Source organism: Danio aesculapii, chromosome 23 (assembly GCF_903798145.1).
Source record: "Danio aesculapii chromosome 23, fDanAes4.1, whole genome shotgun sequence".
NCBI classification, from domain to species: domain Eukaryota; kingdom Metazoa; phylum Chordata; class Actinopteri; order Cypriniformes; family Danionidae; genus Danio; species Danio aesculapii.
The window spans coordinates 7,839,569-7,911,657 of NC_079457.1; the positions used below are offsets into that span (position 1 = coordinate 7,839,569).

Sequence of the window (72,089 nt, forward strand, 5' to 3'; positions counted from 1 at the left end):
AACCCATTATTGATTCTGTTTATTTACTCGTGTATATGTATGTACATTTATATTTATTCAGTTTTTAAATTATTTTCAGTGTAATTATTGACTAATATGAAAATGGTTATGTAATTTATTTACAATACAGTTTGTACAGTAATATTTTCTGTCTTTAAGTAGATATATTATATGAGAGACTTGCTTTGTTTACCAAATAAAGTGAATCTAATTGGATTTGCATTGTAAACATTGAATAAAAGTTAAAAGGTATTTTTTTTATTTTATATATTAAGGTTTTAGTTGTCATACTCCCAAAATTATTCCGCATAAATCCGCAGATTTTAACAAAATTCTCTGCAAAAATAGTAAAAAATGTCTGCACATTCTGTCTGGCTCTAGTAATGGGTAACTTTCCCCAATTCCTATTTCACCTAAAATCCATTAATTTCTCAACTGCAATTTCTTAATACAAACATTAAGATCCAACTTGCATACATAAATATATTATATTCATTTTGAATGATATTTTTTACACAAATGTTATAAGAAAACAAGGGATTTTGAGGAGTATGACAATATATTTATGTGCTCATATTCATTTTAATTCACCTTCAAGTCAGTTTTGCAATGATAAATTCCAGTATTCGACTAATATTTTAGCATAACTCTTATGAGTGCATGAACTTCACAGATACATGAATATTTAAGCCTCAAATAATGCAATACCTCTGGGGTCACTGTTTGTAGCAGGTTAAAGTGGAGGATCTCGCTTTAAAGGGGACCTATTATGCAAAACTCACTTTCATTAGAGGTTTTTAAACTATTCAGTGGCAACAATGTGAATATTATCAGCTTCAATTCTTTTTTTTGTGATCACACTTGATATAAACAGTCTGCAGAAACACTTTGATTAACAGTTTCATGTTGTCCATGTCATCAGAGAGGAAAGGCCCTGCCGATTAGTGACAATCTCTCCCTCATTAGCATAGAAGTTTTTGAAGCTGCCACTATGCTGACACACAGGTGTTTGTAACTCCACCCTCTTTTGAAAACAGCACAATCTCATTTGAATTTAAAGAGACAGTCACCACAACGGCACAATTAGTATTAAAGCCTAAAAAGGGCAGATTCAAATGGTTATAAAACATTATGTGGGGTATTTTGAGCTGAAACTTCACACGTACACTCTTGAACAGGGGTAGGGAACCTATGGCTCAGGAGCCACATGTGGCTCTTTGACCAAAAATATGTGGCTCTCCAGCTGTAATAATATAATAAATTATATTTTAAAGTTTAAAAAAATTATAGGTGTCACTAGAAATCAGTTTAAAATGGAAAATACATTTACAATTCCCTTTATTTGGTATTTTCTATAGCAAAATGAACAGGAACTCAGTTTACAATAAATAGTTTCAAGTTTCAACCAATGCCCGTATGTGGTTGAACTTAAATCGCAACACCAATTAAGCGCAATCAACTTACATTTCTATGGTAACCTCACACATAAATTCAAACAACATTCATGAGTGGCGAAAAAGAAAATAATTTCTAAATAGTTTTTTCTTCATACATTGTGATGCGTCATATTTGTTTATTTTTGAGTTGTGCATAGACATAAATAAAGATTGTTTATAAATAAAGGTTTTGTTATACACACACACGCCTTAAATGGCTCTTTAAAAAATGCATTTGATAAAAAAATAAATAAATAAATCAGAAATGGCTCTTTGCTGAAAAAAAAAAGATTCCCGACCCCTGCTCTAGAACATCAGAGACTTATTTTACATCTTGTAAAAAGGTGCATAATAGGTCCCCTTTAAGACACTTGTCATAAACGGAGCGAAACAATATACATACGATAAACAAGTGTTTGATATAAATTGTTCTGGTCTGAGCGACTCTAGACTGGAGTGTCCATCTGACTTCCTTTCACTCCGACAGGGACAACAGCATAACTTCCTTCTTGATACCGAAGCCATCGGAACCGTATCTCATTCTGAACCTGAAAACAAAAAAATGATCATAAAAGGAGAGATTTACCCCAAAACCTTGTGTTAGGATATAAACATTTACACATTACATGGGTTTAAAGAGACAGATCAAGCAATAATTTAAATTATGGAGGGTTGTTTTGTCCAAACGGTCTTCAGTTTATCATCCTTTGTGTTCAACAGAAGAAAGAAACTCAAAGGTTTTTAACAAGTAGAAGAGGAGTAATTGATGACAGAATGTTAATTCTTGGTGAACTATTGTTATGCTGGTAGACAGAGATGGTTCTTTTCAGTTTTACTCAAAACAAAGTTACTAACCACAGTGGGAATTCAGAGGGTTGATGCTGTAGCGATCTTCTGTAACAGCAATGTAAGCATCAACTTCAAAATGTTATCGATCTCACTTGTAGTTTGATCATAGGAGACTTAGCAGGTATCCAGACACACAGTTCATCTAATGCTGATCTTCTGGTAAACACTACACAAGTGTAAGCATTCCTCTAGATCGATGAGAAGGATTAGAAAGTATGTAATGGCCATCCGTTGAGGAGTATACAAGCACACAGTTCATCAGAAGATAGCAGATCTTCTAGTAATCAGCAGATAAGAATAATCAATTCCCTTGATCAGTATGAAGGGCTCAATATTCAGTACTTCAATAGCTGACGATTGAGAGGAGAAGGTGGGTTTTTATAGTGTCCTTTGGTGATGGGGAACAGGTGCGAGTCATACAAGGCTGGTGAGAGTTCACGGGATTGGATGGAGGTGGTTTGTGAAGGAGAATGATAATTGGGTGAGCAGGAACGAGCCGGGGATGTGACAACTATCCCTTTAAGTAAAATGTTTATATTTGTTTAATATTATAAAGGTCTGATATTGCTATGGAAGCCTGTTTCCCAATATAATAAAGTCATAATAATGAGAAGTGTTCTAAAAAATAATGAATTAAGGTATCATCATACAACGACTTACCTTCTCATAATAATATATTATATAGATATTTTCTAATAATGACAAACATCTAATAATAATGCCTTATAACAAAATAAGTAAATTAAGTAAAATAATAAAACTAATCTAATAACAAAATAACGAAAGTAAGAAAGCAAGTCATTACAAGAAAATAAGGCATTATTATGAGAAAGTGTTTCATCGTTATAGGAATTTATACTATATATATATATATATATATATATATATATATATATATATATATATTTATTTATTTATTCATTACAGAAACATGCAGGCTTCCATAGGGATAACACTATATATATATATATATATATATATATATATATATATATATATATATATATATATATATATATATATATATATATATATATATATATATATATATATATATATACTGTATATATATATATATATATATATATATATATATATATATATATATATATATATATATAAAGCATAAATATATATATAAAGCATATATATATATATAAAAAGCACACATATATTTTCATTCACTGTGATTACAAATTCCACAAAATATTGATTGTTTTTACAAGGCACACTTGGTTACTATTCTGAAGTTAAAACATTGGTATTGTGACTAAAAATTGATAGAAATTATTTTTATTGCAGACTTGGAAGAAATGGCAAACTAAAAAAATGTAACAGGGTATCCACGGGGTCTTAAAAAGTTAAAATGTCTTAAATCTCAAAAGCTAAATGTTAGGCTTTAAAAGGTCTTAAATCTATTGAATTGGTGTGTTGCAGGTCTTGAATCATTTTTTAACAGGTCTCAATTTCCTTTGTTCATGTAAAACTACCAAATCTGGCCATTAATTAATTCATTCATTTTTGGCTTAGTACCTTTATTAATCAGGGGTCGCCACGGTGGAATGAATCGCCATACAAACGTTTAACTTTTTATTTAAAATAGCATTTAATTACTTTCCTTACAGTAATTTGGTAAAATGTTCTCCATTTATTTACTGCTAAAGATACTGACCTGACCTAGATTTTTTATTATTAAATTATTATTATTGTAGCTTTAAATGTATTAAATTATAATCATTTTTCATAGGGCAAATGAAAATCTTTTCCAAGTGGAATATTTAAATAAAATCCTTAGCATTTAGCCCTGTATAAGTCTAAAATTTCATTCATAATGGTCTTAAAAATGTCTTAATGCGGAAAATGCGGAAAACCTGATTTAAGTAATTCAAAAAAGAAGAATATTTTATGTGTGTAAATGTAATGTAGATTAAATAACTGGTCTCATAACCACCCGTGCATTTTTATTTTCATCCTTAATTGCTTATTGGCCTTTGAGCAGAGCTCTTGATAATTCTCCAATCTGTTTCTTAATCGAATTAATAAAGACTGGCATTTTGTTGGGCCAGATTTTGAATACAAATGTTACTTGATCCTTTGAGAATGCGGATCTTCTCCATTCACATACAAACCTGATTTCACCACACAACAAGTTTGTCCAAATATGAAAGATTGTTTTAATCAATAATAACCATTTCAAATGACTTAATATTAGTCACTATTTTATTTTTTTTTTAAATTCAACAGCTTTTAACAAAACTTTAAAATTATATGTCCTCCAACTAGCCTGTAGATTTTTTTTCCCTTTTTTCTAATTTAATTGAAGGCTTAAAATGCTTAAGGCATGCTGTAGGCCTACTTTAATATACTGTATGTGTCTTACCGTACATTCAACAGTCACAACTATATAGTCTGATATAGTCTGATTCCCCGTTGGTGAATTACCATAGTGATTCACCAAATATAACCATTTTTTAAGAGTCGTTTGTTTGTGTATCAGACCACAGTGGTTACATCGATTCACCAAATAGAACTATTTTAAAAGAATAATTTGTTTGTGAATCAGACCACACTGGTTACACCAATTCACCAAAAAGATCCATTTAAAGAGAGTCATTTGTTTGTGAATCAAACCATAAAAATGTAACCAAATATAACTGTTTTAAAAGAATCATTTGTTTGTGAATCAGACCACAGTTACACCGATTCACTAAAAAGAACCATTTTAAAAGACTCATTTGTTTGTGAATCAGACCACACTGGTTATACCGATTCACCAAATAGAACTATTTTAAAAGAGTCATTTGTTCAAGAATCAGACCACAGTGCTTACACTGATTCATCAAATAGAAACATTTTAAAAGAGTCCAATGTTTGTGAATCTCCCCAGAGTGGTTACACCGATTCACCAAAAAAGAACCATTTAAAAGAGCCGTTTGTTTGTGAATCAAACCATAGTGGTTACACCGATTCACCAAAAAGATACATTTGTTTGTGAATCAGACCACGCTGGTTACACTGATTGACCAAATAGAACCCTTTTAAAATCAGCTGTAAAATATCAAATGTTATATAGATAGAAAGTAGATATACAACTTTTCCAAATCAATTATTGGAAGAAAGTTTGTTGATAAAACTTTTCCAGAATGTTAGCAAAGCTCCCATAAAGTTTTTTAATATAAGACATGACTTTGTTCATATATAATCAAGCCTCTGGTATATTATTTGGACTTTCTGGGTTTAAATTATTTGTATTTTTGCGGTGCAATCACTCACCTCCTGGTTCAGGAAACAGTAGAGAATTGCCACAATCAGGCCCTTAAAGAAAATCAATGAAAAAGAGAACGTCGGTGTCTGCAAATTACAGTCTGTGTTTAGAAAATCTTCCTCAGATCAAGTCTCCGCAAATATTAAAAATCCATCTCCGTTTTGCCTTTCATCTCAGATTGAGTGTTTTGAGAAAAATGACATGCTTTTAACACCATTTCTGAGCCCATGCCGTGTTATTTCTGCATAATCATGGATGTGTCTGTGTGATTTGAGTGAGTGGGGTTAGATCCTAATCCTCCATGTCTGTCTATAAGAGACTGTCACTGTGAAGAACTGACTAATATCATGCAAATAAAAGAGTTAATCCAGTTAATTCCACATTAATGGCATTCAACAGCTGTCCCATTTCACAGGAGTGGATATGAATAGGATCTCAAGCACAAAGATCCTATTTTTGTTCATGTTCAATTACAAACTTGAATCAAAAACATGCAGCGCTACACACACACACACACACACACACAAATGTTGCTGCTTGTTCAAAAAAGTTGGGACAGTGTGGAAAATAAAAACAGAAAGTAGTGATTTCCAAATTTACTTTGGCTTGTATTTCATTGCAGACAATATGAACACAACATATTTCATGTTTTTTCTGGTCAACTTCATTTCATTTGTAAATATACATCCTTTCCTGTCATTCAGGAGCAGTTTAGGGCTAGTAATCAGGTCAATTGATTAAATAATGTCATTTGAAACAGGTGGTGTCAACAGGTGATTGTTATTATGATTTAGTACAAAATCAGCAAGTAAGGTCTAGTCCTTTAGGAGCAAAGATGGGCCGAGGATCGCCAGTTTGCCAACAAATATGTGAGAAAATTATTGAAATGTTTAAAAAATGTTCCTTAAAGAAAGCTAGAAAGATACTTCACCTTTAACAGTGTAGAACATCATTAAAAGATTCAAGGAATCTGGAGTAATTTCAGTGCGTTAAGCACAAGGATGCAAGCCTAAGCTAAAAAACCATGATCTCGAATTCCTCAGGTGGCACTACATCAAGAATCTTCAATCATCTATAAGCAAAATCATCACATGGGCTCAGGATTACTTTGGCAAATCACTTTGGTCAAGTTCCACAATGCGTAGTTACATTCCAGTAAAAACTGTACTGTGCCAAAAGGAAGCCCTATGTTAACAATGTCCAGAAGCGCCTCTTCTCTGGGCTCAGAGGCATCTGGGATAGACCATAACACAGTGGAAACGAGTACTGCAGTCAGATGAATCAGTATTTCAGGTATTTTTTTAGGTAGAAATGGATGCCGTGTGCTCCGGACCAAAGAAGAAATGGCTCATCCAGACTGTTACCAGCAACAGGTACAGAAGCCAGGGTCTGTAATGGTATGGGGTTGTGTCACTGCCTTTGTCAAATGTAACTTGCACTTCTGTGATGGTACCATTAATGCTGAAAAGTAAATAGAGATATTGGAGCACAATATGCTGCCTTTCTACTCCAGGGACACTCATGCATATTTTAACAAGACAACGTAAAACCACATCTTGCACACATTACAAAGTCCTGGCTGTGGAGGAAGAGGATACAGGTACTTGACTGGCCTGTCTGCAGTCACAACCTGTCTCCAATATAGAATATATGGTGCATTTTGAAGAGCAAACAAAGACCCCGTTGCCCACCTTAAGACTTGTTTGCAGGAAGAAAGAGACAAAATTACAGCTGAAGCACTTCATCATTTGGTGTCTTCAATCCCTAAATGTCTTTTAATAGTTGTAAAAAGGAATGGCGACATTACAAATTGGTAAATGCTTCACTGTTTCAACCTTTATTGAAATGTGTTGCAAGAACCAAAATTGCAATGCGTTTATTTTTAAAAATAATAAATCATGGGGAGGACGTTAAATAATGTTTGTTGTGTTGTCTGCAATGAAATACAAGTCAAAGTATATTTGGAAATCACCCCTTTCTTTTTTATTTGAGTTTTCCATACTGTCCCAACCTTTTCCTATTTGTGGTTTTGAGTTCAATCCACATAAAGTTGACAAACAATCAGTTAACTTAATCATTTTTTGTTGGGACAACATGAAGAAATTGTGTTGGGGGAACTACTTGGTTAGTGGACATGTAGCATGCTTTACCTGCCATTTCTTTAAGAGGGCGAAATGTTGAAAATAAAAGTAATTTTACATAGTGTCCTAACAACACGCAACATGGCAAGTTTCCAGTGAGTAATTTGGGTGTCTGCACTAAATATTATTCCTGAGCTTTATTTTTCAAACCGTCTGCTAGTTATGTGGTATTTCTGTTGTAAACTATCTGCTGCTGCTTTTAGCAATGTGATTCATTCACAAATGACTCTTTTAAGTGAAGTTTACTAATTTGGAGTGGATCACAAGCTTATGATTGCTCACGGCTGGACCTGCATTATCCAATTTATGCTTCACCAATCAGAAGATTCCTAAGCCACAATAAATACCCTTAGTTCCATATAACAGCCATCTTCATTTTGAAGAATTCCCCCTTTCACCCCTAATCCTCCTCCTTTTCTAGATGGGTGGCATGGTGGCCCAGTGGTTAGCACTGTTGCCTCACAGCAAGAACGTCACTGGTTCTAGTCTTTTCCAAGTCAGCCAACATTTCTGTGCGGAGTTTACACGTTCTCCCCATGCTCATGTGGGTTTCCCCCGGGTTCCCCGGTTTCCTCCCACCGTCCAAAAACATGCAACTTAAGTTAATTGACTAATCCAAATCAGCACCATAGACATGCTCCTAGTAAGTAGTTATCTCTTAAGAGCAATAACTATCTGTTCATTAGCTACTACAGCAGGAGAGTTCTCCAGATCTACCTCAGCTCAAACTCCCCTCTATCCGCAAACGGGAGGGAGCCCCGAGCTCGAGTATCTTCTGAGCTCAGGGCTTTCTCCTGGGACAGCATGCCAAACAAGCTTTATAATCAATCATCAGCTAAGTGTGAACTCTTGAAATACATTTTGTGGTTCAAAAATGTAAAACACATCCTGAGAAGTCTGATTCACTAACAACAGATGAATGGTTTAAGAGAGGAATTTGTTTGTGAATGAAATGAGATGCTTCACAAATGATTCTTTTAATTCAGTTCTGTATGAATTTAAAACATGCAGAGTCACAAGTGTAGTGTAACTTAAAAACAAATTAATCTTAATATACATATATATTTGTGTAAAAAACACAGTTCTGTACTGTGAAAAATACTGGACCCGTATTTTGTGATTCACAAGTGTTTTCTGTATATTTATGGTCGTGAATCGCATCATAGGATGTTGATCTCTGCTCTGTCGACTATTGATGTTGAGAATTTAACTCTACAGTTTAACAAAGTGACTTTTATTGACATTTTACTCGTTTGAAATAATAAAATGTGTAAGAAATAACATATAGAGAAAAATGTCTGTAAAAAAAAGTACTGGCAGCTTTTTACAAGGTTTTTGTAGCGTAATATACAACACCAGCCCAGACAATATATCACTTTAAACTATTAAATTTGTCCACAAAAGTCACTTTTTAAACTATTCAGCATTAAAAGCTTTTGGAGGAAATATCAAGTTCCCAAAACACAATCCAAAAGCATAAAAAAACATGAATCACAACATAGTGTACTTTAAATTTAGCTTTCAAAGAATGCAAATAGCATTAAAAAGCACACATCACGGACATCATTTTATCCCTCGTGTAGACTTTCAGAAGAAAGTAACAGACTTCCTGTTGGAATTAATCTGCAAAATTAGTCACCGGCCCTTTAGGAATCTCAATTAGTGTTCCAGCTAACGAAGATATATTAGATTTGATTAGATTCAACTTTATTGTCATTACACATGTACAAGTACAAGGCAACGAAATGCAAGTATATCTCTAAAACCCAAACGTCTGTCTTCAGTCTCCCCAGATCAGAGGTGAGGATGAAAAATCTTCTCTAGTGTGTAAGGGAAAATACGACATTACTTTTGAAATGATTTTTAATGATATGATCACACATGCATGAATAACTGAGCATCAGATTAGACTTACCATTTTAATAAAATCAAAAAGAAACATAAGCATCATCGCTAAAAATAGTCAGTTCTTTGTCAATTGAACTAGACTGATTATGTTGTCTGTTTATGATTCACTTCAAAGAACTCGTATGAATCCATTCATTCATTCATTCATTTTCCATTAGCTTAGTATCTATTTTAGAGGTCACCACAGCGGAATGAACCTCCAACTATTCCGGCATATGTTTTCCGCAGCGGACACCCCTCCAGCTGCAACCCAGTACTGGGAAACACCCATACACTCTCATTCACTCACACACGCACACACACAATACGGTTAATTTTGTTTACCCAATTCATCTATAGCGCATGTGTTTGGACTTTGGGGGAAACCGGAACACCCAGAGGAAACCCACACCAGCACAGGGAGAACATGCAAACTCCACTCAGAAATGCCAACTGACCCAGCCAGGATTCGACCTTCTTGCTGTCAGGCGACAGTGCTAACCACTGAGCCACTGTGCTGCCCTATAATATTTATATATTGTCGTTTGTTATCAGAATACACTTCTTATGATTATGATTCACTACACATAACCGATTAAAAAGATTCTTTTATTTAATCTGATCACACGGGTTGTGCTGTTTTTAATTCCATAAAGATTCATTTAAAAGACTCATTGTTAGTTAATCAGATTGAACACTGGTCTAAATAAATAAATAAATATTCATTCACAAACAAATAAGTCATTTGTTTGTGAATTACACCACAGTGCTACTCCGATTCACCATATAGAACTGCTTCAAAAGAGTCATTTGTTTGTGAATCACAACACAGTGTTTACACTAATTCACAAAATAGAACCGTTTTAAAAGATTAAAAGAGTCATTTATAAGTGAATCACACACAGTGGTTACTTCGATTCAACAGATTTGTGAACCATTTTAAAAGAGTCATTTGTTTGTGAATCAGACCACACTGGTTACTATGACTCACCAAAAAAATGTGTTTTAAAAGAGTCATTTGTTTGTGAATCAGACCACACTGGTTACTATGACTCACCAAAAAAATGTGTTTTAAAAGAGTCATTTGTGTATGAATTAGACCACATTGGTTACATAGATTCACCAAACTATCGGTTCCCATCCAACCTGATAGAGCTTAAGTGGTACTGCAAAGAGGAATGGGCAAAAATTCCCAAAGAAAGGTGTGCCAAGCTTGTGGCATCATATTCAAAAAGACTTGAGGCTGGAATTGCTGCCAAAGGTGCATCAACACAGTATTGAGCAAAGGCTGTGAATACTGATGTACATGTGATTTTTCAGCTTTTTTATTTTTAATAAATTTGCAACAATTTCAAAAAATCTTTTTCACATTGTCATTATAGGGTATTGTGTTTAGAATTCTGAGGAAATAAATGAATTTAATCCATTTTGAAATAAGGCTGTAACATAAAAAAAAAGTGCAAAAAAGTGAAGCACTATGAATACTTTCCAGATGCACTGTTTATAAATGTAAGGAATTATTATTATTATTATTATTATTATTATTATTATTATTATTATTATTATTATTATTATTATTATTATCAAATGTTTTATTTTACATCAACTTCAACAGCTGGAATTTTAGTAAACAAACAAAAAATCATGGCAAAGGCTGTGTGTAGTAAGTTTACATTTATAAATAGACTGGTGCTGAGCTTTGGGTTTAAGCCGTGTGGTGCTGATAGTGTCTGGATAACCTGGAAGGAGCCCAGACACAGCTCAATGCAGAGCCGCAAGCCCATGTTGAAGTAGTCTGGGAGAAAGCTGAAGATCATGTAATGACTGCCGAAGAGAGGGATGAGCAGGAGCGTGGACTTGGTCAGTCGCCTGAGGAAACAGAGATAAAGATGGAGAGGAGGATCAGTGAGAGGGTTATTGGGCAGATTTAGTGCTGACCGCTTCTCATGCATGGAATTGGCAGACTCAAAAGAGCATGAACATAACTATTATTGCATGACTTCAGACCAAGATTGACTTTAAACCTATAATAAATTATCATAAATTATAAATCTATTAAATCAAGAAAACTATTGGTCAAAACAAAAAAGATTTTGCTCTTCTGCTCGCTCTGGATAAGTACAGTTCTTGGGGAGTAGGAAGGGTTGTACCAGTGATTCGCTCAGCAGTCCGAACTATTCAACGTAGTCTTTGGAGATCGTATGTAGTAGTTGAGCTAAACCAGACAGTTATTGATGTGCAGATGACTGATTCAATGATGGAGGTGTAGAACTGTTTCAGCAGCTCCTTTGGGAGGTTAAACTTCCTCAGCTGACGAAGAAAGTACAGCCTCTGTTGAGCTTTTTTGACAAGGGAGTCAATGTGAGTGTCCCACTTCAGGTCCTGAGAGATGGTGGTGCCCAGGAACCTGAATGACTCCACTGCTGCCACAATGCTGTCCATGATGCTCAGTGGGGGGAGAGCAGGGGGGTTTCTCCTGAACCCACTATCATCTCCACTGTTTTGAGCGTGTTGAGCTCCAGGTTGTTGTGACTGCACCAGACAGCCAACTCCTTAACCTCCTGTCTGTAGGCAGACTCGTCACCGTCCTGAATGAGGCCGATAAGTGTGGTGTCATCTGCAAACTTCAGGAGCTTCACAGAGGAGTCTTTTGATGTGCAGTCATTCGTGTACAGGGAGAAGAGCAGTGGGGAGAGGACACACCCCTGGGGGGCGCCAGTGCTGATTGTGCGGTTACTAGATGAGAATTTTCCCAGCTTCACCAGCTGCTGCCTGTCCGTTAGGAAGCTGTTGATCCACTGACAGACAGAGGTGGGCACAGAGAGCTGAGTTAATTTGGGCAGGAGAAGTTTTGGGGTGATAGTGTTAAACGCCGAGCTGAAGTCAACAAACAAGATCCTCACATAGGTCCCTGGTCTGTCTAGGTGTTGCAGAACATAATGCAGTCCCATATTTACTGCATCATCCACAGACCTGTTTGCTCTGTATGCAAACTGAAGCGAGTCCAGTGAGGGTTCAGTGATGTCCTTCAGGTGGGCCAGCATCAGTTTTTCAAAAGACTTCAAACATTTTTCAAACATTACAATGTTTCAAACATTTATGAATTTCTTTTTTTTGTTGTTGAACACGAAACAAGATATTTTGGAAATTGCTGAAAACCTGTACCCATTGACTTCCATAGTATTTGTTTCATCCATAAACAGCTGCCAGAGTTCTTACCAGGTCTAGAAAATTTGATCACATCACACCAATTTTATCCTCCTTACACTGGCTGCCTGTTAAGTTTCGTATTGAATTTAAAATATTGCTTCTTACATATAAAGCTTTAAATAATGTAGCTCCTGTTTATCTAACCAATCTTCTGTCTCGCTACAATCCAACTCGCTCTTTAAGGTCTCAAAACTCAGGGCTTCTGGTAGTACCTAGAATAGCAAAGTCGAGTAAAGGAGGTCGAGCCTTCTCATTTATGGCTCCTAAACTCTGGAATAGCCTTCCTGATAACGTCCGAGGCTCAGACACACTCCCAATTCAAAACTAGATTAAAGACCTATCTGTTCAGTAAAGCATACACTTAGTGCACCACTTAGGGGGCTTCCACACAGGTTATGCGTCTTGTTGATATACACTGTGAACATCAGCTACGCTAATTATTTTCTTTATTCTCCATTTCCACCTGGGGATACTCTTCCCGAGGCCCTTAGACTATGCAGAGCCACTGATTCGATCCAAGACCAACGACGAGATGATCCCAAGGTTTCCATATCCTGGACCAGGCCGAATCCTGAGCAGCTACAGAATTATTTGAATCCCCTTTTGAATTTATTTTTGTTTTTTAAATATTTCCCAAATGATGTTTAACAGAGCAAGGAAATGCTCACAGTATGTCTGATAATATTTTTTCTTCTGGAGAAAGTCTTATTTGTTTTATTTCGGCTAGAATAAAAGCAGTTTTAAATTTTTTAAAAACATTTTAAGGTCAAAATTATTAGCCCCTTTCAGCTATATATTTTTTTTCTATAGTGTACAGAACAAACCATCGTTACACTATAACTTGCCTAATTACCCTAACCTGCTGTTAATCAATCAACCAAGTTAAGCCTTTAAATGTCACTTTAAGCTGTGTAGAAGTATCCTGAAAAGCAAGGTTGAGCATTGAGCTAACAACCCAGCTCATAAAAACTAGATGTTTAAATATTAAACTCCACAGTTAAGCCTTTAAATGTCACTATCACTGTATAGAAGTGTCTTAAAAAATATCTAGTCAAATATTATTTACTGTCATCATGGCAAAGATAAAATAAATCAGTTATTAGAGATGAGTTATTAAAACTATTATGTTTAGAAATGTGTCGAAAAAATCTTCTCTCCGTTAAAACAGAAATTGAGGAAAAAAATAAACAGGGGGGCTAATAAATCTGACAAACTATATATATATATATATATATATATATATATATATATATATATATATACCAGCCAGATCTCACAAGAAAACGTAATCCGTAGGAGTTTAGTCATACGAAATTGTACGATTTTAAAAAGGAGGCGTGGCACCTAACCCCACCCCTAAACCCAACCATCATTGGCGGATGAGCAAATCGTATGAAAATGTACATATTAGATCGTACGAATTTGTACGAATTAGCCACTAAATCAAAAAGTTACGAATTGCCGTGAGATTGTGTTGTATATACACACACACGCACATTTGATTTTGTAAATGTGAACATATATATTAAGTAAATATCATAAGTAGATTTTAAATATATTTGTACATTATATACAATTCATGCATTCATTTTCCTTTCCATTTTGTCGCCTATTATTCAGAGGTCACCACAGCAGAATGAACCGTCAAATATTCCAGCATATGTTTTATGCAGTAAATGCACTTCCAGCTGCAACCCAGTACTAGGAAACACCATGCAAACTACACACAAAAATGCCAAATGACCTGGCTGAGGCTCGAACCAGTGACCTTCTTGCTGTGAGGCGACAGTGCTACCCTTGTAAAAATGATTAAGTGAACTTAAATGATTTGTGTTGGGACAACATGAAGGAATTGTGTGGAACCCAGCAAATTTTACTGTGTTCCCTCACTTAAATAAAATGGCAATGATCTGTTCCTTTAAATGTAAATATAAAGTAGAAGTGCCTCTGTTTTAAAGATGTGAAAATTACACTCGCAGATCAATGAGCTCATTTTGCTTTATATTATGAGCACCACCGCACACAATGAAAAGCACTTGAAAGCATGACCATAAAATATTGTGGTAAAACTCAACACGGATTCTGGAGTGCAACTGACAGGCCTGTGTGAAATCTGCATATGCATGAGTCCACATACAACACAACAACAGCAAACACTCATTTTCAGCTGACACAGAAGAGTCTCTTCATAATTACAACATTAACAGGAATAAGCAGCACCTCCACACATCTCTGTCCAGATAATCTCTGGGTCATTCAGGGCTCTCCAACATGAGCTGTGCTGGGCTGAAATCCTCTGACACATGGATATACAAACAGTGCTCGATTGTGATTCTTGTGTTGCTTGGTAACAGTGTAGGTTTTAGAGCGAGAATTGTTCACTGCAATTATTGTTATTAATATGATTCAAGTGACCATAATATTTATTCAAGGTTCTTTAATGAAGGCATGATATTATCAGTGTATACGACCAAAACCACAGGTAATACAAGTACAAAAACATGACATTTCTTTACTGTTAAGAAAAAAGTTGGCGGTTCATTCCACTGTGGTGACCTCTAATAAATAAACGGACTAAGACGAAGGTAAATTAATGAATGAATGTTTATTTTTTACAACAAATGCAAAGGTATATTTAGGTATTTTCATGGTGTTCTATTAAGCACCATGACATACCATGTAAAACATATATATTTTTAGCCTTACTCTTAGGTCAGGACTATTCAATTGGTGGCCCGCAGGCTGAACCCGGCCCCTGAGGCAATTTGTTCCAGCCCTCCAAATAGTGTGACCAAGACATCAAAAATTTTATTTACTTCTGTCAAAAAACGACCGCTATATTTATGAAGAGACGTGTGTCTGTTTAATACAGCACAAGTTGGAGTTTAAGGATGTGCAGAGCATGAGTCTCCTGACATTAACCGAGTGATGCAAGCAGCCGAAAACATTTGGATATGTTTGTAGAAAAGGCCTTTTGTATAATGCACTGATATCATTAATAGGGATGCAATGATTAGCCGATTTCACTATTAATCCACTTTAATTCATTACGGTTAATTAATCGTAAAAGCTTCTCAACGCCAAGTTTCTGTTGCATGGAACGAAACTCCTGCAACTAAACAAACTTATGCCAGTACGCACGCACATTGGATTAACTTTAGCAGCAAGTTCATTATTTCCAATGGAGACGTGCGCATATTGGGAGTGGTGCGTGCACGGCTTGCAAGCGGACCTCCAGGTGCACACAGTAGAAATGATCTCACACTGTGGCGGTGATGATGAAGTCAGAATCTCTAGTGGCACTTTGATTCTGTCAGCTTCTAAAGCAGGGGTCACCTCATCTCGAAAAGCCAGACTTCAGACTGACGGATGATGTTGGCCTCTTTGAATGGTCAAAGACTGAACACAAGGCTATATGATTGACAGGTTAGCCAACCAATCATGTTTCATTTTGTGCAGTGTCATGCTTAATGGGCTTTATTATAATACAATATAAACATTGCAGCTTTTTTAATCCAATCAGACTTGTTTCCAGGCAGGCTAGAATTTCTGCAAACTCATCTCCAGGAAATCTTGTATATTCAAACCAATCAGAGGTCAACTGAGGATCTGCTGAAGTGTTTCCAGAAAAGTGGATGTGGTTCACCTTTTGCGGCCTCGCAGTTTTGCAGATTTTTTTGTGTGCAGTTTGACAATTTGTTTTTTACATTTACATTGTGTTCTGCATCCTGATTGGCTGTAGACCATTGTCAATCAATCTCCTCCGTGTCTCCTGTACAGTACAGAATGCGTTCAGCTTGCCAAATTAACATAAATCTTCAATCGCTAGCAGTGTGAGTTCCAAGACCATCGTAAAGGGGGGCACACACCAAATGCACCACAACGCGCCACAAATTTTATAATTGCAAACATAGGGTACACACACCGGCATCGCAAGTCGGTGGCTGTTTGCGGTGCCCTGCTATGACTCAGGACAGTTTATATTTCTGCCGCACCACAGAGCATCTTCTGAATAATTTCATTTTAAATAACACACGAATGTGCGCATCCAGTGTGTGTTACTTCCAACAAACAATTTTGTGTTTAATAGACATCTAATAGACATCTATATGTAGACAGCATGGCTAAAACAAGGCTTAACTTGGGCTGTCAGTGAAAATCTAATAGACATCTAAGAATAGCCCAAAACAAGACTGTCAAACTGTCACCTTAGAATAATAAGGTTCTATATGACATTTTTGTCAAAATTAAGTTATTCACATATTCTTAATAAATGCCAACTTATTTACATTTTGAGATGTTTTTTTTATATGTTTTTGAAATTTTTTATTTAAAAAAACAAGTGTTACACACATACTGTTTGCTATGGAATACAAAACCTTTGAAGCTCAATATCTCAAAATCATTCAGAACGCAGATAGAACCTTATAATTCCAAGGTGACGAAATAGACAGACTTTATATGTGTAGTCATTCATTTTGTTTATTTGATGACTATTCTAGTTTTGGCCTGTTCTTGGACGTCTATTAGATTTTCACTGACAGCCCAAGTTTAGCCCTGTTTTAGCAATGGCTACTATGCTTAGACATCTATTAGACATCTTCCAAAAACCAAAAAATGTTTGCTTGGAACTGTCATGTGCGGTGCGCATCTGGTGTGCAACCCCCTTAAGGATGAAGTCTGCTTTAGTTTTGTGGATCAGTGACTGCAGGATAAAGAACATTTCGCTGGATGCCAACATTGTCCGCACAGAAGATTTATGAACCTTTTGCGATGAATGTTTGCGCCTGACAACAGGTTTTGATCTTTGGTTTCATTCTATAATACTGGACTTATTGTTCCTCGAAGGATTGAACTTTGAGAGTGTTTAAACAAGAGAGAAAAGTGTGAAAATGTTCATGCCTGTCTGAGAAAAGTGTATAAAGTGTGTAGTGAGGGGTTTTACAGCCTTAAAACATCTATAACAATTGTAAACAAATAGCTGACTACTTTGCAGATTTCGCCTATTGTGGATTATTTTTAGAACGTAACTCCCGTGAATAATCTTTTCTTTTAATGCATCAGTCTGTGTTTTACCTTACACTCAACATTTGCTGCTTGTCTACGTCTCTAAAATGAGTTGAATCAATATAATTCCTATTTTTTTTTGAGACAACTTAATTGTTTTATGTACAATCTACTTAAATTTCTAAACTTAAGTTAATTTAATAGATTTGAGTTGGAACAACATGAAGAAATTATGTGGAACCCAACTTTTTTACAGTGTATTTTCTGTCGCATGTACCTGTACTGGTCTGAATTGTTGAACTGGATCAAGCGAGGGTTCAGTTTCTGCATCAGAATCCTGATAATGTTCAAGAAGAGAAGGAAGTTCACCTGGACAAACAGGAAAATAGCAGAAGAAAATAACTGTGCGAGCGTGTTCATTCATCTTTCAGTGGTGTAAAGTAACAAATTACAAATACTCAGATTACTGTAACTGAGTACAGTTCTCAGGAATTGTACTTTTCTGAGTAGTTTTACAAATGTATGTGAGTAAACTCTCTCTTCCTTAAACCTGCAGTCACTAATTTATACACTACCTTACAAATATCTTGTCTTCGATCCCAGTTGTAAAAGCAACAAATAATAGCTTGACTTCTAGTTGATCATTTGGAAAAGTGGCTGAAAGTAGATTTTTCTGATGAATCATCTGTTGAACTGCATCTCAATCATCACAAATACTGCAGAAGACGTACTGGAACCCACATGAACCCAAGACTCTCATAGAAATCAGTCAAGTTTGGTGAAGGAAAAATCATGGTTTGGGGTTACATTCAGTATGAGGGCGTGTGAGAGATCTGCAGAGTGGATGGCAAGGTATCAAGACATTTGTGCTGCCCATTACATTACAAACCAGCAGGATAGCGCTCCTTCTAATACTTCAGCCTCCACATCAAAGTTCCCGAAAGCAAAGAAGATCAAGGTGCTCTAGGATTGGCCAGCCCAGTCACCAGTCATTAATATTATTGAGCATATCTAGGGTAAGATGAAGAAGGAGGCATTGAAGATGAATCTAAAGAATCTTGATGAACTCTGGGAGTCCTGCAAGAACGCTTTCTTTGCCATTCCAGATGACTTTATTAATAAGTGATTTGAGTCATTGCAGAGATGTATGGATGCAGTCCTCCAAGCTCATGATGGAGTCAGACACAATATTTATTCTTTTTCCACTGCAGCATGACTTTATATTCTATACTGGACATTATTTCTGTTAAATGACAGACTTTTGTCTGAGCAAAGTCAGATCTTATTGTCCTAATTATATAATTAAAGGCATCATCATATTTTATTTTGGTAAAAGAAGCATAATTTAGAGGCCTTTGCCTTTCATTTAAGCCACTTGTGATACCAAATGATCAACTAGAAGTCAATTTATTATTTGTTGTTCCTAAAACTTAGTGTTACATGGGTCTGTGTTCATTTATTTTATTCACTTATTTATTTGCTATGCTTGTGTGCTTTCGGCGCTTGTTTGAGTTGTAGGTGGAGTTTTCAAACGTCCGGCTTGGATGACACAGATGACGTCACTGAGGATTCCCTGTATATAAGGCTGACGGCAATGGCAGCTCAGTCTCTCCTCTCTCTCGCTCACTCTCGTTGGCTTGCGCTCAGGCTGTCTGGTTGGCAGTGGCCCGCGCATGCAATGTTGTTTTTTGTTAACTTTTAGATCCTTTAGCCTTCTTGATGTGTTAACTAGTTTGTTTATTTTGATACTTTGTTTATTTTGTAGCAGGTAGCGGATACTATTTTTCATAGTCATGTTTTGTTATTTATTTAGTTCAGTAAAGGAAAGCAGTGGCCCAGAAGACTCACTTGCTTTGTATTCTTTTAATGGGAGCTCTAGGTAAGATCTGTCCTGTAAGAACAGTTATAATCAGGGAACTGTTTTGTTTAGCTGCCCTACCAGTCTACATGATTTGTTAATAATATTCTTTTTGTCTTTTGCAAATTTGATTTAATGAGATTAAAAATGTATTGATGGGACGTCAATTTGTCGTATTCAAGCGTCTTAAGCGACTTAAACCGCGATGTTATTATTCGAGCCAGTTTTGGGCTGTAACACTTAGACAGGCGATAAGACTTTTGTCAGTTAGTGTATGTTTATTTTTTATTGTCTGTGGTGATTGGGGAAGTAGAATAATCAGTCCCGAGATTCCTGTCCAATCAAGCTGCACATATAAAAATGGCATCAGACAGACGCTTAATAAATGCAGCAAACATGTACTGGCATGTGGCACTGAAAGCATCAAAAGTGTCCAAATGCTAAATATTTATACTAATGAGAAGATGAAGGATGTCTACTGTATGATGAATGAAATCATGAATGACCTTAAACAATAACTAAATGCACTACAGAATATTACGTTTTCAAACACAAGCACAAATTGCATGTATTCTATCAGTTCGGCATGAGCTTGGTTTGTGGCACCACATGCTGGACACCTGTAGCCTGTTATTCAGGGTTCCAAGTGCATAAACCCAGTGCTAACATATCGGCACAGCTAGATTTTTGCCCCTTGGGTTACATGGATTTCACTGTGCATCTAAATGTATTAACCTTAAGCTACATTTTTAATTTGCAGGGTATACGGTGGAATAATTTTCACAGTGGATACTTACTCACTACACTTGAGTACATTTAAAAGGGCTACTTTTTACTCATAGTAGTATTTACAACAGATATATTTACTCTACTTGCACTATATTTTAATAAGTAATGGTACTTTTACTTCCTTTTACTTCCCACCGTTGGTTATCTTACCCCAATAGATATTACAATAGGGCCCTTTATGATCCACCAATAAGGAGACTCTTCATTTATGTCCCAGCATCTGGAGAAAAATAAGACAGCCTGAATGACACAGAGCTAATAAAATCTGTACTCTTTTTTTTTTGCTCTCAGACATCCATTAAAAGACTCTGAAGTGAGCGGATGTAAAGAGGCATACAATAACAAACAGTGCCCTCATACGCTCTCAACAGATGATTGAAATATGAAAAAGGTCATTCAAGTCATGCAGCTTCACTAAACCGCGCTCCAGAGCAGCTTTTATTTAAGCCAGAATGTGTTCTGTTTGTATATTTTTCTAAATAAAATAAGTAATGTTTGGATATGTTAAATCCAGTCCAATGGATGTTGCGTTGCTGTGAATTTACTAAGGTATCTGCATGGCTTTAGTGTGTTTCTATGGGGTTGCAATGGTATTCTCAATGATATAAGATGCTTCTATTTTGTTTTGGATGATTTTCAGTGATGCTAAGCAGTTGCTAAGGAGTTTTCTGGTTAAAAGGTGGTCGAAAAGGGTTGTTCTTAATCTCTTAATAAGTTATGGATGTGTTTAGGGCATGACATGCATTAAATCAATCAGAGTCTCATCTCCCATTCCTTTGTCACGACGTGGTGCATTCGGTATTTACATGGTGGATAAAATTCTTCACAAGCGTGCATGCGTAAGGGTAAAGCGCATAAACTGATTATATAGCCGGATGCCACCAAATAATAATAATCTATAATAATCTTTTACATTTCAATCCTTTCATTTCTGATATTTAAAGATTTTTTGTGGCTGCAAATCCCTGTCAGTGTAATAAGCAAAGTGTACGCATGTTTAGAGGTGCATATCACTAACACACTCTTTAAATTACAAAAAAAGTCGGCGCCAATAGCCTAGTGGTTAGTGCGTCGACACATAGCACCAAGGTGCTCACGGCGACCTGAGTTCGATTCCTGGCTTGAGGTCCTTTGCCAGTTCTTCCCCTATATCTGCTCCCCAAACTTTCCTGTCTGTAAAATCTCCACTGTCCTATCCCAATAAAGGTGAAAACCCCTAAAAAATATTATAAAAAAAACATGTGACATTGACTTTCGACCAGCTTTTAGTTGGTCAATGGCGCGGTATATTTAATCCTTTCATTTTTAATATTTAAAGATGTTTTTTGCAGCTGCGCATCCCTGTGAGTATAATAAGCAATGTGTATGCATGTATACAGGTTAATACTTGGTCAAAGCTTTTACTTGGTCAAAGTCGAAGTCTATTTCAGTTGCCTAAAAATAGCAATGCACCAACAATGTGTCTTAACAATTGTCCGTTTTAGACCATTATGCAGACGGGTGCATAAATGAGCACAAATACATTTGCTATTTAAACAACGTGCTGTAGGATGTGAAAATTGATCATTGCCGCATTGCACATGGTGTTTCATAGGGGCTTAAGTATGAATGAGCACCACTTAACAAGGTATAGGAAAATTGTGTAATTACTCAGTGTCTTCAAAATACAGCCTGGAGAAGATCCAGAGGACGATGCAGACCAGTGGAACACCTGTCAGAATAGACAAGAGACAGACAAAAAGATTATTGTTAATAAAAGAGAACCTTACAGAGAGGGATCAGGATAAAAATAAAATAAAAGAAGCATATAATAAACCTAGAAGCTCTTATTTTCAGTGATTATAATTATAATGGTGCTGAATCTGAACATTTTGATCAAGGTTTTATAAATGATAACGAGACAGACGCATATTAAAATATGATTCAGAGCTGTGTGTAATATTTATTGACTTTCAGTTGTCACTAAAATTTGTCATGATTGCAAAATTTATAATTAAGCATTAATGAAAAAGATGGAAATTAGGCAGCATTCATGAGGTATTAAACATGTCTGCACAACAAACAAGAGCACATGCTTTTACTTGGCTAAAATGGAAATCAGCGGATATATTAATATATTCATGAAACTTTTCTAATATGATACATGAGCACATAAAAAGATATTAAATATATAAATTAATTTTATGAATGAATGAATGAATGACAATTAGCTTATTATTGGATTTTTAAAACGTCTTAAAAGTAACTTTTAACATTACCCTATTAACATTCAAATACTTACATTAACGTGTTTAACTGTTTTTATGGTAATTACACAAATTATTCATTCATTCATTTTCTTTTCGGCTTAGTCCCTTTATTAATCCGGGGTCGCCACAGTGGAATGAACCGCCACGTTTTTACGCAACGGATGCCCTTCCAGCTGCAACCCATCTCTGGGAAACATCCACACACACTCATTCACACTCACATACTACACTGAAAAAAAGTATGCATGCAAAACTGTCGCAAACAATTTATTTGTGTTGAATTTAAACAAACAAATTAAATTTAACAATGTTCAACTTAATTTGTTTGTTTAAATTCAGCCCAAATAAATAGTTTAAAACCCCTTAACGTAAAAAAAATTGAGTCAATCCAAGGAATCATTTCTTAATAATTTTTTTCAGTGTACGGACAATTTAGCTTACCCAATTCACCTGTACCACATGTCTTTGGGGGAAACCGGAGCACCCGGAGGAAACCCACACGAACGCAGGGAAAACATGCAAACTCCACACAGAAATGCCAACTGACCCAGCTGAGGCTCGAACCAGCGACCTTCTTGCTGTGCGGTGACAGCACTACCTACTGTGCCACTGCGTCGCCCACAAATTATTATAATATAATATAATATAATATAATTCTAAAATGTAGAGATGCAAATTATCATATGCATTTGTTTATATTGCAAAATATTTTATATATTGCAAAACATTCAAGAAAGCATCAGATTCACCAGGAAGGTTCATATAGATTGCAAGGGCAGATACTGATAAGGTCAGGGACTGGTTATTATGTTGGGGCCTACTGTTGTCGTTCTCTCGTTCTCTCTCTCTCTCTCTCTCTCTCTCGCTCTCTCTCTCTCTCTCTCTCAGGTAACGTCCTGGTTATGTCGGTAACCCACGTTCTCCGAATAGGGAACGGAAACGTGTGTGTTCCAAACATATGGGAGTATTTCAGGTGACGTATCACTCTGTAGAGTAAGAAAACGGGCCAATGAATGCCAAATGAGTTGGCGGAGCTCAGCTTTACAGCTGATCCTGATTAGTCATTAGCGCTATATCAGTCTGCTGCGGAGTGAGCTCACTAGAATTTGCCTGCTGAAGAGCCGATCACTCAGCTAACTGCTGGAGACTCTGTGCTGTGGCATTGTAGACGCATGTCTCCGTTCCACATTGGGGGAACGTGGGTTATGGACATAACCAGGACTTTCCCCTTCATATGGGAACTCCAATGTGTGTCCTCCAGACATATGGGAGTGTATGGAAAACGGCACAGCAGCTAAGCCTGTCATGCTCCTGATGTGCAGATAACCAAGCGTAGAGTGAGCCCACTCACAGTGCTTGCAGGTTCACCACCTGATCTCTCAATGGGGTGGTAGGAACCTGGGGCACAAAGCCAGGCCATGATCTCTGGATGACCTGAGAGTAAGCCGGCCCGATTTCCAAGCACGATTCGCTGACCGAAAATGCCTTCAAATCCCAGACTCTGTTGAACGATGCTAACACGATCAGCAGAGCTGTCTTCATTGACAGAATATTAAGAGATACCGAATAAAAAGGCTCGAATGGATCTCTCTGCAGACCCCCAAGGACTACAGAGAGATCCCAAGAGGGCATGAGAAGGGGGCAGGATGGATTTAATCACCACGCGCCTCTGAGGAATCGGATGATTAGCTTATGCTTCCCCAGCGTGTTGCCATCCACCATGTCATGATGAGCGGAGATGGCAGCCACGTAAACCAATGTGAAGGGTGACAGCCTACGCTCCAGCTTATCCTGAAGGATAACACAATGCTAATCAGGCAAGTTTGGGGGTCTTCTCTGTGAGAAGCACACCACTCAGAGAAAACGCTCTACTTCAGGGCGTATGCATGCCTCGTAGAGGGTGCTCTAGCCTGAGTGATGGTGTTAACTACCGACGGCGGTAAGTCACCTTAGTCTTCCATGCTCCGTCTATGGACCACATGTGAAGGTTCCAGAGATCTAGGCGCAGGTGCCAGAGGGTGCCCTGTCCCTGAGAGAGGAGGTTTCTCAAAGCAATGCGCCAAAGAGGGGCCGCCGTGAGGAGTGTGAGTTCGGGAACCCAGGTCCGGTTGGGCCAGAGAGGCCCCAGAATGACTTTTACCAGTGTAGATGAATATATGCACAGGTGTGCAGACAGATATGAACCTGCAACAAATTCTTGCACCTTGTTTCTTGAATTAATGGAGCAGTTTGGTTTAATAATTTCGGTATTAATAATAAAAAAGCATTATAAACTAAAATATATGTCAGTTTTGATGAAATGTTAAATTAAAGAGAAGATTGATCTGACTCTTCTCAGCCCTACTAGAGTAGCAGAGACCAGCAGTGGGAAAAACTGAGAATATAAATGGAAACTGAGCAACAGGAGGGTTACACTGTACTTCACTGATTGGAGTCACTGAGAATATAATAGCTGAAAAATAATGGTCTACGGAGCCATAAAGGATGATAGAAATAAGCACTCTAATATACAGTTAGTTAGTCTATCATTACTGCAGAAATAAAACTACAGACATGGAGATCACAACCCTGACATCAAGCAGATACATTATCATGCAGTACACACACGTTTATTCAGAAGTTTAGGGTTGGTAAAGTTTTCTAATGTTTCTGAAAGAAGTTATTTCTGCTCATTAAGCATACATTAAAAAAAAAACAATAATGATTTTTTATGCTAATTAATCCTCATTGCCTGCAGGCAACAGAAACAACACTAAGAAAAACTAAGAAACAAACATATTAAAAACAATTAATTGGCAACCTTTAGATTTTTGTTGTAGGCAAGACTCTCTTTTGTTTAATTATTTATGTTAAAATATCATCCTGTGATGCAGAAATTTTATTTTATTTAATTTTTATTAAGTTCATTTTTGTTTGGTGAGGGGGGGGGGGGGGTGTTGGGAGAAAGAGAAAGGTCAAAGGAAATGCATTTTTTTAAATGATATATTTACAACAGATTTCATATATTCAAGACTTGTGTCAGTATATATACTGATGAAGATGAAGTCTTGTCGTCAATCCCAGTTGTAAGAACAACAAATAATAACTTGGCTTCTAGTTGATCATTTGGTAGATTTTTCTGATGAATCATCTGTTGAACTGCATCCCAATACCCCACAAATACTGCAGAAGACCTATTGGAACCCACATGGATCCAATATTCTCCCAGATATCCGTCAAGTTTGGTGAAGAAAAAAATCATGGTTTGGGGTTACATTCAGTATGGGGGTGTGCGAGAGATCTGCAGAGTGGATGGCAACATCAACAGCCTGAAGTATCGAGACATTTGTGCTGCCCGTTACATTACAAACCACAGGAGAGGGCAAATTCTTCAGCAGGATAGCACTCCTCATACTTCAGCCTCCACATCAAAGTTCCTGAAAGCAAAGGTCAAGGAGCTCCAGGATTGGCCAGCCCAGTCACCAGATATGAACATTATTGAGCATGTCTGGGATAAGATGAAGGAGGAGGCATTGAAGATGAATCCAAAGAATCTTGATGAACTCTGGGAGTCCTGCAAGAATCCTTTCTTTGCCATTCCAGATGACTTTATTAATAAGTGATTTGAGTCATTGCAGAGATGTATGGATGCAGTCCTCCAAGCTCATGGGAGTCAGACACAATATTCATTCTGTTTCCACTGCAGCATGACTTTATATTCTATACTGGACATTATTTCTGAGACTATTCAAAAGACTTTTGTCTAAGCAAAGTCAGACCATACTGTCTTAATTAAACCATAAAAAAATCAAGCCATGATCATATTTTATTTTGGTCAAACAAGCGTAATCTAGAGGCTTTTGCCTTTCATATAAGTCACTTCTGACACCAAATGATCAACTAGAAGTCAAGTTACTAATTGTTGTTCCACTGCATCTACATGCAAACTAATTCTCATTACATTATAAGTAGACTGTTAGGTTGGGGTTAGTGTTAGTATAAGTTGACATGGACTTGCAAAGTTTCTTATAGTCAGTTAAATGTCTGTGGAAGGAGCAGTATCAGCAGATATTAGGCAGACAGTCTACTAATACTCAAATGAACCATCAAAATAAAGTGTTACCATAAAGTCAAGTACTTTAATATAGTTCAAAAACTACATTTTTACAGAAAAATTACATTATTTTATGTGGGGAAAACATTAATAAAAAAGGTATAAGAAACTGAAGCAAATAAATACTATTCAGTCATTAGAGTAAAATATGAATATAGTGTTATTATATTTATATTGGACTTACATTTTTTGTTTAAGGTAAGTGGTTGCAAACTATTTGGGGCTGAATTTAAATAAAGAAAATAAGTTGAACATTACTAAACTTTAATGTGGTTGTTTAAATTCAGCCCATATCAATTGTTTGCAACCTCTTACGTTACAAAATGGGGAAAAATACTATGGAAGTCAATGGCTACCAGTTTGCAACATTCTTCATAATATCTTCTTTTGTGTTCAACAAAAGAAAGAAAGACAAACAGGTTTAAAGTAAGTGAGATATGAGAGCTAAGAATCTCACCCCAGCCCAACAGAGCAAAAGCCCACAGACAGCGGCGTCTGCGCAGAAACACGGACACCAGCAGAGAGTTCAGATACACGGCTTCAACCAGCAGCCAGAAGAAATTAGACATGACGCAATAGTGACAAAACACCACCGCTGCTTTACAGGCCACCTGTGGAGAGACACATATACACACACTGAGAATGATCAACAGGGCACGACGGCAGAAAAACACAGCAGAGGAAGGAAAAAGCAGATGGAGGAAGTAGAAACTCAGCAGGAAGCAAAGGAAGGTGAAATTTTCAAGATGACAAAAAAGTGTATCCAGATTTCTGTGTGTTTAAATACACTACATTTTAAAAGTCAGTCCAAAGGAAACTAAATATGTAAAAATTCTGGTTTTATTTAACAGAAAACGCATAAAGGAATAAAAAAAAGTATATAGTAAAAATATTTATAAAGTTTAAAAAACATTTTCTAAAAATATGAAGCATTTTTTCAACACTAATAATAATAATAAGCAGCACAGGCTCATTATTGATACATACCCCTATACACAGTTCAAGAGTTCACACTTAGCTGATGATTGATAATAAAGCTTGTTTGGCATTCTGAGAGAGCCCTGAGCTTATGAGATCCTCAAGCCCTGGGCTCCCTCCTGAGAGGGGAGTTTGAGCTCAGGTAGATCTCGATGAACTCCTCCCGCTTATTTCTGGCTGACGGATATGGATAACTGAGGAGAGGTGTACTCGCTAAGAGAGGTCTTTAAGATGAAGACTGAGATAAGAAAACTCTGGTTATTTATAGTGAGTTAGGAGTCATCTGATTGGAGAATCAATCATGATGCGGGACCAGCTGTGAACAATCATAAGCACGTGATCCTCTCGAAATTAGTTTATACATAAACTTCACTTCTGGAGAGCACCAAATACGTCCCGGGAGGTAAGTTTTTTGCAGCTTTTGTTTTCGTGAATCCACCATAGGCCGCTCTCGACTGACCAACCTATATTGTTTTCAAAAGCACCGTTTGACCCAATCACCCCTTCCCTAAACCCAACTGGCAGTTTTTTCAAAAGAGCGAATTGACCCAATCACCCCTTTCCTAAACCCAACCGATAATGTTTTCAAGGAATCAATTGACCCAATTACCCCTTCCCTATACCCAACCGACAATTGACCCAATTACTCCTCCTGGTAACAGCCCATTCACATGGAGGTAAGCGGTCAGCTGGTAGCGTGGACAGAAACAGAAGCTGTCGGCAGCATCATATCATATTATATTATACTACACCATACAATACCATACCGTACTACACTACACTACACTACACTACACTACACTACACTATACTATACTATATTACACCATACTGTCCAATACTATACTATATTATCCTATACTATCCTATACTATCCTATCCTATACTATACTATACTATACTATACTATACTATACTATACTATACTATGGTTGCGGCGGCGGGTGTTTATGTCATGTGTTTATGTGTGTGTATATTTGTGAATGTGTGTGGTTGTGTGTGGTTGCTTGTATGTGTGTGTGTATGTGTGTTTGAAAGAGTGTCTGTGTGCATGTTTACATGTTTAGTATAGTATACTTAATATAGTATACTGTGCTATACTATACTATATTATACTTTACTTTGCCATACTATACTATACAATGCAATACAATACAATACAATACAATACAATACAATACAATACTATACTATACTATACTACGTATATAGTAGTACATGTGAGCGTATGAGTGTGAGTGTTTGTGTGTATGGTTGCGGCGGCGGAAGTTTCTATGTCATGTGTTTATGTGTGTGTATATTTGTTATTGGTTGTGGTTGTTTGTGTGTGTGAAAGAGTGTCTGTGTGCATGTTTGTGTTTATGTGCGAGCGCTTGTGTGTGTTTATGTCTATGTGTAAGTGTGTGCATGTATGCGTGTGTGTGTGTATGTATATGTGAGTGTATAAGTGTGTGTATGAGTGTGTGTTGTGTATTTGTTTGTGTGTGAGTGTGTGTGTGTGTGTATATGTGTTAATGTGTATTTGTGGGCATGTGCGCATTTGCATTTGTGTGTGTGTGAGAGAGAGTGATTGTGTGCATGTTTGTGTTTGTTTAGGTATGAGTGTTTATGTGTATGTGTGTGAGTGCTTGAATGGGTGTGTGTGAATGACAGTATATTTGTGCATGTTTGTGTTTGATTGTGTGTTTATGTGTTTGTGCATCCGTGTGAGTGTTTGTGTTTGTGTATTTGTGTATTTGTGATTGTGTGTGTGTGTGTGTGTGTGTGTGTGTATGCATATGTTTGTGTTTGCCTATGTCTGTATGTCCGTGTGTAATTGTTTGTGTGTACGTGTTTGTGTGTGAGTGCTTTTATGAGCATGTGTGAGTGTTTTTGTGTATGTTCGCATCTAAGTATGTGTGTGTGTGTTTGTTTGTTTGTGTGCATGTGTGTGTAGTCAGTGAGGTCAGTATTGTGTCAGGAATCAGCAGATGATGGACTCACAGTAGACAGAGAGCAGTGATCTGTGTCGTCGCTGGAGAACAGCATCACATCTTTGGTGAACACGGCCACAGATTTCAGGATGAAGGTGAAAAACAGCTGCATGTGGATGTAGTTTCGAGTGCAGTGCAGTCGCCTGTCAAATACAACCAACAATAAAGAAAAACGTAATATCCAACCAAGTATTCTGAAATGTACTTCTTAAGCTTAAAGTTACCCCTAAAAGAACCTTAAAGAAGCTTTTTAGATGTTAGTTTCAGTATTAGGGCTGCACGACATTGGAAAAATCTGATATTGCAATCATTTATTTTTCTGCCATAAATATTGCAATATGAATACAGTCTCACGGGATAGTTTAAATAGCTCTGTCTGATGGATTTCTGGGAAGTCTAACCAGTATTCAGGTACAGAAATTGAATAATCACAATGCAAAAGAAAGCTTTTCTTACTTTGCTTTGTCTCGTTTATCCATTGTCAAAAATTCTTACTGCCTTAGTATTTTTAGTTGAATCAAATGATATTTTCTAGTCATCTCAACTTACTTTAGTTAAACTGACTAAACATACAGTATAAAGTTAAACTTTGAATAGCATCGATGCTGAAACGATACAGTTGAAACCAGAAGTTTACATACACTCTAAAAAAGGAACATAACCATCTTTTTTAAAATGTCCGATGGTAAATCATACAAAACCTTCACTATTTTAGGTCCGTTAGGATTACCTATATCATTTACATTTGCTAAATGCCAGAATAGTGAGAGGATTTATTTTTAGAGAATTTTTTATTAATTTCTAGACAGTCAAAAGTTTACATACATTTCCTTGCCATTTTTTTTTAGCTTTGCTTTTAAACTGTAAAACTATGGCCAAATGTTTTGGGTATCCTTCTACAGGCTTCTCACAATAGCTTGCGGGAATTCTGGCCCATTCCTCCTGACAAAACTGGTGTAACTGAGTCAGATTTGTTGGCTGTCTTGCTCGCACAAGCTTTTTCAACTCTGCCCACAAATTTTCTATAGGATTGAGATCAGGGCTTTGTGATGGCCACTCCAAAACATTCATTCTGTTGTCCTTAAAGCACGTTTTTGGCAGTATGCAGTATGCTTCGTTTGGATGATTTGTGGCCAAGTTTTGATGTCTCGAGATGTTGCTTCAGTATTTCTACTTAATGTTCTTTCTTCATGATGCCATCTATGCTGTGAAGTGGACCAGTCCCTCCTGCAGCAAAACAGCCGCACAACATGATGCTGCCGCCCCCATACTTCACAGTTGGAATGGTGTTCCGAGGCTTGTAAGCTTTCCCCTTTGTCCTCCAAATGTAACACTGGTCATTATGGCCAAATAGTTCAATCTTAGTTCCATCAGACCACAGGACATGTCTCCAAATATTAGTCTTTTCCCCCAGTGTAATTTAGCAAATTGTAATTTGCCTTTTTTTGTTGTGTGTTTGCGATTTTCCTTATATACTATTCTACAGTTGTGCCTCCAATTAACTCAAATGTTGTCAATTAGCCAATCAGAAACTCCCAAAACCTTGACACCATCATCTGAGCTTTTTCAGAGGCATAACAATCTTATTGTATGTAAACTTTTGACTTTCAAGTAAAGTTATAACAATTTCTGAAAAAATCTCTCTCTCATTATTCTGCTATTAAACATAACGAATTTGATAATCCTAACTTACTTAATTGTCACATTAACATCAGATTTTTTCTAAATGGCCTTTTTATACAGTGTATGTATACAGTGTACTTCTGGTTTCAACGATATATAGTGGAGCCCTAAACAGTATGTTAGTCTTAAAGATATCTATAATGTAGTGTGCTAAATATAGTGACAAAATTTTCAGTTAGAAGACATAAATCTCCACAGAGTGCAGTTTATCTTTTCTGCCTTAATGGATCAACGGTTTTATTCACGTCGCCTCATACTTCAGTTTCTCATCAAATCCTGACCAATCAAATGCTCTCTAGTATCTCCCATGCCCCTTCAAGATGCTTCGCATTCACTTGGCATTTGATGCGCTTGAACTCAACTATTCTCACTGGCAGAGCTGTGATAAAAATAACACACTATTGGCTGTTTTTTTTAAAGGGGCGTGGCTACTCTTTGTCCAGTCCTCTCTTTATGATTCAGTTGAAATTACGTCAAACATCACATAAAAATTCCAAATTCAAAGCACTTCACGGGACCTTTAAACCTTGTGTTTTGTTCAAACTGGCTACCCTTTCGTTATGTACAACACAGGCTTATTGTGAAAACGTACCCCCGTATAAATTTCTGGAGAGCACAAATTATGTAGACAGAGCTACGTATGGCTGCATTGCGTCTTCAAAACTAACGCTACGAGGCGTAGGGAAGGCGGTGGGCGGGTCAATCTGTGCTCTTGAAAACACTACCGGTTGGGTTTAGTGAACGAGGGTAGGGGGATCGGTCGGTTTGCCAGTCAATCAGTCAGTCAACAGCGGTCTCAGGTGAATTTATGTGAGAACAGCAGGCGTAAATGGCACTAGCGAGAGAAATTTGACATCTGAAAAATCATACACAGCTGCCTCTGGTGGATTCGCGAAACAAAAACTGCAAAAAAAACGTAGCTCCTGGGACATATTTGGTGATCTCCAGAAATGTATATAGGGCAACGTATTCATAATGGGCCTGAGTTGGTTATGTTAGAGGCTGTTTTAGTCTCATTGGCTTCCATTATAATGAGATTTTTGGACTGCAAATCCTTGACACCATATAATCATGCATTCTTGATTGTTGGTGGTTTTCCCTGTTGGGAAGAGGTAAAACTTGTACTAAATTTGAGTGTATGGTTAAAGTTTAAAAAACTTTGAAGCATTTTCCCAAAATATGTTTCAAAATAAGAGTTGTCCCCAGAAATCTTTCCTTTTGCTGAAACACAGAGAAAACTGTGGCCAAATTAAGACTCAAAATCACCCCAGAGTGGCTGCATTTCGTCTTAAAAACGAACACTACGAGGTGTAGGAAAGGCGGTGGGCGGGTCAATCAGTGCTTTTGAAAACACTACCGGTTGGGTTTAGTGAAGGAGGGTGGGGGGATCGGTTGGTTGGTCAGTCAGTCAGTCAGTCAACAGCGGTCTCTGGTGGATTTAGGTGAGAACAGCAGGCATGAATGGCACTCGCGAGAGAAATTTGACATCTGAAAAATCATACACAGCGGCCTCTGGTGGATTCGTGAAACTAAAACTACAAAAAAACGTAGCTCCTGGGACATATTTGGTGCTCTCCAGAAATGTATATAGGGCTACGTATTCATAATGGGCCTGGGTTGGCTATGTTAGAGGCTGTTTTAGTCTCATTGGCTTCCATTATAATGAGATTTTTGGACTGCAAATCCTTGACACCATATAATCATGCATTCTTGATTGTTGGTGGTTTTTCCTGTTGGGAAGAGGTAAAACGTGTAATCTTAATACTAAATTTGAGTGTATGGTTAAAGTTTTTAAAAACTTTAAAGCATTTTCCTAAAATATGTTTCAAAATAAGAGTTGTCCCCAGAAATCTTTCCTTTTGCTGAAACACAGAGAAAACTGTGGCCAAATTAAGACTCAAAATCACCCCAGAGTGGATGAACAGCACACAAGGCTATAATCAAGCATTTTTGTACAATGCTTTGCAGATGGTGAATCTGTTTTTTATTCACTCTACCAATAAGACATCATTGTTAAAGCCCAGTACCTGAAGAGCAGCAGTATAAGCACAGCAACAGAGAGCGAGAGCAGAGACGCTCCATAGCCCACAGTGTAGATCAGCTTCACAGTGGCAAAATACGACTCCTGAGGCACAGATGAGAGCAAATCAATCACTTCAAAAGGTTTAAATAGGACCTTTTATGCAAAAATCACTTTTATAAGGGGTTTAACACAGTTATGGCAACACTCTATGAATATATACAGCTTCTAATGGTAAAAAAGTATTCATTTATTTACTGGAATCACACTTGATATAAACAGTCTGCTGAAACACTTTGATTGACATTCTTCCTTTGCATGTGTCATCAGAAGGGGAAAGCCCCGCCCATTAGTAACCATCTCTGCTTCATTAGCAAAGGATGTTAATCTTGTTTTTGAATCTGCTGCTATGCTGACACACCAAGCGGCAACCTCGATTTTGGGTCATATAGCTATTATTACCCTCCATGACAACTGAGAGGGGGGTGAATTTTTTTATAACTTATCCATTTCCTATATATTAGGTTATATTAAGTTTGCATAATTAAGGGCGTGGCCACTTGAGTGACAGCTAGGTCTCGCTGGTCGCCGTCACTTCACCTCAGCTGAATCCGGCAGATTAGCCACTGATCTCGGCATATTCATCGTATTTTTGTTTTGTTTTATGTGGCTTTACACAGTCAGCTGCCTTTTGGGATTATTTCTTACAATTATCAGATGATATGGGATGCTGTGTGCACTTAATTGTGCTCACAAACCATTCATGTGGCCTCCGTTTCCCATGTGAGTGAAGTTATATACTTGTATACCATCTCTATAAATGTATTTGTTTTATTTAAGAGCATTTATCACTAATATTTTTCTTTAGACCCGTAAAGCACTCCAGAATGTGACAGATTGATTAGCTGTAGGATCTAGAACAGTCATCTGAAGTGTTATCATACAGTGTTATGCCTGGAGTTCATCAATAGTCTTGCATTAATAACACACACTATATTTGAAGTGTTTGGAAGTAATTTGCGTTTTCCTCCTGTAGAAAAACATCATAAGAACAATGTTTAGTGGCTCAATGTATTACAGCAGTGTTTAAAGTCTAAACACTTTATTGATATAGTGTACAGCCAAGTACATGTGGTCAGAACACAAACGAGTCGCAGGTAATAGAGTATTAAGTGTTTCTCCCAAAGTAAAGTCTGTCTGCCAGGTCTAAGCAAAGTGCCAGCGGGCGTCTGTAGCTCCGCCCACTCTCCGCCTCTTTGCCCTTGTTTGGTATCCCGCCGTGGGTGCGATGACGCGCGAACAAAATGGCGACGGTTGGCCGCGCCTACTTGTAGCTTCTTTTGCGCTCTTCAGAAACCTATGGGTGACGTCACGGATGCTACGTCCTTATATTTTACAGTCTATGTGACAGACAGGCATTTCTAGCTCCGCCCTCTTTTAAAAAGAGCACAATCTCATTTGAATTTAAAGCGACAGTCACAAAAACGGCAGAATTAGGATCAAAGCCTAAAAGAAGGCAGCTTCAAAGAGTTAAAAAACATTATTTGTGGCCACCTAATATAACATGGGACTCAAAAATGAAAAAAAGAAGGACATAATTCGAAAAATGATTTGCATTTAAACTGCGTTACACTCGACTTCATCTGTGTTAAGCTGCTTTGACACAATCTACATAATAAAAAACGTAACAGAACTAAAAATGAATTGATTTGAATTAAAAAGTGTCCTTGCTCTTTTAAACATCACTTGAAAAAGTCTTCAACTCTACATATAAATTGCACTGACCTCTGGGATACTGTCCTCAGAGCTGCAGGCCTCATGATAAGGAGGGAACGGTCGGGACCAGCCTGTGACGGTGCAGTTTCGACTCACTACACCTCCAACAATCAAGCACAGGTCAGAAGTCAGTGACAAAAAGCACAATGCGATGCCTGCAAACGGTTTAATATGCTAATGCATTCACCGGCAAATTCATATTAAAGCACAAACTGAAGTTGGCATGTCGTGTGGCTCGCACCGTGTTTATTTTCCTCTTGGGAAGAAGATGCTATGCATAAAATTAGGATGAACTACAGCTGAATGCGAAATGAGATCTGTATCCTTTTGTTTTCGAATCAGAGACACAGCGACAGAGTGATCCTTTAGAGGCCGGCCAATGAAACTGAAGCAGAGTTTCATTTCAGATCTCAGTTCAGTGTTGTTTGGCCAGGATTTAGACTGGGTTTAGTCTGGCGGATCTGTGGAGACGTTATTGCATTGCCAGATATGAAAACCTGCCATTGATTTACAAAAGCTTGAAATTGGAGATGTGTGTTTCGGCCTTTGAGGATTCACGTCGTATTCTCTGGGTAGATGTGTGTGCCGTTCAAACTCACAGGCTGAAACCAACATGTTTTCTCATACAGTGCGTAACATATATGAGTTCACCCCTCCCAAATCTTTCATTTAGATTAATGTGTTCTGTAGGAAGCTCTGTAGGAAGCTTTACAATATAGTTGTGCATTACATTAGATTAGTCAGTACTGAAGTCAAATCTGGAGCTAATTTAACAAAATAACTTCTACATGTAAGGGATTTAAAATATTAAATAAATTATGTAGCAATTATATTTATAATTAATTATGAAGTAATTTAAAATAATAAATAAAGAATGTAAAAAAGAGCAGAATTCGAGAGAAACTAAAAAATTATAACGTTTTGTAGTTTGAAATTCTTTTCCCCAATATTTCGCATGGATTTAAATGCATATCTTTATATTTTAATAAGATGTTTGGTGAATAAAATATTCATTTATTCATTTTCTTTTCGGCTAAGTGCCTTTATTAATCCGGGGTCGCCACAGCGGAATGAACCGCCAACTTATCCAGCACATGTTTCACGCAGCTGATGCCCTTCCAGCTGCAATCCATCTCTGAGAAACATCCATACACTCATTCACAGACAATTTAGCCTACCCAATTCACCTGTACCACATGTCTTTGGACTGTGGGGGAAACCGGAGCACCTGGAGGAAACCCACGCAAATGCAGGGAGAACATGCAAACTTTGTCGCAAAACTTATCACAAAACCAGTTAAAAGTGTCTGAATATTGAAAATATTGAAATAATACTGAAAACTGATATCTGAATAAATATGATTTCCATTGATGTATACTTTGTTAGGATTGGACAATATTTGGCTAAGATAAAGCTATTAAAAAATCTGGAACCTGAGGGTCAAAATAAAAAATTTATTTCTGAGCAAACCAGCTTTAAAGTTGTTTAATGTGTGAATGCATATTACTTATGTATTATACCTAAACACATTAGAAGAAACTATAAAAAAAATAAAACTTCCTGCCTTACTTATTATTCCTGATTTCTGGCTTAAAGGAAAATCTATTATTTTTACCCATACACTATATTTTTGGCAACATAAGACTGGTTTAGTGGTCCAGGGTCACACATAATTTCGTGCAATTACGTTATTAAATATATGAACTAAAATAATGTAATTACTATGGTAATAGCATGCGTAATCCATATTAAACATTTCCATTTATACTGGAACGTCAATTTCTATCAATTTCATTCCAAATCACGATGTTCTTCCTTATCAAAATGTTAAACAAAGTTATTATATAAAGTTAATTATGTTAAATTATGTCTTTGGCGTGTTTTCCTGAGCAACTCATGACTTTAATATTTAAGACTGGAAAAATATTTGCCAATTAAAAATGCTAGTTAAAGGGAAAACACTTTTTTTTTTAACTTGCTAGCGAACATTTTGTGCTAAGTGGAAAAAGTGTTTCCAAAAATCAAAACTCGTTATGCGTCTCAAGCTAATGTATCTTTAAAAAAAATAGTAAGATATTTGTTCAATAAGAAAATAAGACAAAAATACGGTTGCATTTTAAATGTTGATTTGTGCAAAGTTCAGATGTGGTGTGTGTGTGCGTGTTACCAGTGTTGTTCTTGAAGAGAGAGAAAACAGCAGGACAGGGAGAGTGGACAGTTTCACCCACCACAGCACTGGGCCAGCAGACCACTGAATCCCATACTGAAAGACAACCTACACACACAGGGACAGACACACAGTTTGTAATTCATGAACTGTTTTCGACATTGGGACCAAAAAATATAATGTCTGCCGGTGCTGTTATAGGAGTGTGTACAGAAAAACAGATTCAGACTTCGTTATATTGCAGCCATTAAGTATAAGTAGGCCTAAATAAATAAATAAATCAGCAATTACAGCCTTTTAGCCTAAATATAGAGATGTTCAGTGTTTGCTATTTGATAGGACTAAGACAGTCATTAAATAAGCTTTTTCATTTATGTTTTCATTTACTTTGTTATTTACATTTTCGTTGTTGATTATATTTTACTATCTCATTTTATGTCTTAATTATTCATTCATTCATTTATTTTCTTTTCGGGTTAGTCCCTTTATTAATCTGGGGTTGCCACAGCGGAATGAACCGCCAACTTATCCAGCACGTTTTTACGCAGCGGATGCCCTTCCAGCCACAACCCATCTCTGGGAAACATCCACAGACACTCACTCACTCACACTTATACATTATGGACAATTTTAGCTTACCCAATTCACCTATACTGCATATCTTTGGACTGTGGGGGAAACCAGAGCACCCGGAGGAAACCCACACAAACGCAGGGAGAACATGCAAACTCCACACAGAAACGCCAACTGAGCGACAGCACTACCTACTGCGCCACTGCGTCGCCGTCTCAATTATTGTACATAATGATAAATGAGTAACGAAAAATAAGCGAATAATGAAAATAGGCCTAAATAATTATTTATTTAAATTCGGCGCATGGTCTAAAGAGCTTAAGTTGCCTGCTTCATAAAGTTGAATGCTGCTTCATCAAAAGCATAAAAATGAATTGACCTACCTCAAGCAGATCTCTAAGTGAAGTTTATTTATAAACTAATTTCGAGAGGATCACATGCTTATGATTGCTAACGGCTGGATCCGCATTATCCAATTCTCAATGCACCAATCAGACGACTCCTAAGCCACTACAAATACCCTGGGTTACGTACCACCGCTATTTTCATATTGAAGAATCCCCCTTCCACCCCTACTCCTCCTGGTGGCCCAGTGTTTAGCACTGTTGCCTCACAGCAAGAAAGTCTCTGGTTCCAGGCTTTACCAAACCAGCAGATGTTTCTGTGTGGAGTTTGCACTTTCTCCCCGTGCTCACATGGGTTTCCCCTGGATTCCCCGGTTTCCTCCCACCGTCCAAAAACATGCAACTTAAGTTAATTGACCAATCCAAATCGACACCATAGACATGCTCCTAGTAAGTAGTTATCTCTTAAGAGCAATCACTATCTGTTCATTAGCTACTACAGCAGGAGAGTTCTCCAGATCTACCTGAGCTCAAACTCCCCTCTCGCCTTGCAAATGGGAGGGAGCCCCGGACTCGAGGATCTTATGAGCTCAGGGCTCTCTCCCGGGACAGCATGCCAAACAAGCTTAGAATTAATCATCAGCTAAGTGTGAACTCTTGAAAAGTATAATAAAAATAATTTTGCCGGAGGACATAAATTAAGTCTCGCAAGTTTATTTATTTATTTATTTATTTTTATTTTATTTTATTAGAATATACAAAAGGTACAAAATTTGAGATAATGCAAATACAAAGAAAATGAAACAATAACAAAAATACAAAAAACAACAACAATACAATCAAGTACCGGCAGGTGCGTGCGTTTGTGTGTGTGTGTGTGTGTGTGTGTGTGTGTGCGCGTGTGTGCATGTAAAGGTAACTTGGTAAACAGGTCAGAGTACATACAAAAGGAAAAATAACAGTCACTAAATGAAGCAAGTAACTTATATAAGGAGTGACAACAATGCTAGTGATATAATGATAGCAATAATGACAGTAAACAAGCAAGAAAGGACAACAGTAATAATCATTAACAACAACCACTACAATAATAAAAATAATATAATAAAAATAAATCCCAAGTACTACACCAACTACTACTACTACTACTACAGAGAGTTTCTAATGCTACAACTATTACTACTGCTACTACAGCCACAACCACTACTACTCGCAAGTTTATTTTTATTAATTTAGTTTCAGTTCAGTTCAGTTTTTTTGTCAAAACGTCAGTGTTCTCCTTTAAAGTATAATTGTTGTTTTGTTTTTTTTACTTGGTATGGCTCAGTATCTTTTGTATTTTAATTTCAATTTCAGTCACCTTGCATATGCGTGTGAAATATAATGCACGCACAACCGCGTACACAGACATTCACACACATACACACACACATACTCCCTCTCTCTCGCACGCGCTCTCTCTCTCACACTCACACAACACACACACACACACACACACACACACACACACAAACACACACACACACACACACACACACACACACACGCACGCACACACACACACACACACACACACACACACACACACACACACATAATCATATAAAGAAATCATTGCATGTTTTGTGTGTGTGTGTGTGTGTGTGTGTGTGGCTCAGCTAGAGCTGCTCTTTTTCAGTCTAGTTTGCTGTTGGATCAGCACTAAACATCTGTGCATGTGAATCTAATTGCCAAAGACGACGTCCCATCCAATCCTCTGAGAAACGCACACGCATTGCAGGATCTGCATTACAATGCGTGCGATCCCAAATTAACCTCTGTCTCTGAATGTCACTGACAGCTTATGACAGCGTACAGAGATGTGCAGAGGTGACATCTCACAGGTCTGAGACATTTTCTGTAGGTCATTTACATTGAAAACACATCTCAAAAGGTATTAAAGGTCCTGTGAAATTAAATGTTAGTATCAGTATTGTTAGTTTTAAGAATATCTATAAGCTAGTGTGCTCCAAAACACTGACAAAATCTGCATTTAGAAGATATAAACCTGATATAAACATCCAAAGCTTGTAGTTAGTCCCTTGCGACTAAATGGATCAGCGGTTTTTATCTTGTCATCACATACTTCAGTTTCTCATCAAATCTATCTACCTACACTACCTGACAAAAGTCTTGTCGTCGACCCCAGTGTAAGAGCTACACATAATAACTTCATTCTAGTTGATCATTTGCAAAAGTGGCAAATTTTTCTGATGGTCTTCTGCTGCTGTAGCCCATCCGCCTCAAGGTTGGTTTGTGCAGAGAGATGCTCTTCTGCATACCTCGGTTGTAATGGTTTTTCTGTAATGGTTTGAGTTACCTGTTTTTTGGTTACCGAGTTGCCTTTCTATCAGCTCAAACCAGTCTGGCCATTCTCCTCTGACCTCTGGCATCAACAAGGCATTTGCCCCCACAGAACTGCCGCTCACTGGATATTTTCTCTTTTTCAGACCATTCTCTGTAAACCCTAGAGATGGTTGTGCGTGAAAATCCCAGTAGATCAGCAGTTTCTGAAATACTCAGACCAGCCCATCTGACACCAACAACCATTCAAAGTCACTTAAATCACCTTTCTCCCCCATTCTGATGGTTGGTTTGAACTGCAGCAGATTGTCTTGACCATGTCTACATGCCTAAATGCATTGAGTTGCTGCCATGTGATTGGCTTATTAGAAATTGGCGTTAATGAGCAGTTAGACAGGTGTACCTAATAAAGTGGCCGGTGAGTGTACAATGATGGTTTGTTCTGTTGACAATAGGAAAAAAATTGCAGGGGGCTAGTAATACTGACCTTAAAATCTTTTTTTTTTTTTTTTTAAATAAAAACTGCTTTTATTTTAGTCTAAAGACTTTTTCTCCAGAAGAAAAAATATTACAGGAAATACTGTGAAAAATTAGCCTGAATCACTTATTTTCTAATGAGACTGTGTTGGAAACGAAGCTACACTTCAGACTCTATGAAAGTATACGAAAAAAATCAGCTATCTCATTAGCTCTCAGTGTAATCTCAGCGCTGTTTATCGTTCACCTGACATCCTGCACACAAACATCTTCATCATCTCATCAGGAGCTGCTGTTTATTTGTACCTGAGGAGCTGCTGAGGTTCCCCAGATCTGTGATCTCTCGCAGACACCGCTGTTCATCTCTCGCCAGCTGAAAGATATATTCACACTCGGGATGCAAACTACACAACACCTGCCGAGACACAGAATTAAATGAGTGAGCGATGCATGGAAATGCGGGTATATACGCATACACATCCAGACACTCGACAGAAATTACAATCAATTGTGGACGCAGTTCTGACCCACTTTCCGGAAGAAAAAAGAGATATGAGGCTGTATTCGTGCGGGGCTGTGCTTCTGATTGCATTAGCAGGAAGGTGAAATTTCTTCTTCTCAATATATGGTTATTATATGTTATGAAAGACTGATGCTGCGTTTCATTTCAGATAAGCGAACTGGCTTCTATACTGGCTACTAGACATACTGCAGATTATTAAGGTGAAGAAAAAACAACTTTATAATAACTAAAACACTGTAGAAGTATGTCTGCTAATGAACAGTTTTCGCCATCCCCAGGTGGAGGAGTTCAAGTATTTTAGGGTTTTGTTCATGAGTGAGGGAAGGATGGAACGTGAGATTGACCAACACAATCTCACGGCAATTCGTAACTTTTTTTTTAGTGGCTAATTCGTACGAATTCGTACGATCTAATTCGTACAATTTAGTACGATTTGCTCATCCTCCAATGACAGTTGGGTTTAGGGGCGGGGTTAGGTGCCACGCCTCCTTTTTAAAATCGTACCATTTCGTAGGACTGAACTCGTACGAATTAGCCACTAAACTGTCAAAACGTAAAATACTTACATTTTCTCGAGAGATCAGGCTGGATTGACAGGTGGATTGGTGCAGAGGCAGCAGTAATGCGGTCGATTTATTGGTCCATTGTGGTAAAGAAGAAGCTAAGCCGAAAGTAAAAGCTCTCGATTTACTGGTCAATCTGCGTTCCTACACTCACCTATGGTCATGAGCTTTGGGTCATGAGAGAAAGGAGAAAATCTCAGATACAAGCGGCTGAAATGAGTTTCCTTCGCATGGTGGCAGGGTGTGTCATAGTTACTAGCTCAGCTATATTCTTGGCTCTCAGCCCATCTGGCTTAGGTTTAGGTTCACATTCCAGTGATGTCTTTGCTAAATTCTTTTAGTATGGTTATATGGGTTATATGCATTGTCATGATGGTATATTAACTTGATAATATGTTACTCACTCTCCTGAATGCCTTTTACAGATGTACAGTGCATCCGGAAAGTATTCATAGCGCTTCACTATTACTAAACGTTACAGCCTTATTCCAAAATGGATTAAATTCATTTATTTCCCCAAAATTCTACACACAATACCCCATAATGACAATTACACACCTGTCTTTGGGAATTTTTGCCCTTTCCTCTTTGCAGTACCTCTCAAGCTCGATCAGGTTGGATGGGAAGCGACGGTGTACAGCCCTTTTCAGATCTCTCCAGAGATGTTCAATAGGATTTAGGTCTGGGCTTTGGCTGGGCCACTCAAGGGCATTCACCGAGTTGTTGTGAAGCCACTTCATTGATATTTTGGCCGTGTGCTTTGGGTCATTGTCCTGCTGGAAGATGAACCGTCGCCCCAGTCTGAGGTCAAGAGCACTCTGAGGTAGGTTTTCATTCAGGATGTCTCTGTACATTGCTGCATTCATCTTTCCCTCTATCCTGACTAGTCTTCCAGTTCCTGCTGCTGTAAAACATCCCCACAGCATGATGCTGCCACCACCATGCTTCACTGTAGGGATGGTATTAGCCTGGTGATGAGCACTGCCTGGTTTTCTCCAAACATTCACATTCAAAATTGGCATTCACTCCAAAGAGTTCAGTTTTAGTCTCATCAGACCAGAGAATTTAGTTACTGATGGTCTGAGAGTCCTTCAGATGCCTTTTAGCAAATTCCAGGCGGGGAGTGACTTCCGTCTGGCCACTCTACCATACAGGCCTGATTGGTGGATTGTTGCACAGATGGTTGTCCTCCTGTAAGGTTTTCCTCCCTCCACAGAAAAATGCTACTGGGTTATTGATCACCTCCCTGACCTTACTGATCACCTCCCAAGGCCCTTCTCGCCCGATCACTCAGTTTAGATGGCCGGCCAGCTCTAGGAAGAGTCCTGGTGGTTCCAAACATCTTCCACTTACGGATAATGGGGGCCACTGTGCTCATTGGAACTTTCAGAGCAACAGAAAAATTTCTGTAACCTTCCCCAGCCTTGTGCCTCGACACAATTATGTCTCTGAGGTCTACAGACGATTCCTTTGTCTACATTGTTTGTGCTTTGACAAGCACTGTCAACCCTGGGACCTTATATAGACAGGTGTATGCCTTTTCAAATCATGTCCAATCAACTGAATTGACCACAGGTGAACTCCAGTTAAGCTGCTGAAACATCTCAAGAATGATCAGTGGAAACAGAATGTACCTGAGCTCAATTTAGAGCTTCACGGCAAAGGCTGTGAATACTGACGTACATGTGATTGTTCAGGTTTTTTTTTTTTTTCAAATAAATTTGCAACAATTTAAAAAACTCTTTTTTTTTTCACATTGTCATTATGGGGGATTGTGTGTAGAATGTTGAGAAAATAAATGAATTTAATCCATTTTGGAATAAGGCTGTAACATGAAAAAAGTGAAGCACTATGAATACTTTCCGGATGCACTGTATACCTAAATACATTAACTTACATTAACTAATCCAACCTTATTGTAAATATATCATTATTATTTTAGTCTGTAAAATAATAATAAAAAAATGTAAATACAAAATGCAGCCATACGCACCTCTGGCTACATAATTCACGATCTCCAGAAATGTATATAGGGCTACGTTTTCAGAATGTTGCAACTCACAGTGTAATTATCAATTTATGCCCAGTTGATTTATTACATTAAGAACTGCAAACATGTGCTTAAAGTATTCTAAAATATTTTAATCAAATATGCAAATGAGGCATTGCTTCATTAAGGATGCACTAATATGCATACATGTCTATCCAGTTGAATTAAAAAAATCTTGTTAAAAGTTTTTACTGAGGGGGATTTTGGGAATCTCTTTTCATCCCTTTTTGTAAAGGGATGAAACTGCGAACAGCCAGAAGAGAAACACATTTTCACAACGTTTTGTGGAATAAAATGTACATATAATCAGGCAAGAACAAATCCCTCGGTTAAAAAACCTTCAGAATGCAGATTGTGAATAAAGCTGTGCAGTCTGGTGTGTGTAAGAGCTTTATTTATGCCTCAGTGCAAAAGAGAAAACTCATTTTAGGGAAACAGCCTTTAAAAATATGTATCGTAATTCTAATTTATAGATATTAATTGATAATGTGCTTCAAAAGAAACACTTAAAAAGGCAATTTGGATGTTTTCTTTCCACTAGACTGACAAAAAATACAATGGGACACCAAGGGATAAATCTAAGTATTGGCAGGTACATTAAAACCTGTCTGTTTTATCTATGCATGTGTAAAGTTTATATACTACACATTCATTTACTCATTTTCTTTCAGTTTAGGTCTTTATTTATCAGGGGTCGCCACAGCGGAATGAACCGCCAACTTGTCCAGCATATGCTTTACATATCGGTTGCCCTTCCAGCTGCAACACACTACTGGGAAACACCCATACACTCTCATTCACACACATACATTCATTCATTTATTTTATTTTCGGTTTAGTCCCTTTATTAATCTAGGGTCATCACAGAAGAATGAACCGCCAACTTATCCAGCATATGTTTTATGCAGCGGATGCTCTTCCAGCTGCAACCCATCACTGGGAATCACCCACACACTCTCATTCACACAGGTACACTACGGACAACTTAGCCTACCCAATTCACCTATACCGCATGTGTTTGGACTTGTGGGGGAAACCGGAGCACCTGGAGAAAACCCACACGAATGTGGAGAGAACATGCAAACTCCACACAGAAATGCCAACTGACCCAGCCGAGGCTCGAACCAGCGACCTTCTTGTTGTGAGGTGACAGTGCTACCCACTGCACCACCCCTGTTAAATATCATTTAGGAAATATTTCAAAAAAGATAAAAAATTCACAGGAGGACGAATCATTCTGACTTCAACTGCATGAATATATCTGAGATCATGGGAGAGTGTTTCAAATATTAATTGTGTCCACGTAATTGCAGCGCTGCTGATCCAGACGTCAATTAAATATTTCTGTTTCTGTGCCGGTTAATAAAAAGTTATTCTAAGCTGTAGCAGATTTTTGAAAGCGATCACAGTCTCATGGGTTATTCTGGGGAAGCGCTGCCACTGTGCTGGAAATATATTTAGAGGGATTTGTGTTATTGCTCAAGAAGTTTAAAGAAAGCTTTATTTCAACACTTCTGGATATAACAGGTTTAGGTTTTGCTGAAATGATGGCGAACCATTCATCCCTTTCAACGAATTCATTCATTGTCTTTCAGCTTAGTCCCTTATTTATCAAGGTTCGCCACAGCAGAATGGACAACCAACTATCCCGGGATATGTTTTGTGCAGCGGATGCCCTTCCAGCTGCAACCCAGTACTGGAAAACACCCATACCAAATTTAGCTAATCTCACACCACATGTGTTTGGACTGTGGGGGAAACCGGAGCACCCAGAGGAAGCCCACACCAACATGCTGGAAATATTACTCTGTACATTTTTTCCACTGCAAAAAAAGTCAGATTTTGGTGACACTTCCTGAAAATGCTCAAGACAGCACTGTATACTGTTTGCACAGCCATTTGAAAACTACAGTAAAGTTAGACATCACTGCATTTAGTGAGGTATCTGAGTATAAGACACTGATTATGTGTGTTTCACATTTTTACTACATTTGCTCTTTACAGTTCTAATTTATTCACAGCATTGTGCAAAAGAATAAACACCCTTATTTACAACAAACATAAACTACCTTTGAGTAGAGCTGTGCACAACTGTGAACAATAGTGCAGCACATATTGGAACTGAACCTATAACATACACAGCTCTGTGAATCATTAATGAAATTGTTCAATTTAGAAGACATTTTCAGGAAAACAATAAAGATTTAAACATTTTTATAAAATGTGCTTGACAGATTTAGACAACTAGTTTAAGATTTTAGTATGTAATGACTCGAGGACTATTAATGGTAATGAAATGAGAACTATTAGTTTTATATGGGATGACTAGTCAGCATTCACAAGTTTAGTTCATTTGGACTGACATGACATAAGCAAATAATGTTATAAAACAGCAGAGAGTTGTATGAAAGCAGTTGATGCATGTCCAAAAGCATCTGCAATTTGCTGGAAGGAATGAGAAACTGCTACTATGATGTGCACAAATGAATAATTGTTTAGAGAAATGCATTAACTGTTGTGCAAATGTAAACAGTGTTGTGAGAAATGCACCAAAGCCACTGAGAAAAACTGTAATACTGTGTGATTATTTGGCAGAAACATCTTCATTACTGTATGCTGTGGAATATTCAAACACTAAACTGTAAGTAGTGCATTGGGAATTTAAAACTGAAAATATTCAAGTGGTCACTAAATTATTTCCATGTATTCTCAAACAGACAGAAAGACAGATATAGACAGACAGGCAGATAGAAAATCAGACACAGACAGACAGATAAATAGACACACAGACAGACAGATAAATAGACAGACCGACAATAGACAGAGAAATATACAGACAGAAACAGAGATATAGACTGGCAGGCAGACAAACAGACTTGACAGATAAATAGAGAGAGAGATAAATAGATAGACAGACAGGCAGGTAAATAGGCAGAGAGAGACAGATAAATAGAAAGACAGAAAGGTAAATAAACAGAAAGGCAGACAGACAGAAATACAACTAGACAGACAGATAAATGGAAAGATAGACAGACAGATTAAAAGACAGATAAATGGACAGACAGAAAGATATAGACAGACAGAAAGATAGACATACAGATATACAATTATACAGATAGACAGATGGATAAATTGACAGTCAGATAGAGCCAGACGACAGACAGACAGACATATAGATAGATAGATAGATAGATAGATAGATAGATAGATAGATAGATAGATAGATAGATAGATAGATAGATAGATAGATAGATAGATAGATAGATAGATAGATAGATAGATAGATAGATAGATAGATAGATAGATAGATAGACAATAGACAGAGGCAGATAACTAAATAGACAGACAGACAGACGAATAGATGGACGGACAGACAGACAGACAGACAGACAGAGAGATAGAGATAGACAGATAGATAGATAGATAGATAGATAGATAGATAGATAGATAGATAGATAGATAGATAGATAGATAGATAGATAGATAGATAGATAGATAGACAGACAGACAATAGACAGAGGCAGATAAATAAATAGACGGACGGACGGACGGACGGACGGACGGACGGACGGACGGACGGACGGACGGACGGACGGACGGACGGACGGACAGACAGACAGACAGATAGATAGATAGATAGATAGATAGATAGATAGACAGAGGCAGATAAATAAATAGACAGACAGACAGACAGACGAATAGACGGACGGACGGACGGACGGACGGACGGACAGATAGATAGATAGATAGATAGATAGATAGATAGATAGATAGATAGATAGATAGATAGATAGATAGATAGATAGATAGATAGATAGATAGATAGATAGATAGATAGATAGTTAGACTGACAAGTAGACAGACAGATAAATAGACAGAGAGAAAGCCTTTCCTTTCAATATTCTTGGCTCTAAAACAGAAGTGAACAACAGCTGAAGATAGAAACACAGCCTAAATATATTTGTATGTGTTTATTATGATACACAGAGTAACTTTCTGAGCAGTGTTGCTGAGCACTAGAGATGTTGCTTGCTACCATATTGAGAACAGACAACACAATTGTCTCCGCATCTGTTTTTCCTCATTAGTTCTCCGGGGTCTCACCTAGCTGACCACAGACACGCAAAGTTGTCCGGCAGCAATGCTCTAACAGTTATTGAGCGTATTATTTCATGAAAACTTCTAAACGAGATGTAAACGCTTCTCCAACAGCCGCTCGATGAAGATATTTTGGTACATGTTTTAGTCTCTAAAGGTAAATAATCTCCAAAACAGTCACGTCTGCGAGCTGCGAGACGAGCTTTGACTGAAAGAAAAACACAGGTCATTGTTCATTAAAAGATTCGTTCAAAAACTCAGAGCCATTCAAGATCATAAACAAGTCTATAGAGAAGGCAGACGTGTGTGTGTGTGTGTGTGTGTGTGTTCGGCTTGAAGCTCGGCTTGATGCTCTTTAGTCTCATACAGCAGCTCTATCTCATCCAAAACATCTCATATGTGCTATTTATCTCTCTCTCTCCATCTATTTCTTTTTAATCCTCGAGTCCACACGGAGGAGTTTCACCGGCTGATATTATCACTTGCCATTTTCAGTGTATTAAGCAACACATAAAGCACCGAAGAGAAGGACAAGAGACTAAAAATACATACTTGAACATCAAATATTAAATATCGAGACAGTGTTGGGAGTGCTGTTTTAGTAGCACTTAATTTATATTATTAATGTTTAATTAATGTGTCAAATTTAGAAATGTATAAAATGTTAGATTATAATTTTATATATTATTTAATACAAATTGTTAGTTTTGTGAATAAAGTTAAACTAAATATACTATACTACACTCCTTAGCAAAATATACTATAAAAAAGTACATACATATTGGTTAATTTACATTAGTGGTCTCAAAAGAATTCCTGGAGGGCCACAGCTCTGCAGATTTTAGCTCCAACCACCTCCAACTCACACCTGCTTAATAGTCTCTGGTAGACTTGAACACCTTGAGTAGTTAGATCTGCTGTGTTTAATTAGGTTTGGAGTAAAACTGTGCAGAGCTGCGGCCCTCCAGGAAACCAGTTTGAGACCCATGCTTTACATGAAGCTGAAATGAAATAAAATATAAATATTACAAATAAAACAGAACAGTGCACATGTTTTAATAATTGATTATGTTATATTATTTTTGTGTGTGTTTGTGTTGTGAAATATATCTATATATGCGTATGTATACACTTACCGGCCACTTTATTAGGTACACCTTACTAGTATCGGGTTAGACCCCCTTTTGTCTGCAGAACTGCTTTAATCCTTCTTGGCATAGATTCAACAAGGTGCTTGAAATATTCTTTAGAGATTTTGGCCCATTGTGACATGATGGCATCCTGCAGTTGCTGCAGATTTGTTGGCTGCTCATCCATGACTCGAATCTCCCGTTCCACTACATCCCAAAGGTGCTCTATTGGATTGAGATGTGGTGACAGTGGAGGCCATTTGAGTACATTGAACTCAATGTCATGTTCAAGAAACCAGTCTGAAAGCCATTCTTTATGGGATCATAAAGGGATGGACATGGTCAGCAACAATTCTCAGGTAGGCTGTGGCGTTGACATGATGCTTAATTGGTACTTATGAGCCTAAAGTGAGCCAAGAAAATATCCCCCACACCACCACCACCAGCCTGAACTGTTGGTACAAGGCTGGATGGATCCATGCTTTCATGTTGTTGACACCAAATTCTGACCCTACCATCCGAATGTTGCAGCAGAAATTGATAATCATCAGACCAAGCAACGTTTTTCCAATCTTCTATTGTTCAATTTTGGTGAGCCTGTGCGACTTGTAGCCTCAATTTCCTGTTCTTAGCTGACAGGAGTGGCACCCGGTTTGGACTTCGGCTGCTGTAGCCCATCTGCCTCAAGGTTGTTGAGGTAATTGTTGTGCGTTCAGAGATGCATTTGAGCTCACAGAACTGCCGCTCACTGGATATTTTCTTTTTTTCAGACCATTCTCTGTAAACCATAGAGATGGTTGTGCGTGAAAATCTCAGTAGATCAGCAGTTTCTGAAATACTCAGACCAGCCCATCTGACACCAACAACCATGCCACGTTCAAAGTCACTTAAATCACCTTTCCCCCCATTCTGATGCTCAGCAGATTGTCTTGACCATGTCTACATGGCTAAATTAGTTGCTGCCATGTGATTGGCTGTGATTGGCTGAGAAATTTGCGGCAGTACCTAGAATAGCAAAGTCGAGTAAAGGAGGTCGAGCCTTCTCATTTATAGCTCCTAAACTCTGGAATAGCCTTCCTGATAACGTCCGAGGCTCAGACACACTCTCCCAATTCAAAACTAGATTAAAGACCTATCTGTTCAGTAAAGCATACACTTAGTGCACCACTTAGGGGGCTTCCACACAGGTTATGCATCTTGCTGATATACACTGTGAACATCAGCTACGCTAATTATTTTCTTTATTCTCCATTTCCACCTGGGGATACTCTTCCCGAGGCCCTCAGACTATGCAGAGTCACTGATTCGATCCAAGACCAACGACGAGATGATCCCAAGGTTTCCATATCCTGGACCTGGCCGAATCCTGAACAACTACTGCGATGGTCATGGAAGAGTGGAGAACATGAGACTGATTCCTGTGACGCTCCAGAGACAGACGAGTCTTCGCTGAGGCCAGCTTCCAGCCTCCGCCACTGAGACTGCAGCTCTGCACAAGACGTTTGGCCAGCGGAGAAATTAAAATGGTCGTGCCCAACTGAGCCAAGGTTTTTTTTCTTCACTTCCGCCTTTTGTGAAGTTTTTTTTCCCTCTCCGCTGTCGCCACTGGCTTGCATGGTTCGGGATCTGTAGAGCTGCGCATCGTTGGATTTGCTCTTCAGTGTTTGGACTCTCAGTAGTGATTATTAAACCACACTGAACTGAGCTCAACTGAACTGAACTTAAACACTACAAACTGAATTACACTGTTCCTATTTACTGTGACCTTTTATGTGAAGCTGCTTTGACACAATCTACATTGTATAAGCGCTATACAAATAAAGGTGAATTGAATTGAATTGAAAATTGAATAAAGAGCAGTTGGACAAATTAACCTAATAAAGTGGCCGGTGACTATATATTTTATATAGTTTTTGGAGTTTATGCTGCCTATCTTGACCAGGACTCCCTGGTAGAAGAGATATTGTATCTCAATGGGACCTTCCTGGTTAAATAAGTAAATAAATAACATTAGAAGTGAAATTATTCAAACTGGAAAGAAATTAAGGAAACACTGAATGCAAAATACATCTAAAACTGAAATATTTTACAGTAAACAGTAATATGCAAAACGGAAAAAAAATAAAACTGATAAAAACGTCAAGCGACCAAAAAAATATCACTAAACATCAAATTAAAAACATTCATCATAAGTAATTTAATTGTTCTGTCCTACAAAGGGCAACAGTTTAATGAATAAGCGTATTTTTTTGGCCTTTTGCCACAAAATGTTCAATTATTAAGGGTTTTAGCATCAAATCAGCATATTAGAATGATTTCTGAATGATCCTGTGATGCAAAAGACCAGAATAATGATGTTGAATATGCTGCTATATTTTATTATTTCACCATATTACATTTTTCTACACTACTTTATCAAGCCACTATAAAAATAAGACACTTTCAAAACATAAATAAACCTATCTACAATAAATATATGCAGTTGAAGTCAAAATTATTATCCCGTCTTGTGATTTTATTTTCAATTGTAAAATATTTCCCAAATGATGTTTAACAGAGCAAGGAATTTTTCACAGTATGTCTGATAATATTTTTTCTTCTGGAGAAAGTCTTTTTTGTTTTATTTCGGCTAGAATAAAAGCAGTTTTTAATTTCTTTAAAACTATTTTAAGGTCAATATTATTAGCCCTCTTAAGCAATTTTTTCTTTGACTGTCTACAGAATAAACCATTGTTATAAAATTACTGGCTTAATTACCCTAACTTGCCTAGTTAACCTAGTTAAACCACTTTAAGCTGAATACTAGTATCCTGAAAAATATCAAGTCAAATAAAGAGGTAAAAAAGGGGCTAATATTTCAGAAGGGCTAACAATTCTGACTTGCACAAGGCTCGGAAATTGCAAGCTGATGGAAATGATTATAAAAAGGCATCTTCCTGCGATCATCCAGAGATCACAGTGTTGCGGAGCCGCTGAAGTGTGACTTTTCCAGCAGAGCTTCATTCTGGCCCGCTTTGAACCCAAGCACCAGCACTCACGATCAAACACCCTGTCCTGGAACAATCTTTTTACGAGGCCACCTCCAAAAACCCACAGCGCCGTCTAATAAATCTAATTCTTTCATTGGTCTTTCAAGATGAAAATCTATGGAGAGCTCTTCAAAACCATTGAAACGGAGCGAGGTTAAATGAGACTCGACCTCGGAGCCTCATTGAAATATCAGGATAAAGACAATGAAATGTTATCTTCTGATGCCTGGCTCTCAAGATGCAATACCATTTAACATCAAATTAAAAACGATATTATATGTATACAAAGTCAGAGTTATACGAATGTCCAGGTTGGCCTGTGTTTATGAATAGTATCTTTGTATATACATATTTTTTAATTTGGTATAAAATGGCTCTCGGCTCTCAAGATCCAATGCCATTTTACATCAATTAAACTGATAGTATGTATATACAAAGATACTATTGATAAACCAAGGCAAACTGGACGCTTATATAACTCTGGATCTCTTAACAAACTCTCAAGAGAACGTTTTGAATTAAATATTATGATTATGAATATTGCACTTTGAGCAGCACAAACAGGATTTTCCAAAGACTCTTGACGAACTCTGGGAGTCCTGCAAGACTTTATTAATAAGTGATTTGAGTCATTGCAGAGATGTATGGATGCAGTCCTCCAAGCTCATGGTGTTTCCACTGCAGCATGACTTTATATTCTATACTGGACATTATTTCTGTTTAGTGACAAGACTTTTGTCTAAGCAAAGTCAGACCTTACTGTCCTAATTAAGTAATTAAAAATCAAGGCATGATTATATTTTATTTTTGCAAAATAAGCGTAATCTAGAGGCCTTTGCCTTTCATATAAGCCACTTCTGATACCAAATGATCAACTAGAAGTCAAGTTATTATTTGTTGTTCCTAAAACTTGGATATGGGACAAGACTTGTCAAGTAGTGTATATGCTTCTGAAAGCAGGTCAAGCTCAAATCACTAATCCACCACTTCTTCAGTTCACTAAGCTGTCCAAACTCTCGTCTGATAGCACTAATCCAGAGAGAGAGGGAGCTCAGTAACCATCATACACTTTATTTTTAGAAAATCTGACTAGAAACATCGCGACACCGAATTGGGTTTGTGAGACTGGCCTCCGCTGGGTGCTTTTTATACAGGTTTAACTGCAAGCTGTTGCTTCAAGGTTACACTGCAGTCAAGAAACAGAATTACAGTGGGTTCCCATCTGAGTAAATCTCATGAAAACTGTCTGGGTCATAGTTGACCTCAAAAACAAAACACAAACATATAAATATGTGTAATCTTACATTAAGAAGTGAAATCTGTTTTGTTGCAGGTTTCTGAATTGTGACATTACACCAATTTTAAAACAACAACAATGAAAATGGTAGAACAGTTGAAGACAAAACCATTACCTCTCCTGTGAAATCTTGTATTATTTATCAAATATTTCCCAAGTGATGTTTAATGGAGAGTTTTTTCCAATACATTTTTAAACATAACAGATTTAAATACTATTGTTTGCCATAACCGTAAATAATATTTTCCTAGTTATTTAACAAGATACTAGTTTTCATCTTAAAGTTGGTTTAATAAATGTGCAGTAGGTGATCGTCTTTAGAAACAGTTTTTGTTGTGCTGGTTGAAAGTCTCTTCACATTCCAATAGTAATGATTAAAGTAAAGGATCTGAATGTATTTATTTGTATTTTTATACTCTGGGTAAGGCATAAACTCAAAAATGTTCATCCAATTAAATTTTGTCAGGAAGATAATTCCCATAATTCTGATAAGTAGCCCAAAGTGTCTGTCAGCAGATGTAGATTTGTATATCTGCGCACCTCTGTTCACATAGATCTGCCAATGCGCATTCACATGCACTGAAGTCACATGGACATGAGTGACAGCAGTAAAAACAAATGCTGAATCAAAACTTTTTTGAATCCCGAATCAATTCAATTGACCTTTATTTGTATAGCGCTTTTACAGTGTAGATTGTGTCAAAGCAGCTTCACATCAAAGGTCATAGTAAATAGGAACAGTGTAGTTCAGTTTTTAAGTTCAGTTCAGTTCAGCTCAGTTTAGTGTGGTTTAATAATCACTACTGAGAGTCCAAACACTGAAGAGCAAATCCAACGATGCGCAGCTCTACAGATCCCGAACCATGCAAGCCAGTGGCGACAGCGGAGAGGAAAAAAAACTTCACTAATTGGTGAAAGTAAAGAAAAAAACCTTTAGAGAAACCAGACTCAGTTGGGCACGACCATTTTAATTTCTTCGCTGGCCAAACGTCTTGTGCAGAGCTGCAGTCTCAGCGGTGGAGGCTGGAAACTGGCCTCAGAAAAGACTCGTCTGTCCCTGGAGTGTCACAGGAATCAGTCTCATGCTCTCTACTCCTCCATGACCACCACAGTAGCTGCTCAGGATACGGCCTGGTCCAGGATATGGAAACCTTGGGATCATCTCGTCGTTGGTCTTGGATCGAATCAGTGACTCTGCATAGTCTGAGGGCCTCGGGAAGAGTATCCCCAGGTGGAATCAGTTTTGGTGTTACAAATTTTGTTTTGCCACTGTGTATGAAATGCGCTATATAAATAATCTTGCCTTGCCTCGAAGTTTACTGGAGATATAGATTATATCAAGGTTTTACTTAATATTCTTTTTTCTGTATTTTGTGATTCATGATTTAATTGCATTATGGAAGCTTGAGCTTTCCTCCAACAAATTTTAACCGTAAAAAGTTGACTTTCTAAATATTTTTAATAGTCTAAAGTGATATATTGTCTGGGTTGGGGTTGTATATTAAGCTACAGAAACCTTATAATAAACTGATCTCATGCTATATCAGGTAAGTTCACGCTATGCTGAATCATACACATGACTCTTTTTTAATTGCAGCAATGATTCAGCAAAAACAGTTAAATATGGTTAAAACCAGTTAAAAACTTGCTTAGGATGAAATGTAAAAATGTAAGTTCACATACCCTGCCATACAGATGCAGTTCGCTGTCAAAATGCAGTTGTTTAGCTTGTTGATGATTGCCCAGGCCTTTTACAGTTCCGTCTTCTTTCCTTGTCTTTGGCTAGGCAGAACCTCAGTTTTTAGCACAACAAAGTTTTGAATCTGGTAATCATGGAACATTATCTCTTGCACATGACCACACAGAACAACATTGTTGGCATCCAAACACTTGTAGGCGTTTAACTTCTCTCTTGTAAAATCACTTGGAGTTTCAATGAGATAGTTGTATATTTTGGGCAGGATGCTTGGCCAGTCTTATCCAATATCCATTGGGAGGGCGCTATCACACTCTTTAATGTTAAATTTGCAGAATAACTGTGGTTATTACTGGGTGACAAGCTGTTATAATACGCTAAAAGCATTATGTAAATTATATATATATATATATATATATATATATATATATATATATATATATATATATATATATATATATATAATGTAATCAATATAACTTATCTCTATTACAACTACAAACTCTGTACCGCATTGGATGTCTTTCCCTCGCTGTAAATGCTAGCGCTCCCAGCTTTTCTCTGCAACCTCGTTGCGTGCGCATCCTGAATGTTTATAAACCGGTAATTCATCTATCCATTATATTCTTTCAAACTACTAAAACATCAATAAAAGTCACCGCAGAGTTGAATTTTCAACATCAATAGTCGACAGAGCAGAGATCACATCCCATAATTCAAGTCACAACCAAAAATAAACAGAATACTTGTGAATCACAAAATACAGCAACTGTTCATTAACAAATATTTAGAGTAGAACATACTACATTATTGTATTAATGGTGTTAAAAATTGCTTCCAGAAAACGAGCTGAATAAAATAAGATGTTTACTGTCATTAAGTGTGGCCAGTAATTGACTCTAGATCTGTAAAGTCTTTCAGAGGAAGAGCTCATTTGTAAAAAGTCGGCATCATCTACGCTCTCTCTCTCTCTCCATTCATAAACTCTGGCACGCACTTCATTACTCAAAGGAAATATTTACACACCGCCACCATGTTTCAAGATCATTTGCATCTAATTCTGCCGGTTTCTGAACTTGACCTGCGTGCTCTGCCGTGTTCACTGCCGTGATCTGTTTGATTAGTGTAAAAAAGGAGAGAAGAGAGCCGGCGCGTTTGTCTCTAATGCTTTTGATTCTCTGGATATGAAATTAAAAGAGAGTCCATTAATGCATTCATGCTGTTACTATGACACTGCTCAGAGTTTGCATGCTGTGAAGATTTTAAACGACATGCCTGTCTTCCGTCCACGGATTTATTTTTATGCTTGTGTTGTTAAAGCATGTGTCTCCTTAATTAAGTCCTATTAGTGGCTCTTGCTTTTATGGTGGATGAGGAAATAATTCATGGCATATGTTCATAACAGGAAACATTTTCACTGGATTACAGGCTAGATTTACACTCTAGTTTTCTGTGAAAAAATAGATTATTTAAGTTTCCATATTTGCAACTCACACCAACACACGGAGAACATGCAAACTCCACACTGAAATGCCAACTAGCCCAGCCGGGACTCAAACCAGCGACCTTCTTGCTATGACTTCTTGCTCTGACGTCTATCAGATGTTGGATTTTGGTTGCCATACCTGACGAATAAATGTTAGTATTTGACGTCACCTAAAATCCTAAAATCAACCAAATATCAATGTCTAATGTGACAATTTGACGTTGTGTGAACGTTACCACTATAATGTCTGTCAGAGGTTTTATTTTGGTTTCCATACCTGACGAATAAATGTCAGTATTTGACGTCAACATGGCTTTGGTTTAAGATGTTGGCTCGATGTTGGATTTTGGTCACTTTCCAACACAACTTAAAATAAACCAAATATCAACGTCATTACTAGATATCAAAATAACGTTGTCCTTAGACACTGGCTAGACATAAAATTTTAGTCACCTGACGTCACAATCTATATCTAACCTAATATTAACATCTTATGACATTTTTTGTGTGATCCCAGCAGGCACAGGACACCAACATGACGTCAAATTGATTTTGTACCCAGTTTGTTTGGAAATTAAAATTGTTTTGACGTCAGAACGCCAGGTCGACGTCAATGTCCAACATCCAACCTAAAATCAACCAAATATCAACATCTAATTATGGTACAGCTTGACGTTGTGTGGATGTTACCACTATGAGGTCAATCATACGTTGGACTTTGGTTGCCATACCTGATGAATAGACGTTGGGTCGACATTGGATTTGGTCACTTTTTTTAAAACAACCTACATTCAACCAAATATCAACGTCTAATGAGGTTACAGCTTGATATTGTGATTAATAAATGTCCACCTTTGATGTCAATATGACGTTGGTTGAAGGTGTTGGCTCGACGTTGGATTTTGGTCACTTCTAACATAATCTAAAATCAACCAAATCTCAACGTCTAATGATGTTACAGCTTGATGTTGTGTGGACGTTACCACTATGATGTCTATCAGATATTGAATTTTGTTTGCCATACCTGATAAATAAATGTCATTGACATCAATATGACGTTGGTTTAAGATGTTGGCTCGACGTTGGATTTTGTTCACTTTCTAGCACAAATTCAACCAAATATCAACGTCTTTTCACGTCATTATTGGATGTCAAAATAACATTTTGCTTAGACGCTGGCTAGACATTGAATTTTGGTCACCTGACGTCACGACCTAAATCTAACCTAATATAAACATCTTATGATCTTGTGTGCCCACTGGGATGTGTCATTTTCACTTTTGCTGTAGTGTCACTTGATTCAACAAGACCTTTATAAATTATGCTGATTTGATGCACAAAAAATATTTTATATTATTATCAATGCTAAAAACAGCTTAATATTTTGATAGAAAACGTATTATTAAACGTAGAAAGCTTAAAACAACAGCACCAATTTACCGCATACATGCAGAATAAAAGCAAAAATGTATATTTAAAAATCAATGTCTGCAAAAGATAGTCTAAGACAGAACTCTTGAGTAAAACTCTATACTATGAATGTAACAACCAGTCTAAACTTGACTATCAACCGCACCGCTGATTCCACTGATGAATTCAAAGCACTGAAATGTTAATGCATTTCAGCAAAGAAAATGAACAGGAGAGCACTTATTTATTTGGACACTTAGAAAAAAACACCTGCACCATATGGACCACCTGTCTGGCATTTTTTCCGAGAGCTCCATTACACAGCGCTTCATCGCTGGAGAACATTAATCTCTATTCGACAAGACGGCAAGCAGATCCATTTACTGCCCCGTTCCCAAGAAGGTCCCTAGTTCAGTCCGCAGACGCAGCTTGTGCCTCCACATTTACTTCATATTGAGGGGTTCGGGTGCAATTTCCAAGGAAATGTGCACAAAAGCACCAGAGGAAAGTTGAGTGCTCACTTATTTTTAATGATGCAAAACCTCAAGATCATTTTCAAAGCTTTCTCTTCGCTCTAAGATGAAATCCACCTAAATTTGCATGCTCACAATTTGAAGCGCTGTTGTCTATAGATTGAAGTGCTTTGTTCTGTGAATACAACTAGCTAGATTTACACTATTCTGCGTATTACAGTACATAGCTACTTGCCGCAAAAGTAAACAATGAGACACAAAACATGAATATATATATATATATATATATATATATATATATATATATATATATATATATATATATATATATATATATATATATATATATATATATATCATTATATACAATATAACATATATGTCATTGAATAAAATGGATACATAGCTGGGCGATGCAGTGGCGCAGTAGGTAGTGCTGTCGCCTCACAGCAACAAGGTTGCTGGTTCGAGCCTCGGCTGGGTCAGTTGGCGTTTCTGTGTGGAGTTTGCATGTTCTCCCTGCATTCGCATGGGTTTTTTCTGGGTGCTCCAGTTTCCCTCACAGTCCAAAGACATGTGGTACAGCTGAATTGGGTAGGCTAAATTGTCTGTAGTGTGTGTGGATGTTTCCCAGAGATGGGTTGCGGCTGGAAGGGCATCTGCTGCGTAAAAACGTGCTGGATAAGTTGGCGGTTCATTCCGCTGTGGTGACCCCGGATTAACAAAGGGACTAAGCTGGAAAAAAAATGAATGAATATATAAGTACTGTGCAAAAGTATAAGACCCCCAGTTCTACCTTGGTTTGATCTGCATTTCTGCCAGAGCTCTCGTTAATATTGCCTGAACTGATTGTGGGATTGTGAATGCTGGAAAGTATAGACAGGTTTTAATTCGTCTTGTAATTCCTACTTGAAAGCACCTGATTTGTGAAGGTTTTATTTTTCAGCATGATAATGATCCCAAACACACTGCCAATAGAGAGGAAAAACAGTTGATGAAACAAGGCAGTCATGAAGTGGCCTCCATAGAGTCCAAACCTAAATATTATATACAATATGTATAGGCAATGTAATAGGCAGTATGAGATTTGCTTAGAGAGAAAAAGGAAGATGGAAGATGCTAAATCTAAGGAAGAACTCTTGGAAATGCTGAAAGATGCTTGATATTAAAAGCACATCATTTCAGAAAAGACAAAAAAAAAGTTCAAGCTGTTGGTTTATGTTAAAGAGGTCAAGTTAAACACACCTTTGATGCAAGTCTTTTAATTTCAAAAGCAATTCCAATATTTTCTGTTTGTATATTAAAGGTATAGTTCACCCAAAAGTAATGACCCTGCACTTGCTCCATACCATTTACTGTAGATCAAGGGTCTCAAACTCAAAAAAAAAAAAAAAAAAAAGCTGACCCCCGATAGTCAGTTTGTAGAAGAATTGTGTCCTCCTGAGCCTCACATACACCAGTAAACTCACGCAGCTCTGTGATTGGCCAAAATGCTTAGTTTGACTTTTCTGATATTGTCTACTCCTCCCTGTTGATGACCTCTGATGCTGAATTTCACGATCTGAATTTCTGGTTTTGAATTTTAAATATTGAATTTGATGTTCTGAATTTCTTCATCTTGAAAACTTGAAACTGTATTTTCACAAACTGGATATCTGCAGTCTGTGAATTCACAACACAAAAAAATCTGAAGTTTGAAAATACGTCTAGACAAAATTTCAGATCTTATGTATTCAAGTTATGAAATTAAAATTAAGAAATTCAAATTCAAAACTATTTTTAACAGCATATAAAAATTTAGATTTATTAAATTACAATTGTCAATAATTCAAATGAACACAATTCAAATTCAGATTGTTTTGGCATATTATTAGCTCCATATAGCAGTAAATAAATGGAGATCTTTTAAGCAAATGTTACTGAAAGGAACGTAATTAAATGGTATTTTTAAAGGGTCATGAACTATTTTGGTTCAAGTCTACCTCAGAATTAAAAAAAAAAAAAAGCATCATGATGGGCATGGAGCGCTGTGACCAGAGGGAGGAGTGGGTGTGGCCGGCAGAGCAGGGGAGAAAGAGGGGAACGAACAACTGTAGTCAGCTGGCTCACAAAATGAGAAACAAACTGTGAGGAGACCCATGATTTTCTAGTTTACAAAGTAAAAATGCTAAGAAATAAACAGTAATTTAATGCCCTGCAACATTTGTTATTCGTAGTTTCATATACACATAACCACAATTTATATCATTATAAAGATAATAATTTTTATATAAACACTATAAATGAGGAGGACTTCTCTCTTCCTCAATCCCTGAGTCTGAATATTGACACAGTAGCAGTGCAGCAGGTCTCTTTTCCTGTCTATTCCAACCATTGACCCTGCCGGTAATCTGGAGGATTTTAAACATATGACGAATACAGGCGATGTGTCTGAATGGTAACGAACTCAACTGATAAAAGACAAAGTCTGCCATTCTCCAATTCTCATACAGCTCTCTCGACAAAAATGCTTGATGCAAACCATCAGTTTTGCTGTATCAGGCCTGACAGCATCACAGGGAAAAACATGCAACAAACCCTGTGGATCATGGAAACAAACACATACGACCCTTCATGACGGCTAAATACTGCATGTCATATGCGGAGCCCGTGGACGCTGTCTCAATCAGTCCTTGGGTCTCACAACTTGGCATGTCTGCCTTGCCTTCGGAAACCACATGCTCTAATAATTAAGAAGCAGAGTCTTTTCATAGGATAAGAAAACTCCGCTGTGAATAATGAGAAACCGAAGCGCCGTCACTCCACTAGCAGATTCAAGATTTGTCACTGATTTTGATCCCGCCCCAAAAATGATTTGAAACCCAGAAGATAAAATTAGCTGGCAAAAAAGCTCAAAATTGTCCAGTTTTCCCCACATTAAAGCTGACCGGTGCTAACATTACCTTAACTGATGCTCAACACAGACAAATATGTTAAAATCTGTAAAACAAAAAAAAGTTAAAGTTATTTTTTTAATTGAGATGGATTGTTGGTGATTGTATGGGTGTTAATGGCCATATTGGGTAGCTATACATGAACAAAGAAAAATTAAGACCAGTTTAAAAAAGATTTAAGACCTATAACACAACGTTTCAGTATATTTAAGACTTTTTTAGGTCTAAAATTTAGCTTTTGAGATTTAAGATATTTTAAGACTTTTTAAGACGCCATGGATACCCTGGGTATGTCATGATTGACCAATCAGAATCAAGTATTCCAAAGAGCTGTGTTATAACATCCATCCACTTGAAACAGTCCAGAAATAAGAAAAAATAAAGTATGGCGGTGCATGATTTCACCCCATACTTTGTAATTCAATTGTATTAGTGGAAGATGAGCAATGCTTACAAATTGAAAAAAGATTGACGAATGAATGAATGGAGTGCAGAAATGGGTCCTGCCTTGATAGCCCCTCCCAAAAAACATTCCATGTGACCAGAAGTGAAGAAAAGTTGTTTTGAGATGGGAAATCATATGATATTTGATTTAAGATTATAAACGCAAATTAATTCTTCCAAAATAATGAAGTGCACAGATACATTGTTTATAATGAAAAGCACTACTATACATATATATAATAAGAAGAGTACATTTTGATTTCATTCGGACGTCAATTGAACACATCAAACATAAACTGTGGAAAAGCTATGGGTAAAACTTGTGTCAAAAATATGTGGTCATTTATACTCGCTGTGCAATCAGCATTGACTAAGGAGAACTAACACTCCATCAAACACTCTTCGCCAAAACAACAAATGGCAGTCTGACCTCAACCTCAGACTGCAACCTTGACGTCAGAAGTGTTGCAATTTCTGTTTTCCATCAGGGCTGGAATGTCGAGTGGCTAAAACAGAGACCCGGGCGATGGAGAAAGACCATTAGTTCCTAACGTTCTGGCTATTAAAACAGATCACTTGAGGTCAGCATCAAATCAAAATGTTTTACTTTTAATTTGGTGTGCCCTTGGTGATCTGGGAGGGCGGGTTCAGAATGTCACTCACATGAGATTCACCTATAGCAAAGCACAACCATCTAATTAATTCCCTATGGATAAAATCAGTCATACATTTGTTCTTGTTTAAAGTAACACTCCACTGTTTTTGGAAACAGGCTCATTTTACAGCTCTCCTAGAGTTAAACATTTGAGTTTTGCCATTATGTAATTCATTCAGCCAATCTCCAGGACTGGTGGGCGCTCTTTTAGCTTAATTTAGCATAATTCATTGAACTGGATTAGACAATTAGCATCTTGCTTCAAAATTGCAAAAAAAAAAAAAAAAAGAGCTGCAATAACTTTCCTATTTACAGCTTGACTCTTCTGTAGTTACATGTTGTAAAAAGACCATTAGAAAATGAAAGTTACTATTTTTAGTTTGACATGTGCGCAGTGGCGCAGTAGGTAGTGCTGTCGCCTCACAGCAAGAAGGTCGCTGGTTTGAGCCTCGGCTGGGTCAGTTGGCGTTTTTGTGTGGAGTTTGCATGTTCTCCCTGCGTTCGCATAGGTTTCTCCCGAGTGCTCCGGTTTCCCCCACAGTCCAAAGACATGCGGTACAGGTGAATTGGATAGGCTAAATTGTCCATAGTGTATGAGTGTGTGTGGGTGTTCCCAGAGATAGGTTGCAGCTGGAAGGGCATATGTTGCGTAAAATATGTGCTGGATAAGTTGGCGGTTCATTCCCCCATGGCAACCCCGGATTAATAAAGGGACTAAGCTGAAAAGAAAATGAATTAATAAATGATAAGAAACTATACTCTCTTTTAGCAGGCGCAAGGATATTATGCAGCATCTGAAAATAGTCCCTATAGCTAAATAATATTGTAAACAAATATTATTGTGCCTGCTGCAGTCATGGTACAGAGTCAAAGTTCTTTTGGATGGATTAAAAAATGGTTAAACTCTAGGGGCCCTATCATACAGTAGGTGCAATAAGGCGCTAGACATGTTTGGCTTGATTTGTTGCTATTTTCAGACAAGCGCAACTCAAATTTTTACCACGTTCTTTAAATAGCAAATCCATTTGTGCCATTTTGTGGACTCATCTGTGTTTAAGTCTACAAAGCAGGTGTGCTAAGGCACATTGTTGGCCCGTTGCTATTTTGAGGCAATAGACTACACTATTGACCAACTAAAAGCTGATCTAAAGTCCAGCGCAGATCGCGTTAGTTATGCACCTATGCAGGTGTAAACACAGGATGTACAGCAATACATAAATATCTTTACATATGAAAAAAAATTTACGGATTAAAATGATACAAAAAATATTATTTCCTACATAAATATAAAAGCCACTGCCTCCATGCCTTCTTCATGTCTGGGGGCTTTTTTACAGTTTATTTATGACAATTTGCAATAGTTTTATATAATTATTAGCAGTATTATTTACTGTATGCATATTTATATTAGTTTTAATAAAAACAAGTTTAGATTTGTCCACCTGTCGGGTTTTGGAGACGTCTGCATCACCATATGGGGCACAATAATAGGACGTGTGTTTGGATATAACTCACACACTTCATTATTATTGTTCATTTATGTGTTTTCTGGAAATTAGCACTGAATTTAGAAATAGTTTTGAAACAAATCTTTGTGCTTAACAAAGGAAATTAAATATGTAGGCCAATAGATGTCTTCAGTGGAGTGTGTACAACACCGTATCCTTATCAACGAAAGTAAAGGAGTAAAGTAAACAGTAAAAGTAAAGAGAAAGTAAAGAGGCTGAATGGAGGAGGCTCGTTCTTTATCCTCGCGCTGCAGATGGATTGTTTAACTGTTTTCTTACTAGTAAAGCATTAGGTTTTTCCTCTTACAAAGTCCACCATGTAAACAGCAAATGCGCCATGGTGTGACGCAACTGACTCTTAAAGGGAATGGGAGATGAGACTGATTAATGCATGTTATGCTCAAAACTCACCCATAACTCATTATGAAAATAAGCACAACCCTGTTAGATAAGCACTGTATCGCAGAGTGTATTTTTTCATCCTTAAAATAGCAAAAGTGGATTCGGATATGCCCTTAATACTTTAGACTTTATGCCTAGGTTGTTAAAATAGAGCCCTATAATGGTTTAAATCTATGGGATTTATAAAATGATTTCAAAACAAATGTGACGTGTTCCCTTAAGAAAACGGGAGGCCATAATTCATAAATGAAATATGTAAAATTTGCTTGTTAGACAGACTGACTGTTACCATGTTTCTTTATTTAAAAAGCATAGATTGATCACGATGAGTTGCTTTATAGGCTTTTTAGTATGCGGAAACTAATTTTGTTAAAGAAAAAAGATAAATCATCAGAGCACATTTATACTGTAACTGGAAAATAAAAATAAATGTAGAGGAGAGCTAGGATATACCTTTTTCTGCTTGGAATTATAGAGTTAGCACTTAAATAAACTTGTATTACAATTAAACACGGCATGAACGATTTACATTATGAAATGTAATAAATCCATTACCATACTGTGTAAGAAAACACCGCGCCAACCAATGTTATTTATCAATCAACCCCCTGAGGTAAAACTCGCGCGCAAAATGATTGACAGGTGCCGCTCCCCGTTTAGCCGTTACAGTCTATTGAGTCAGTTGTAAAATAAATAAATAAACAAACAGGCTAAATAACGTAGAGCAAATCATCATAAAAGCACATTATGAACAATCACACAGAAGCCAAAATATATAACAATGCAAAGTTTATGAGATTCAGATAAAACGCAACAGTCTCGTTAAGCGCGTGCATGTATAGGCTGGACCAGAAACTATAGATCAAAAGTCTTAGTTATTAACCTGTTTCCGACACAAATAGGCTATGCATTGTAAAAAGCAATAGTCACCTAAAAGCTTGAGAGACTTCCTAAAAGCATAAAAATGAGTTGTTGTTATGGTGTCAACATTGTCTTGATGAAGGTGAAAAAATGTGTGTACTCACAGTTGTGAGAGATGTCAGCAGCCAGAAAAGTCCACGCGCACACGGCAGCATCTCTCCAGTCTAGTCCACAGCGCGCGCTCACAGATGCGTCTGGATCAAACGCTTTATAGACTGAATCTGACCAATCAGAGCAGAGAGAGAGAGAGAGAGAGAGAGAGGAAGGGAGCGCGCATCATTCACAACAACGCACTCTATTAATCACGCGGCAAACAAATAATTACAGAAAATCTCCGCTTGCTTTCTGCACTTTTCTTCTCGTATGAATATATAGGGGTGAATTCAGGTCAATTGGGACACTTTTCCTTGGTCATCTCAATGGTAAAAAGTGTCCCTAGACGGTTTTTGAGATTAAAAATAAACATATCAATAATAATATCCCAGGTAGCAAATAATTCTGGCCCAGATTTGGCATAAAGCTGGCACAGCAGGCATTTAACTGGCACTGGCATACAGCATGTGGGCTGAACATGGCACAGGTGGCATCATAAGGCGGCACTCAAGACTTGGGCCAGATGTTTATTCATTCATTCATATTCTTTTAGGCTTAGTCCCTTTATTAATCCGAGGCCGCCACAACGGAATGAACCGCCAACTTATCCAGCACATGTTTTACCCAGCGGATGCCCTTCCAGCCGCAACCCATCTCTGGGTAGAACTGAGATACAAACTCAAAATTTTGAGAAATAGGATATAATAGGATAAGATATAAACTTAGAATTTCCAGAAAAAAAAAAAAAAAATATATATATATATATATATATATATATACACATACTCACCAGCCACTTAATTAGGTACAATCCTACAATCCTAATCCAGTCCAACTGCTCGTTAATGCAAATTTCTAATCAGCCAATCACAAAGCAGCAACATAATGCATTTAGGCATGTAGACATGGTCAAGACGATCTGCTGCAGTTCAAACCGAACATCAGAATGGGGAAGAAAGGGGATTTAAGTGACTTTTAACTTGGCATGATAGTTGCTTCCAGACGGGCTGGTCTGAGTATTTCAGAAACTGCGGATCTACTGGGATTTTCACGCACAACCTCTATAGAGTTTATAGAGAATTGTGTGGGGGATATTTTCTCGGCACACTTTAGGCTCATTAGTACCAATTGAGCATTGTGTCAACACCACAGCCTACCTGAGTATTGTTGCTGACCATGTCCATCCCTTTATGACCAGTGTACCCATCTTCTGATGGCTACTTCCAGCAGGATAACGCGCCATGTCATAAAGCAGGAATTATCTCAGACTGGTTTCTTGAACATGACAATGAGTTCACTGTACTCAAATGGCCTCCAAAGTCACCTGATATCACTCCATTAGAGCACCTTTGGGATGTGGTGGAACTGGAGATTCGCATCATGGATGTGCAGCCGACAAATCTGCAGCAACTGCGTGATGCTATCATGTCAATATGGAGCAAAATCTCTGAGGAATATTTCCAGCACCTTGTTGAATCTATGCCACAAAGATTAAGGCAGTTTTGAAGGCGAAAGGGGGTCCAGCCTGGTACTACTGCCTAAAAAAGTAGCTGGTGAGTGTAGTCAGAATTGTGAAATATAAACATTAACGAATAGCAAAATTTTGATCGAGTGATGCACATAAAGTTATGTTTTTACACGAAGACTGCAGAAAAAGCATTTTATTCAACACGGAAAGCTTGTCAATGTCATTTAAAACACCACGAGATGGTGGCAGTAGCTGATCACTGCCACACACGTCACATAATGTTGCCAATACAGCTGATAGAGGCTCATTTACATCCAATCATTTAGCAGATGCTTTTCTCCAAAACGACTTACAAATGAGGACAATAGAAGCAATCAGACTAACAATAGAGCAGCGATACGCAAGTGCAGCGACAACACTGGGGAAAAATGCATGGTACCAAAATTGGCAAAAGGACACGTTTCAAGTCCACAAAGAATCTTTCAGAGAAGTGCGAAGAACATCTGAACAGCCTAAAGAATATAGTTTTTACACCATAAGGATAATTTTGTGAAATAAAAAGGCTCCATGGATATAAAAATATTCCAATAGAGACCATTCACCAACGTGTAATTTTTAACAGCTAGTTATGGTACATGTCATGCTGCAATATCCAAATAATTGATGTTAACCTGTATTGCTGATTATTACCTCAGCTAAGTTTTAAACTAAATTGTTCTCCACCTATTTTCCACCTATTGCATACAGTTTTTCAATTCTGGTTTTTAAGTGATATGAATTAAATTCATGTTATTGCATTACAGTCAATATCAGAACAGTTAAGGAGTTGTGTTTAGGATGGGCAGGATATCAACATGGTTAACCTGCAGTTATACAGTATACACTACCTGACAAAAGTCTACGCAAGTTTTAGGAACAACAAATTCTAACTTGACTTCTAGTTGTTAATTTGGTATGAGAAGTGCTTTAATGAAAGGCAAAGGCCTCTAGATTACACTTATTTTACCAAAATAAAATATGATCATGCCTTGATTTTGAATGTTTTAATTAGGACAGTAAGGTCTGACTTTGCTTAGACAAAAACACTTAACAGAAATAATGTCCAGTATAGAATATAAAGTCATGCTGCAGTGGAAACAGAATGAATATTGTGTCTGACTCCCATGAGCTGGGAGGACTGCATCCATACATCTCTGCAATGACTCAAATCACTTATTAATAAAGTCATCTGGAATGGCAAAGAAAGCGTTCTTTCAGGACTCCCAGAGTTCATCAAGATTCTTTGAATTCATCTTCAATGCCTCCTCCATCTTAGCCCAGACATGCTCAATAATATTCATGTCTTGTGACTGGGCTGGCCAACCCTGGAGCTTCTTATCCTTCTTTGCTTTCGGGAACTTTGATGTGGAGGCTGAAGTATGAGAAGGAGCGCTATCCTGCTGAAGAGTTTGCCCTCTCCTGTGGTTTGTAATGTAATGGGCAGCACAAATGTCTTGATACCTCAGGCTGTTGATGTTGCCATCCACTCTGCAGATCTCTCGCATGCCCCCATACTGAATGTAAACCCAAACCATGATTTTTCCTTCACCAAACTTGACTGAGTTCTGTGAGAATATTGGGTCCATGCGGGTTCCAGTAGGTCTTCTGCAGTATTTGTGATGATTGTGATGCAGATCAACAGATGATTCATCAGAAAAATCGACCTTCTGCCACTTTTCCAAATGATCAACTAGAGGTCAAGTTATTTGTTGTTGTTCTTACAACTGAGATCAACGACAAGACTTTTGTTAGGTAGTGTATATGGTTTAAATATACATAATAAAAATTAAAAAAAAATCACAACAACAGTGAAAAATCGGTTCTCTGATTCGAACCCATCAATTCCAAAACTAGGAATCAAACAGCCCTACTTGCTATATTAAATAACCATTTTATAAAAGCAGTATTCACCATGAAGCTGTGGTTTATATTGAATAGCTAAGAAAAGTTGTTAGGCACGATGCAGAGCAGGACCCCACAAAGTAAGTTTGTAGAAAAGTATTTTGCAGAGTTAAGGCCCTGGTATACTTCAACCGAAAGGAATGATGTCAAGAATGATGCCAAGGTATCCATAATCCTGGACCAGGCCATATCCTGAGCAGATGCTGTGGTGGTCATGGAGGAGTGGAGAGCATGAGACAGATTCCTGAAAGACCCCAGTGACAGACGAGTCTCTGCATTGATCTCATGGACCAGCCTGAACACCCAGCGATGACCTACTCACACCTGCAGCTTCTCCAAGATGGACGTCCAGCGTTTTTCAGCCTCCGGCGCCTAGACTGCAGCTCTGCACAAGAAGTTTGACCAGAGGAGAAATGATTGTGCCCAACTGAGCCTGGTTTCTCTCAAGGTTTTTTCCTTCACTTTCGCCAACTGCTGAAGTGTGTTCCTTGCCGCTGTCGCCACTGGCCTGCTTGGTTTGGGACTTGAGGAGCTGCGCATCGCTGGATTTGCTCTTCAGTGTTTGGACTTTCAGCAGTGAAAAATAAACCACACTGAACTGATCTAAACTGAGCTTCAACTCTGAAAACTGGACTGACACAGTTTCAATTTACTATAATCTTCTATGTTAAGCTGCTTTGACACAATCTACATTGTAAAAGCGCTAGAAAATTAAAGATGAATCGAACTCAATTGAGCAACAATGGCAGCTGTGAGAGAAGAAAAGTTCCGTAAACACAAAATGTTGAACTTCTGGACATGCTAAAGAAAGGCAGAAGTTACACGGCTGTGGGGCGCCATTACAGAATAAACAAATTAAGATCAAATGATTTTGATCTTTGGTTTCATTCGATAATACTGGACTTATTTTTCTATGAAGGTTTGAACTTTGAGAGTGTTTAAACAAAAGAGAAAAGTGTGAAAATGTTAATGCCAGTCTGAGAAAAGTGTATAAAGTGTGTAGTGAGGGGTTTTACAGCCTGTAAACATCTATAATAACTGCAAAAATTAAAGCGGACTACTTTGCCATACTAATGCCTTAAAATGTAACTAAGTAACACATTTAGCTACTATTGTTTTAATATGACATGAGATTGTAACATTTACCTTTTTCATAACACTGATATTGGTTGGGTAATGAAGCGTGATGACTCGGTTATGCTGATTTCACTATATTTATTTACTGGTTATATGAATAGTGGGTTAGCTTGGATGTGTGGGCATAGTTTGACGTCTTTACATAAAACTTTAAACATTTATATTATATGAAATAAAACAGGAAGGGAATAAAAGGGGGGGGGTATAAAATATAATGTAAATCACTTGTTTGGCGCTGAAGCCATGATCCGTCTGCGTTAATATAAATGGTATCGTTGACTGTACATATTATTACTATAAAAAGTATATTACTGCCTTAAGTCAGTAACTTAGGCAGTAATGCAAAGTAATAAATAAGTGAATAAATAGCCTAAATGAAAGGAACAAGATTGAGGGACCAAAATCACCACCAGGTCTAGTGCCCCCCTAAGGGATTAAAATGCCCCCTAAGTTATGACATCCTGCCCAAACTTCACCATAAATACATGAAATAAACTTTCTTGCTATTATTGACCAGTGACTTTATTTCAACTTCATGCGTGTCTGTCTTTGTCACTGACTGCTGTTTATCTGACGTAATGCATGAGAAGCAGACACGCATGCCATTTGCATTTAAAGCCATAGGCTACAAAAACAGCTACATTGTGATCAGACACCAAAATGGGCAGATTCCACATTAGACAATAAATAATCTATTGGGTGTTTTGAGCCGAAACTTTACAGACACATTGTGGAGACATCAAAATCTTATCTTACATCTTGTAAAAGAGGTAAAATAGGTGCCCTTTAATTCTTTAATTACATGTTTATCCATTCAATCGCATGTTATAAACAAACACCAAATGCTGAACTCATACAACATTTATTGCATTTAAATTTTTTTGCAATGTGTAAACATTGAGTAGTGATTGCATAGATTCACAGAAGTATCATCAGCAAATTCAGAGACATTCATGAATTATTCGCAAAAACATCCACTTGTGACTTCATGAATTGATTTAAAATATCATTTTAAGAAGAAAAAGACCTATTAGGAAATTATTTTAAATTGCACATAGTTTAAAAAGGAGCTTGAGATGTGATAAAAATATATAAACAAATCTTCTTTAGAGCAGCAGTCGAGTTCAGCTTTGTCACCGGGAGAATTAAACATGAATCTTAAACCTGAACAAACATGCGTGTCTTGCATATTTTCTGTCAAAGTTGATTAAAAATACATAAAAACATGAGAAATGCACATTGAACCCTCTTAGTGTTTAAATTGTTTCTTAACACTATATACAGCCAGATCCATAAATGTTTGGACATCGACACAATTCTAAAATTTTTGGCTCTATACATCAACACAATCTGTTTAAAATGAAATGATGTGCTTTAAATGCAGAGTGTCAGCTTTAATTTGAGGGTATTTTCATGGAAATCAGCTGAAGGCTGTAGGAATTACAACAGTTTGCATATGTGCCTCCCACTTGTTAAGGGTCCAAAAGTAATTGGACAATTGGCTTCTAAGCTGTTCCGTGGTGGTGTGTGGTGTGTGTTATTTCCTCATTATCCCAATTACAATGAGCAGATAAAAGGTCCAGAGATTATTTAAAGTGTGCTATTTGCATTTGGAATCTGTTGCAGTCAATTCTCAAGATGAGATCCAAATAGCTGTCACTATTAGTCAAGCAAGCCATTATTAGGCTGAAAAAACAAAACAAACCCATCAGAT

General features: G+C 37.4%; 2 protein-coding genes across 4 annotated transcripts in view; both read right to left on the minus strand.

The window, feature by feature from the left end:
- Positions 1–1,882: 1,882 nt before the first annotated feature.
- ghrhrl (growth hormone releasing hormone receptor, like) lies at positions 1,883–45,965 on the minus strand. Its single transcript, XM_056449581.1, has 14 exons — positions 45,945–45,965; positions 43,766–43,795; positions 41,425–41,533; positions 37,382–37,489; positions 35,235–35,315; positions 33,446–33,572; positions 29,746–29,878; positions 27,242–27,395; positions 22,093–22,153; positions 20,593–20,662; positions 18,073–18,164; positions 11,318–11,447; positions 5,559–5,600; positions 1,883–1,984 (listed from the first exon to the last, which is right to left on the minus strand). The coding sequence occupies exons 1-14, from the start codon at positions 45,963–45,965 to the stop codon at positions 1,883–1,885; spliced, it is 1,260 nt and encodes a 419-aa protein (XP_056305556.1).
- Positions 45,966–71,221: 25,256 nt separating this feature from the next.
- The window catches only part of LOC130216924 (FYVE and coiled-coil domain-containing protein 1-like), an 80,781-nt gene continuing 79,913 nt past the window's right edge, over positions 71,222–72,089 (minus strand). For all 3 annotated transcript variants that reach the window (XM_056448858.1, XM_056448859.1, XM_056448857.1), the window contains exon 18: positions 71,222–72,089. This exon is cut by the window's right edge and continues 2,304 nt beyond it. The gene's annotated coding sequence lies outside the window, so the exon portion shown is untranslated.

Coding starts and splice junctions, on each gene's coding strand:
- ghrhrl (XM_056449581.1), bottom strand. CDS start 45,965: ATGGGTGTTTTCCAGTACTGG. Junction 11,448..18,072: donor AACAATTCAGACCAGTACAG/GTACATGCGACA, acceptor CTGTTTCCTCAG/GCGACTGACCAAGTCCACGC. Junction 1,985..5,558: donor ACTGTTTCCTGAACCAGGAG/GTGAGTGATTGC, acceptor TTTTGTTTTCAG/GTTCAGAATGAGATACGGTT.